At 39.2% G+C, this 72089-nt stretch overlaps 1 protein-coding gene across 1 annotated transcript; it reads right to left on the bottom strand.

Moving 5' to 3' along the window:
- Positions 1-45370: 45370 nt before the first annotated feature.
- On the bottom strand, positions 45371-66685 carry BMS1 (BMS1 ribosome biogenesis factor). The gene is made up of 22 exons (XM_054382276.1): positions 66510-66685; positions 65939-66129; positions 64473-64552; positions 62807-62995; positions 62175-62317; positions 61116-61237; positions 60234-60412; positions 59391-59536; positions 58070-58854; positions 57426-57527; positions 55841-55998; positions 55244-55325; positions 54882-54958; positions 53691-53858; positions 51886-52074; positions 51118-51298; positions 50585-50643; positions 49469-49591; positions 48183-48330; positions 47120-47295; positions 46519-46680; positions 45371-45850 (listed from the first exon to the last, which is right to left on the bottom strand). The coding sequence occupies exons 1-22, from the start codon at positions 66683-66685 to the stop codon at positions 45614-45616; spliced, it is 3873 nt and encodes a 1290-aa protein (XP_054238251.1). The 3' UTR covers positions 45371-45613.
- Positions 66686-72089: the final 5404 nt, after the last annotated feature.

Genomic DNA, 72089 nt, shown 5'->3' with positions numbered 1-72089 from the left:
TAACAGAGAAGGATCCCAGCCATAGGATTAGGTGTTAGACTGTGTTATAAGGGTAATATTATAAACAGCCTTATATAATACCCATATGTTTGTACAGAAAATACACATGGAAAGTGAACAGATATTATTCAGGCTCTAAGCATACCTATTTCTTGCATTTGTGTTTCTTTACTGTGACTTCTGTTTAAGGAAGAGACCAAGTACAGCTACATACAACTTAGCTCTTTTCTGCATTATGAAGGCATACAGCAAGTTAAACTACCAGAAAAGAAGTTTTTCTAGAAGCAAATACCTGAACAAATGAACCAATTCCTATCACTCAGGAGGAGGAAAGGCTGAGGAAGAAAGGAAAGAAGGCATCAGCACAGGGCAATGGTTTTCCAGTTTCAATATATGTAATGCCATGGGAAAAAATAAAAGTGCTCATTCTAACTGTACAATTCACATCACAGAGATCTTTTGAAATATCCAGGTCTTAACCAAGAACATTGTCCATTGCTGTGTTGTACCTGTAGTTGAGCAGGACCCTATCTAAAATATAATATCTAAAACAAAGGGCAGACTATCACCATTTAATTCCTTAAGCTTTGCAAAAGAGATGCTGAGATGTCTGAGAGGTTTCAAGGTACCACATCCCTGCAAGTGCTGCAATTGCATGTGCTCTGTATGAATAAGACATTTAACCCTAAAGTTAATTTAAGCATAGGAACCTGAAGAGTGTCTCAACTATCTACATACATGTATTACAGAATTCTATTCCCCAAATTTGAAGGGATTATAGAAATCCATTCTCCTATTGCAAAAATATTCTTTAGATTGATAATACACTGAAAATAAAGTCATGTGGCACATTTCTCTGAATGTGCTGTCATCCATCTGCCCAGTTGTCCATCAGATAACCTATCCAACAAACCAACTGCCCCAGTTTGTGGTGGATATTCTTTGGTTTATCAACTGAGCAGCCAGTCGGTCTTACCCTAAGGCAGTGTAAATGAGACCAAAGGCTGTGTTGTTAACCAGTAACATTTTATTGTAAACTTGTATTACTCCCGTCTCACCTCACTGCTTGTATCCTCCTGCCTACACAAGCTGTTGTTCAGGACAACATTGGTTGCTTCCACCTTTTCTCAATATCATCAACCTGGGCCCCAAACTAGGATTTTTTCAATGAAAAACCTCCTGTCTCAATAGCAAGAAAACATAAAATTAAAAGCATATTACAACACCTCTTCTAACTGCATTTTCCTGGTGCGTTTCTGCATCAAAATGTATTTTATTTTTCCCTTATAATAAACCTGAAAGTTGCCTCCCTGGGCACTCCTACTATGCATAAACTTCTTGGTCCTTTTATGAACTCACTAAACTCTTTTTATTGTAGTACACTGCTTTGTAGTCTAGGACTCAGAAAGAACTGTGCTGGTTTGTTTTCCTGTGTTCCTTTAAAAGTATCATGAATCTTGCCAGTTAAAGATTCTCTCTTACAAGCTCTTGGATTAAAGTGTATGTCCCATGGGTGTATAGAAATCAGAAAGTGGGATATGCTCAGTGACCATGGATGAGAATAGAGCTTAAGTGGTATGAAAAGGCTGTTATATAACCTATTAATTCAATGGCTTTACAGGATTTTCTGCTCTGCTGGGTACAAATGAAAGGAAAAATTACCTATTCCAAGCCTATAAAACTTGCAATCCCTAAAAAGGGCTGGCAGAATCTATTCTGAGAGATATTGTTCGTATAAAAAAGAGGGGCAGTTACTTTTCTGCTGAAAACTCCATCTGGAATTGAAACTGAGTAATAACTCTGCTCTTCCTGGAACCAAATTCTGCTCTACAATGACGAGTTTTCAGCCACTCTCTTTGTAAATCTGGTTCACTAATGCCATGGGTTGAGTTGAATCTGCTGATCAACAACAGCAGTTGTCCTGCTGTCCCAGGACAACTAGAAAATTAAGCTCACCAACAGAAACTCTGCTTTTGCCGCTGAGACTAATTTTAGGCTGGATTTCACTGAAGCGGAGGTGATACATTCCAAGTCTTTGGAGTTAGGGTTTGTCTTCATAGAAAATGGATGAAAAATAATGCCTGTGGCAGTTTCATTTCAAGCAAAGGGAAGGAGCCTGGCAATAACTGAATAAATACAGAAAGGAACAAAACTAAGCGTTCTGACCTCAAACATCGTACTTGATTTATCACTAAATCTTTCCATATAAGAACTACTACAATTATTATCCATCAGCCAAAAGTCTGGGCTGCAAACTCAAATAAGTAGAAAAAAAAAAAAACAACCAAATAAACATAGGCACTAGTATCAGAGACAAGTGCAAAATGGGAGAGAAGACACAAAATTAAAAGAAGGTTTATATTTCCAAGCTCATTCTCTATAGCCTTATATACATTTAAATGTATATAAAGCATTCTTTTGCAGGTATACCTATAAAGCATCTACTGATGGAAGCTGTAAAAGATAAAGTTAACAAGATGTAAACATTTCAACACTGGTTGATTAAAATCCAGACTATCCTGACAACATAACATTTAGCCAAGTATAGAGTTCACAATAGAATCATAGAATCAACCAGGTGGGAAGAGACCTCCAAGATCATCCAGTCCAACCGATCACCCAACCCTAAGCAATCAACTAGTCCATGGCACTAAGTGCCTCATCCAGTCTCCTCTTGAACGTCTCCAGCGATGGTGACTCCACCACCTCCCTGGGCAGCCCATTCCAATGGGCAATCACCCTCTCTGTGAAGAACTTCCTCCTAATATCCAGCCTATACCTGGCACAATTTGAGACTGTGTCCTCTTGTTCTGCTGCTGGTTGCCTGGGAGAAGAGACCAACCCCCACCTGCCTACAACCTACCCTCAGGTAGAATAGTTGCTTAACAAATGAATGCACCTCAGGAAAGGCCAGTGTTGAATGGCTTCATGAGAGATCATGTTTATAAGGAATGAAACATGATTTCAACTAGAGGGGTTATCATGAGGAAACCAGTTGGGGTGGAGGGTCAGGGTGAGGAAGTTTATACAATATGTAAAAATTAATCTCCCAGAGAAAACACACCTATCTTGTCAGGTGGCATATTTTGTGCTTGTTCAGAACAAAACTTTTTTCAGAATGTGCAGTCTCGTGCACTAGCATAAGCACATGAATGAAAAAATAAGCACCTAAATGAAAAAATTCTATAGATCCCCATGTGTGAGAAATAAATTTAAATCATTATTAGCACAACCCTCTTATAAAATCGTGATAAGCAAAACAACAGATAAACATTATGACTGGGTAGTTCTACTTAAAGAACAGGTATCTTTAGAAAGGCATGTTAGCAGTAGCCATTTGTTAAGATGCACAGCTTTTAAAATAATTTAAAACAGTAAAAACCTGTTACATTTCAGAATAACAAAAAAAAAAATCATGTGCTTATCTGTATTAAGAACACAACATCTAACACTAAATTTAATTAATTTTGTAATCAAAAGGAAATGATCACCCTCTTTTAGCACAGACAACAATCTCTATACCACAGCAAATGTGACATCATTGACAAAAGTTGGGGTTTGGAGTTTTATTTTTTTTTGCTTGGGGTGTTTTGTTTTTAAAAGAAAACAGACAACAGGAGAAAAAAGGTCTCATTCATTGATATGTTGATCCCTAGAGATACTGTATGTACAACTTTTTCAGGAGGGCAAGACAGAGGGATAGCTGTCACTCCAGCACTGGACAAAGGCAGGTTCACCCTGACTTCAGTGTGATTTAAATAACTCCTACAAAGTTTACAGTTGCAGAGCAGCAGTAGCCTGGCACACTTCACAGGCTTACATGTATTTGCTCCTGCTAAGCTAAGAGAACGCTGCCTACTTCCCAGAAGTCCACAGACGGCCTCCTGTAAAGAGAGAGCTCCCCTAGGTGACAAAGCATGCAGGAACCACTTCTGCAACAAGCACCACAGCAGTTCTCCAAAAATTGTCAGGGAACATTGTCCTAGGAACCATTGTCTAAAGTCACCCTGAAGCCTTCTCAACACTCAAAAAGGTTAAATACACACACACACACATATATACATTCAGATCAAATATTCTCAGCGTCAAGAAAGAAAATGTCAACCACAGGAAATAAAATCAAAACAAACCAGCAGCTCAGGTACCAAAATGCTCATGTTTTATGTGTTTATGTTATTACAAGAACAAAGCTGTCAGCAATGGAATTAGATATGAAAGACATACAGCAGTAATGGAAATTCAGATTAACGTGCCTTCCAAATGCTTTTTACATATAATCGTAGAATCACAGAATCAACAAAGTTGGAAAAGACCTCAAGGATCATCAAAGTCCAACCTATCACCCAAGACCATGATCATGACTACTAAACCATGTCACCAAGTGCCACATCCAATCCCCTCTTGAACACCTCCAGGGATGGAGACTTCACCACCTCCCTGGGCAGCACATTCCAAAGTCTAACAATATCTTAATACTTGAAGAATTTCATGTCTTAGCTGAATGACCAACAAAAGTTAATTTCAGTTGCTTTTCCTTCAACTTCCAGTTAATATGATGGGGTAGCACATGAGCATACTTGCTAAAGAAGCATACTTCTGCATTTCAAAAAGAAATTGCCAACATGTTTCCTTACTACATCAGCTAAAGTTCTTTGTTTCAGGCTCAGTCCCTGCAGTGAAATGGCACACACAGATAACAGCCTTCAATTAGGTTCAGAATTAATGGAGCATGAAAGCACAGCTTACTGAGAAGGCCATGTGAAATTGAACAAGAGGATTGCAGGTATTTTCACTGTATTTTACTGCAAATAATCACTCATTTCTCCTGCCATGGAACAGGTCAATAGGGCAATGGTCAATACAGAGCACCTGTGGAAAACAAGTCATTGCCTTAAACTCTTTGACATGTTGGTTCAGTTCTAATTCCTAATATTCAGCAATAACAGAGCTGATCTATATGCCTGTGTGATCTATATGCCTGTGATAAGCTTTTCCTGAGAAGAGCTTTCATTTGTCAACCAACTCTGTGGATTAATGAATAATGCTCAAATTTTCCATTTGTGAATAACTTCCATCAATTTAGTTATTGGATGTAATCTCTTTTATTGAATGATAGATCTACAAGCACCTTACTGCACATACATACATACTTATGAGCATATTTATGATATATATTTAGGAATCTTTTTTTGTTGACCATCTATTGAATATGGCTTCAGACACTGACCTTATCAAAGAACTAGTAATTTGAGTTGGCTAAAAAGAGCTATTCCTGTCTAATGAAAACAGAGCATGAAGGGAAGGGAAATATGCCTATGATCAAAGCAAAATAATTAAATATTGAGAAATTTCAAACAAAAATTTTTAAGCAGTCTCTAAATTATCTAGAGCACATCTAGGTACAAATTATATTTTGAAGTAACTCAAAATGAATGACTGAATATATGAGTGCATTTTGTGAATATAAAACTAGACACATGAAAAAGTAATTTAATATGGGGGAAAGATGCAGATATTGTATTTCCAAAAAAGTGAAGTTCAAATCAACCATTCTCTTGTGAGAAATTTCAGATTTAATTATTCCCTTTCCCTTGATAAAAATGTTTCATTCTTTTGTTTTCAGCCACCAAAAGAACCTCTATAACAGTCATCTGGAAAATCTGCAACCACACCAGACTTCAGAGTCATTATTCCCCTACACACAGTTAAGTAGTAAATAGAACAAAAAGAATTTCAATACAAGTTACACATAATTCTCCTTGTTTCAAATGCACATGCATTATTGACACATTATCATCCCAAAAATCCACAAAAACCTCTCTCCTGTTACCCCCGGCATGATCTTCACAGTCAGTGCACCACATGTGACTCAAAAGCACAAACCCTTTTCAGGTTTCTCAGCTTGACAAGGACAAGGTTCAGATGTTCTGAGGGCCCACTTAAATCACACTGTACCCCTTGTTTTCCTTAGCAGCTTCTTTTTTTCTTAAACCACAGGGCTTTTTGGCATCTGATATGAGCTCTGAATTGCAAGTGGGACTGGGAAACTCTCCTGTTGAAATCACTGCACCGGGGCAAAAGGAGAGTATAATGCTTAAGAACTCTGTTGAAATTTTTGAGACAGGAACTTGTTTATCTTGAGTAAAATTTCAGAGGTGCAATGTAATTTGAAGTTCAGTGTGGTGAATCAGAGACTGACAGGTTAACATAATTGAAAAAGAGTTCAAATTTTCTTGTTAATTGCATGCTGCAGGAGAAATCCTGTGCTGCATCTTTGCATCGAATGAGTGCACAGAGGCCTAATATTTACTATCAATCATCATTACAAGCATTTAATACAAAGTTTTCATAATAGAAAAGAGCCAAGATGGATCATTTCCATTAACTCACTCCTCTCCACAAACTATAGCTCCTTTACCAGAAGCAGCAGTCTTCTGTTCATTTACAACTCTGGGTTTCTCCTAGGAAAAACAAAACCAAAACAAAACAAAAAAACAAACAAAAACCCCAACAACCAAACTTCTGCAGCACATAAGATAAACACAAAAAAACCCCAACACTGTCTGGGATCTTCACTCAGGTACAAGAAGTTAATTTGGGATTAAAGGGTTTCTCTTGTTTTAACGGGAAAGCCTTAGAGAGTTAAAAGAGGTACAAGGAAAAAGATGGGATCAAACACTTGACTCTGTCAAGCCAGCTCTGATTTACTTAAATTAACCTAAAACATGTTGTCAAACTGCTGAACTCACACACACAGAGAACCTATGTTCTTGTAAAAAAAAAAAAAAAATTAAAATTGCTTGGCAGTAGAATTTAGCTTTGGATTGTGAGCCTGGCAAAAGGAGTACTAACAGAACTCCTCATGATTATATACCTGCCTGTTTTCTGTATTAGGAGTATCTAAAACTTACAACTGAACAATGGAAGTGAATCATACAATTGAATTTAGCCCTTAGTAGGAGTCCTTTAAACTTAGTTGAGGATATGTATGAAAACAAAAAACCTTCAAAGCAACCTTATGTGCAGCACATTATGGAAATATCAAGAAGCTACCAACTTCAGCATTCAGAGTAGACTTAATATCAGGTCATGAGTCTGCATTGTTCCACACTCAACTAGCTCTATCTGGAAGTTATCCATTCACAAATACAAATAATCCTTCCCCATAGTATGTATCTACACATCCACAGTACAGATCTCTTCTCGAGAAACTCACATTTTCTTACTCACATTCTCCATTTATCCACAAATACATTAAATAAAAAAGGATCAGTAAGCATAACACAAGTAAAGACTCCTAGAAGGCAAGAATGCAATCCAGAGCAGAGAAGAAGACAGAAGGGTGCAAGAACTTAATAGAAAGTCAAAACACAAGCAACAGCTCATGTTCCCAGACAAGATTAACTGTGCATTAGCTACCCTGTCTGCATTACAAATTAAGTATTTGTCTAAGCTATCAAAGCCCATAGAAGTTTTTTAATTATTGTCATCATATATTTTCCACATTTCTTTGGCAAGAGAAAAGAAATCTTTGAAGGACTCTCAGAGACATTAGTCAAAAGGCTGATACTGTCTGTTCTTGGCTAGAGTTTAAGCAATGACATTAGAAAGAATTTTTAGCAACCTGTCTGGCATTAAGATGAATAATCAAGCAGTTAAATAGACACATACTAAATGCTAGTATGTGATAGTATATGCTAGTATAATTTAATAATTATAAGGTTATTAGCATAGCTATTTGAAATAAGATTAATATAGATTTATGTATTATGTTTCAGCTAAAATTCTATAACCTAACTTGCATGTAGATTTCCAGGGTCATCATTCCTCTAAGTCAATGAATTGATTAGATTAATCTGGGTTAGTCTTCATCAGAGATTCATTTTTCTTCATTTATTACAGAAGGAAATTCAAGTGGTTCAGTCATTTTTATTGTAATTTTAGAAGATAAACAGGGAAAATGATTTTTCAAAACATGAATGCTTAAGTCATATTGTCTTTTGAAAATGGAATGAAAAGCAAGAAAAGCAAACCTTGTACTAGTCTAGGAGAATGGAAGTGAATGAAAATAATTTTAGCCACTAGTCCAGTAAGTAAAAAAGTAGAGCAAATTAGTTAATTAACATTACTTTTTAAAAAATTGTTATTAGTAACGCAGAAGGACAGGTAAAGACAATTTCATGAAGTTTACTGGTGTATTTATTTTCACCTTTTACAAATATTGGATAGTTGTATAAAATATCCCCAAACTTTTGTTGAATCATGGAAAATTACTGTTCTTGGTAGTTGCATCAAATACCTAATGAAAGTTAACATGCTGAACGAAGGAAGGAGGAGACAGGGGGAAGCAAGAAAATCATATTAAACACAAAACCCAGCAAGTGCCTGGGTACTAGACTGCAACTCTTCAGCAATCAATTTTGCTTATATCTCAGTCATTCTGTGGGAATCTTGGGCATGCTGTTAGGACATGTCAGCTGAGCCTCAGCCCTTTATTTGTCTGCAAAACTATTCCAATTAAAATACCATTGTTTCACACGACAACTATGAGTCTAACTCCAGCAGTGATCTAAACCTTGCTCTGATGCTGCATTATCTTTAGAATCAGAAAACATAGGTCTGTAACTCAAAGTTATTGACAACTAAAGAAAAAACAAACACTGGGTATTACTTGCATTTCTCTTTTCTTCCTTTGAGGTCAAGAAAACCAAGCAGAAGATCTGACAAAACCCTTCTGGGTGGAGGCTTCCCTGCCAATAGCCTCCACTTCACATTTTCTAAAACATTTTTCAAGTGCAGAAGGAAAACTCAGAAGAGTTACCCACATTTCTGTAACAAGGGTATTTTCAAAGCTAACAGCCAGCCAGCAGCTCCTGGGACAAAGTAGGTCTGTCTGAAGCTGCTGCTAGCTCTCTAGTGGCAGATGTGAAATACTGTAACTCCTGTCTCTGTAGTTCGGAGGCAAGATTATTACTTTTTTTTTTTGGCCTAGTTATAGCTGTGTCCCAAGTAAAACAGGGCTCATCCTAAACAGCTTAAAGAAATAACTATTTCTAGAATCTCTGCTCATTAATCTTGACTTTAATCAAGTTTTCATATTTTGCTTTGCTGTTCTTAAAGGAGAGATACCAATGCAGTAATGTTTGTGAACACAAACATTTGTGAAGAGAAACATTCAGCTTGGAAAAGAGCCTCAGGATCACCAAGTCCAACCGATAATCCTACGCTCCAAGGTTCACCCCTAAACCATATTCCCAAGCACCATATCCAAACGACCCTTAAACACATCCAGGGTTAGTGACTCAACCACCTCCCTGGGCAGCACATTCCAATGCCTGACCACTCTCCATGAAAAAGTTTTTCCTAATGTCCAGTGTAAACCTACCGAGTCACAGCTTGAGACCGTTCCCTCTTGTTCTATCACTAATTACCTGAGAGAAGAGACCAGCACCAACCTGTCTACAATGTGCTTTCAGGTAGTTGTAGTCAGCAATGAGATCTCCCCTCAGCCTCCTCTTTTTCAAACTGAAGAGCCTCAGTCATGTATGAGTATATTCACACTTTCTTTCCAAAGCAGACAAACCATATTGAAAGTTGAAGGGGAATGGCAGGTGCAAAACAATTGAAAGTAAGTATTAAAAACAGGTGGTCCCTTTAAAATAGTTTTGTTTTAAATCCTCATATGTGCATGGGGAGGGTGGGGTTGGCTTTATCATGATTCTCCCTGAATTGGTTCCAGGTCCTGTGTTATTAAATGCAGGCAGCTACAGCATCTCTTAGAAACAAAACAAAAACAAAGGTTTCTACAATTTCCTCAGCTTTCTTACCGAGCACATATATTCCAGGTCACACATAGGCCGCCACGTTCCCAAGCACTATGTGTCCTCAGCTTTAAAATGTGGTACTTCCTTAGGTTTCTAATCCAAAAAAGGTCTTTGGCAGCCTGGAATCCCTAAAGATTGTTTGGTTTTGGGGTTTTTTTTGGTTGTTGTTTTTTTTTTTTTTAAGTGTACTTTTCTAGCAAGAAGGCTTCACGATTTATCCATCTTTATCACCATATGGTCAACTTTTCCTATTCATTCTAATTAAGACTGTGTCTTAATTAGATCTATATCTTTAGTAGAGACTATCATACAGTGGTGCTGTTTACCATGACAGCTCACTCTAGTTTATTTCCAGAGGAAGCTCAAAGTGCTGAAAGATATGTATTCCATCATCTGAGAATTTTCTGTTCAATAGCCTAAAGAAAAACCAGAGGCAAACCAGAGTAAGATGACACTTGGCTTTCTGAGGGCTTAACACATTGCAGGGTGTGATTAGAAGTAGTGCAGTAGAATAAAAGTTGTGTCTGGAGATTTCCTTTTCTGAAAGCCCTGTCCTTCTTTCCTATCCATGTGAAGATTTGAGTTTTCACAGAAAAATCCAGACCTGCCACTAAGGAAGCACACCCTTCCTGATGGGCTCACTGCTCTGAGTTTGGAATTCATCCATTAGGCTGGTGGCTACAAAGAAATGGAAATCAGGTGCAAAGAGAAAGAGCAAGGGAAAACAGATGTACAGGAAAATCACAACACTTAAGCCTACTCCACTTCTGCCTATCTCTGTTCTGTAACACTAGTGTGCCTGGAGTTAAATCCAAGCACAAAGACTAGCTGCACACTTACTGAAGCAAGGAAATTCAGACAATAATTGCTGGAGAATGTGCTTGACTATTCATACCAGGTTTTCCAGGATGAGTACAGGGCTCCTGTAATAACCCAGCAGTTTTAGCCTAGTTCTGGAGCGTCACTGATACATGACAGAACGCTCCAGCAAAGCAGACATGCTGAGAATCCCCTCAGTTTTCCACAGGTGGCCTTCAATTCTGTAGTAAGCCCACAGTTGTGTCATCACATACTATACACTGCTTAACATCAGCACTTGGAAGTCATGGGTAAAGGAGATTAAATTATTAGGTGGGGACAGCAATAACAGAGACTGGTGCTGCTTTTACAGAGCACTGCAAACTGCAACCCATCTGATTTTGTGAGTGACAAGCAAAACACTTCCCTTGCCTATACCTGGGTTTCTTACAAGAGCTATGTGGATAATAAGTGAAAAATATGCATGTAATTTTTGGCAGAACACCGTACAGAAGTACAGTATTCGTAACTCTACTAAACTTATTAGCATTATTAATTACTAACATTATTACTGTTAGATTTTATTGGCAAACTCACTTATTAAAAGCTGTGTTATAAATGACAGAATGTAGAACAAAGTCTGATAGGACACATTGCTTGGAAGACTCGTATAAAATGAAAAGCCCCAGGCAATAAACAATCTTGAAATATTCATATTTAGAGATGTCTGGGTATTTATTGGCTTTTGAGGGGACAGTTATTTGAGGTTTTTTGGGAGGGTTGGGGTTTTTTTTGGGGGGGGACTTGGTGGAGGCTGTGAGGGTTGGGGGGTTCTATTTTTTGTTGGTTGGTTTTGGTGTTGTGTTCGTCACTTTTTTCCTAATTTATGATGTTTTCTTTGTTTCTCAGCCCCCAGCTCTTTGTGTAAAGTTCTTAAAATGCTGTAAAAAATAAAGTATTTACATGCTTTTCAATGAACTATACATTTCATAGTGCAATATTTAATATTCCATGATAATAAAAAAATGTACTCTGTTCTGTGAAGATACCAGTATTACAAGTTATTACTAGAAAAGGTCATGAAAAGAACAATATATGCTTTATTTATTTATTCCTATTCCATAGGAATATTTATCCTATACTATAGGAAATTGTCCTTTAGAAGCAATAAGAAAACCCCCTCCCTGAGAAGGAAGTAGAATCATAAGGAATAAAAGCAGTAATTAAAAGAAGCCAGATGGAATCCCTTGAACTTTCAAGGTTTGATCCTGTGCAGCCTAAGAAGATAACATCCATAACAGACTCTTAATAACACCAAGCACAGATGTAAGCAGTGCTGATTAACTAAGAAAAGTGTGTGGGTGAGATGATTAGGAAAAGTGGGGGGAGGGAGGGTGAGATGCACGTTCACTTACTGAAAGTGGATGAGAATATAATCAGCACATTAAGCAAAATAGCTTCCTCCCAGTGCCTCACCCATGCATTTTTTGTAACAATGGCCTCATTCCCTGGTCCTTTAAGATCAGAGCCTGTGAAGATTTTACACAATAACTAATTCAAAGGAACCAGATTACAGATATCATTTAAAGTCTGCTGTAAGTTACCAGTTGGCCCAATGTTTTAAAGATGTATTGTTACCACTGCTGTTCTGATTTCAATTTTGGTTTGGAGTAGATGGGCATAACGGAAAGCCAACTTTTCCTATTGTATCAAAGGCTTTGTAAAAGGAAAAAACACACACAAAAAACCCTCAAACATACTTTAAATCTGTTCCTTTTTATCACTTAAACATGAACATTTTGGCTGAAGAATTTTGTCACAGCTTTCTCCTTGCATGGCCGTGACCACCAGGAAATCATATCATTTCCATGCACAGAAAAATGAGGCACATAAACTAAGTTTGAGATCTCAAAGGGATGACTGTATTGAAAGTTGGAGTTACTGGAACGTAGGAATCTAAGCTAAAACTATAAACTTCAAAAGCTATGTTCGCTTACTGCCTAAATTCCTCTGATACGTTAGTTTTCAATATTTCAAATTCCCCATCTGCCTAGAGTTTGTCATCTGCACACCCACATCAGACAGGTGAGGAAGGCTAAGGAATTGAAAATTCTGCGTCTGTATCTTGCTAACACAGAGCAAAATACTTCCCCATATGTTAGCTGAGGAGACGGCTGGGCAGGCATTCCATAGTAAGATTTATTTATTTCAACTCAAGTGACTTACCTCATTCTTTTATAGCACATCCTAGTGATGAAAAAAAAAAAAAAAAAAAAGCAGCTCTTCAAAAAAGCAGCTCTTCTTCTGCAGAATTGGTATCCAGAAGTGGTTTTAGAAGGGTTGTCACCACATGGGCAGATTTCCTCCTAGGGCGCATGACATTCCCCTCATTCCTTTTCTATTTGAATCCTGAGAACCCCCATTTTTTTAATCCCTAGGAAACAGACCAACTTCAGCATGAGAGATGGATAATACTACTACACAAAACAGCCTCCAGTCAGACTGCCCTCATCAAACAGAGGGGAGGACAGCACTAGTAACCTCCATACTGTGGACATCTCTGCTCCTGTTTCAACAAAAGAAAACTGTTAAATAACTTAGTACTTTGTCTTCACACACACACAAAACCCCACACAAACAAAAAAACAACAACCAAACAAAACCAACCAAACAAAAAGCATCAGCACTGCAGTATTAGCAAAAAGATTTCTGGGATGGAAATGAGCCTTAGCATACACTTTTGCAGCTCCTCTGTGTTACTAATTCCCTTCACAGAGTAGCTCTCATTTGTTCTCAGTAACTTGTGCATCTAAAGGCACTAGGGCTGTGACTTTTATGCCCACACCTGTGAGAAGGACAACTTTCAAAACTGGATATTCAATCTTGTCTACTGACTTTGAGGCACATCTTCAATATACTATTGTTCCACTCCCTCTTCTTGTACATTTTATACCAGTTAAGTGTATCCAGCCGCTCTGTCCAGGCAAGAATCTCCTAGCAGTTTGGGAAACAGCTCAACATACCCAGCTGTTACAGTCCTACTTCAGCTCCTGATCCAAACATTTGTCCAGACAGTGTTAAAATAACTGACTCCACCTGGAAGTAGTTTGGTTGGTTGCAGATACGCAGTACTGCAGAAGTTAAATCCCAAAGCCAGGCTAGCAAAGGTGGCAACAGCCCCTGATGCCAGCTCTCCATCTTTCAAGAGTAAAAAGGACTTTTACCCTCTAACTATTTCCAAAGGAAGGTTACTCCCCATGCACTCTCCACAATATATTGTTCTGCCTTTTATTTTTTTATGGCTCATGACACTTAAACAACTAAATAACAGGGCATTTTTAACAAGGTGTCATTCATACACTATTACTAGCAAGTGACCAATTGTCAGCATGTGGCTGTGTTTGCTTAATCTATCACCTAGAAACTGCTGTGTTTGTCCATTTGGAGCTCAACTATATTGCAACATAGACAAACACTGAGATATAAGCATGTCACCAAATAGGCAGCAGCCTGTCTTTAATATTTTATACCTGTTTCACTCTCCATGTAACCACTGATTTTTGTTATTGAAATAATGTTGACCCACGACATCCTGTACTGTGACTAAAAAAATCTGTTTTGTTAAACACTGTCTTGGAAAACATCATGTAACTTCTTTTGTCCTTTCTCTTGGAACCCATAGTCCTGAACTGTTTTATTGTTATTGTAAGCTTGAGGTTTTGTTGCACAAGTTTAAACCTCGAGACATTTGAGCCGAGATTATTCTTAGGGTTAGGTATGCCTGTCTCTAGTGAGAATGGAATAAAGAAATTTCTCAGTTTATGGTGTTCCTTTACCCTAGAAAGAGTATAAATGCCTCAAAATACCTTTTTCTAATAATTAACTACACATCAAGTAATAAATTAATGCCCACTAAATAGCTGTATTGTAACTGCTCACTTCACCTCATGGCTATCTAAACTAAGCACCCAGCAAAGACTGATTTGGAATTCAAAGGGAGCAACCACTCCTGGTGAAGAGCACTTCAGTAACTCACTTCAGTAATTCAGAAGAGGTTGTAAAATTTAAATTACACAAAATATTTTTGACTTTCATTATTTCTTAATCTTGGTAGCAACTTGATGCACTGTAGGCCCTGAGAGGCACAAACAGTTGTCCTTTTTGTATGTTTCCTCACTGTAGCACATGAGACACTGAAAGCAAGAGAGAAATCAATAACTGCATACTCATGCCTGTGCTTGGGCTGAAGGTTTCCTTTCGATCTAATTGTCAGGCTGAGACTTTCACCTACATAGAGATAAACAACTCCCCAAAACTTTGGAAAGTAATCTTCCTACCAGAGAGTAACAATAGAGATGTCCCTATACCTACACTCAAGATTTGGTTTCTTCCTACTAGCCTAAGTAGTATCCTTTTGCTGCAAACCTGGTTAAATACATTTTATTAGGGTTCCTTCATCTTTTCTGGATTACAAGCCTCGCAGTATGCACTTCATATTCAATTTCAGGTTGCTGGGAGAGAAGATACAGTATAAGTGAGATTTCTCTGAGTCTCTATTAGACCTCCCCAGTCACTCTGCAATTTTTCCATTTGCTTGTTACATAGGTGCTCTTGAAATAAGGTATAGATTTACTACAGAAATTCAGTTGCTCACAGCAACCATGTTTGAAAGCACACACACCCACTGACCTTGATATATCTGAGCAATATCATTCTAATTCTCTAGGAGATGAAAATGAACATTCTATCAAGATGTGATCAGTAGACCAATTTAGATACCTAAGCATATGCCTTTGCTCAAAATTACATGGTATGCCAAAATTTGCTTAGTGCGTACATGGAAGAGTTGTGCCTAAAACAAGTCCATACACATTATTACACTTTATGCAGATTCCTTAATCTATGTGATACTGAGTTGCAGTGTTAAATGAGTTTCTCATGTTTCCAGAGCAAGTTGATGCTGTAAAGCCAGCACATGTGGTCAATATTTAATTTGGAGCAGACAGCAATGCAGAACAGACTGATTGTTTGCCTAGTGGTTGTAGGCAAACTACGCACAGAAGAATACAGCACGAGAACAGCAACAAACAAACAAACCTGGGGGGGGAAAAAAAAAAAAAAAAGACAGGCAAACAAACAAAACCCCCAAACAACACACAAATATCAGCTTTTTAAAAATTGGTACTTTCATTTCTTACTTGTCAGGCTGAACAACTAGCCACATTCACACCCTTAAAAAAAAAAAAAAAAAAAAAAAGAAGAAACACACACATGGGAAAAAAAACCTACCAAACTCTGACTTATCTCCATTGACTGATGAACATCTCCAGCCATGCTAAACTTACACTACATCCAATTTCAAGTGGGTGGAACTCAAAGAAAATATTTTCTCTAAAGTACTCATTCTTATCAGAATAATTTCTGTTAAGGTACACAGAAGATATAGAATAATTTAGATCTAGTCTGCTGGGATTTGGGTTTCTTTTTTTGTTTGTTTTTGCCAGAAATAAACTCCAGTTCTGTATGCACATTAAAAAAAAAAAATTGAGAAATTCACATTGAATATTTCCAGTATTCCATATGGATTAGTAAGCAAGGCTGAGAATATACCCAAGAGTAATGTGAATGAGGCACTTTGACATAAAGTGTAACAAATACATTAGCCAATATTTTCACAATAATTTCACTAATGGGCAGGAAAACAGAGTGAAATGCCTTTTGAAATACTCTGCTGATCTAAAAAAGGTGTGTCCACAAACACTTCTTTCTTCCTTCATCCTCTCTCCCTTTCATTTATTCTGCTTGTTTTCTACCCGTTCACGTTTCCCCCTGAATAGTTTCCTTAATCTCTGTTCACATACTTCCTTTCCCAAACACACACTCTCCATTTGTTCTGCGGCACAAAAAGCAGACTGTCTGTTTCCCAAAAATTATTACCTTAAGACTAATAAATTCTAGACGGTATAGAAGAGTTCAGGGGAAAAAATTCTGTACAGTGGGAAAGAGCATGCAGACTAATTCAAAGTTGAAATATTGAAGACTGGCTCACCAAAGAGATACAAAAACCAACCAAACAAAACAACAACAATAAAACTCACAGATACTCCAACTTCTAGGAAATCTTTGAGACTTCCATTGTTTTCCATCACATATTTTACAACCAAAATTTGTCAGGTTTAACATTCTCCTCCCACCCCAAGCACAAGACAACTTTACTTAAGAATCCAATTTGTCTGCCATTCATCAATGCCCTCCCTGTGAACCCCATGGTATCACAGAGCCATTTCTATCCCCTGTGTTCACAGTGCTGGAGTCTCTTGAGCCAACAAACTGTCAAATTAGTGCCAACTCATGACAGCTTTATGATATGTAATTTTGTTCACCAGCAAATGGTCTGAGACCCCCTGCTTGCTACTGCTGTCAAACGAAAAATGAGGTTTTTTGTGTCTCTCTGATAAATTTATATTTTAAAAGCGGATCCCAGCTGGGAAAGTAGTGGTTTAGCTTCACAAATATCTTGCATAAGCACACTTAACTGCTTTCTCTGTACATTACTTTAAAAGAAGCTTTTAGATTCTTGCTTGGAATTTTTAATTTAGGGAATGGCAAACTGTCTTAGATTAATTCAAAATTTACACTGTCCTGCTGATTCAAAATATTTTTTCAGCTAACCAGTAAGAAATCATTACTCCTTCAACACTCAGTCACAACTGATGTAGTGCTAAAAATATCATGCCTGATCTCTGTGGGTTATAAAGCCCATGTAACAGAAACTGAGGTGCAGATAAAACCACTTATTCAAATATAGTCAGAAAAAGTTGAATTCATTGAGGAACAGTTCTTAAGATTTCAGGATGATAAACACCAGACAACAGAACAACTTGGAGGTGTTAGGGAAGTAATACACTTAGGGGTTTCTTTGAGACAGGAAATAAGTCTTCATGTATCTTGATAACTTTGTTCTACTCGTTGTAATATAAAAGAACAAGACTATACTAGCAGGATTGTTACATGTATCCTGAAATAAGCAGCTTTTACATCCCTCTTTATATAATTGGTCTGATATTAGCTGCCTGCATTTATTTCTTTGGTGGCAGAATTAACCACAAGTAGCCACAGAAAAAAATTAGTGTGTGAGAAATGCTTAAAAGCCAGAAAGCTATTTTCAATTTGCTTTGTTTATAATTCAAAAGATACAAAAAGGGTGCAATTCTGCAAAGTTCCCATACAGAGTACCCTAGAGAAGTCCATGGAAACACAAAGATTTACAGGAGTAAGTCCTGTAAACAAGGTCCAAAAAACACAAAAAAGAGTTGGGACACAGGGATAGGAACTCAAAAATGGGACATTAGGAAAACATCAATGGTAGCTTTCATTTTAAAAGGCCCTTCAAAAGGTCTAAGTGTAATGCTGATGTGCTAGAAAACAGTTTCTAATTTTCTTGCACTGCATGTTCCTCCACAGAACACCAGAAAACATTAGTGCTTTAGCTTAAGAAAATCTGTTCATTGGTGCAATACACCTATCTAGACCTGAGCCAATGGATTTTAATTGAGCGTTCATACACACCTCCGTATGACATCTGTCAAGTAATGTCCCCACATTACTCACGCAAACAAACTGTACAATTAATAGACAAACTTTTCTCACCATCACATTAATCTAGCTGTGCCAGGATTTGAGGAGACTACAAGGTCATGCCACATCAGGTGTGCAAATACACTGGACCCCTGGCTGCATGGTCCCTTGACACCAAATTTGTGGCTGGTTAGATCAGAAACACAGGATTGTGTGGAACGATCCTTGGTAACACAGCACTGCTGGAGGGGAGAGCATCCCCAAGCAGAGTCATTAATACTGCTACAGATGAGCAAATGATGTTTCTGTGCATTAATGTCTTCATATGAAGATAAAAAATTCTTCATATGAAAGTAAAAATCTATTCAAAAAAAAAAAAAAAATCAAAATTCACCCATGATTTTGAGGAGAAGTTTATCACATATATACACCAAATGAGAACCAAAAAAAAAAAAGCTTCGTTTTCTTAGAACCAATTCTATAAAAATCAATTCTTGAACTTCTGGGCAAGGTTCATCAAAAACATAACTCAGACCCTCAAACACCAGGGTAAGCTGAATGCCACACCTCACCACAAAACAGACAGTAACTCTGAAAAACTGCAAGAAACATTTTCCTGCAGCTCAGGTTTTCACTCTCCATACTCTGGAGAGAAAAGCATAGCACCTCGAGGACCTGGGTAAATAGAGGAAGCAAGGGCATTGCCACCACTTAGGTACCCTCCCATCGATTTCTGCTTGCAGAGGAGGATGGTGGCCCCTGCTGGCACACTCCACACTAGAAAGTCCAGCAGCAGCTAGGCAGACATCATCTGAGATTACCTCAAAACTACTCCATTTTTTTTTTGTCTGAAATTGCTACAGATTGCCTCATGGATAAGAATTCTGTAGCTTTCAGGTAAAAAAAAAAATACAGATAATTCCCTCTTATTTTATAATTTAGAGGGGGAAGGGAAGGTATTCTAACATAGCTGAAATTAAAGCACAATAATTAATGGAAAAAAAGAATGTGGGGCTCTTGCCATTTCACCTTTATTTTATTCTATTGGTTTAAGCTGATTGGCCCTACTAGAAGTGATGAGGGATAGGGCTATTTCCCCCTTTCCCCCACAGTGGCACAGTGACAGCTAGACCATATATTCTATGCCATGCTGATATCATGCTCACTGCATCACAGGAAGGGGTTGGCTGGGGCTTATGGAACTTGACATATACTCCATAACTTGCAGGGTCAGTGTGGGGGGAGATGGAGAGGGGCTTGTGAGAGCAGGCTGTGTTAACCCAGAACAGCTTCTTTGGAAAGATTGCTTGTTCCTGTACTCCAGACAATTAGTGCTTTGTTACAGTCTGAAGTAGTAGTAGTAGAAGTTAGGAATCAACAGAAAATTTGACAGTACAAGTAAGCAAGCTTCCATCAACATCTAGCCATAAAAAGTTAACCATTTCAAATGTACAAAGGCCACAAGTTCTTCCATCCTTGCTCCTTCTGAAAATGAAAATATGAGTGATAGATATTTGCAAAATAATCTATCCACTGGAGTTTCAGATAGCAGAACAATTGATAGCAGTTGGAATGAAGGCCTTTAGACTAGTATTTTCTGTAACGAGATAAGAATTTTTAGATCATGAAGAAATCAATATTATATTTCCTCCAGTTATTCATTCTGATATGACTTTTAAATTATTTCAATTAATTTCCTTAATTAAAATCTCAAATTCAATTAAGTTCATGTAACCAGGGACTCTGCCATGTTGCAAGCTTCACAAGCACTGCCTAAAACCACGTAATCTAGTCAGTAGGTCTGCATATAAGCAGCCAAGATGTGCTCTGTGGCATTTCCTGTTGTACATCAACAATCCCTCTCTCCCATTTACCTGCCATCTAAGCAGAAACAGAGAAACAACCTTTCTGCTTTCAAGTTAACAAGTTGGAACTGCTGCTCACTTCACAGAAGGAGAACCAGAGACTTGAGCAAAATAGGTCATCTACAAATGCATTTCAATAACACAAGGCATAAATTCAGGCAGAAAGGTGCTTTTTTTAATCAGTCGTCTTTTTAGCACAGAAGTGTTGTATGGTAAGCCAGAAAAATCTTCATCACGCCTTCCTCTCTATTAGCACAGAGACAGGTAGCTTTCCTCCTTAGTGCCAGTTTGCAGTCTGACTAACTAGAGCTGAGGAAGAGTGTGAGGCAGGAACACGAGCTCCTTGACACAGTAAATGGAAGCCAACCACTGGAGTGCCTGCTGAGATGTATACTTCCCCCCTCACTGTGTGTCCAAAACAGATATATAGTCTAGAGGTACTGCAGTGTATTTAATACATAGTACAGTTTGTCTTTTATTTGTATTGATTATGAAATATGCTTAATCTTTGTAGTCTTTGCTTCCATGAAAACTGCTGCTATAAAGTAGCATCATCTGAGCACAGGCTGCAGTAACTAACACCTCTGAGCTGTCCAGATGAGCTTGGACCTTTCTGTCCATGACCTATATTGGTCAACCTTTGTTTGTAGTCACAGGAAAAATGCACAGACCTCACAGCATAAAATGTACTTGACATTCAATGTTTGCTACAGTTATAAACTGTAACATTCACAACTGCTGCTGTCAACTGTCAGGTAATTCCTAACAAAAAGGAGTGGAGCGTTATTGCAGATTTTGAAGAAAAGTACTCCTTAAATTCTGCTACAGAAAAGCAGTAGTAACACTTAAATAAATAAATAAAAACAGGTTTTAAAAAAATAAGATAAAAACCAGCAAGGATGAGATTATGGTGCATTTGGTCTTCGGTGCCACCTGAGACAGACTCCTGAGAACAATGTGTATTTATCACGATTGCCAGACCCAATTAAACTTCAATGTATACACCTTGGGTCCTACAAGCAGGTAGATTGCTTTCATGGAGAAATCAGTTCTGCAGGGAAATCAGATCAATGAAGCCCTCTGAACGTGCCACAGTTTCTTGCTAATTTTCCCTTGCTCGCCACTCGATAGATGAGCATTAGCCAGCCTGCCTTTCCTTTGTTCAAGCCTGTAGTTAACGCCCTCTAAAAGTAATCTGCTATGTTGCACCAGACGTGCTTTCCTCTAGGGGATCAGAAAGAGCCAGCGTTCCAGGCATCACTGCTGCACTTAGGATTGAATTTGCGTTCAGACTTCAGATAAAGCAAGAAATGAAAACATTACTTCTAAATAAAGAAAAACATGAGTCTCATTCATACTCTCTTTCATGGAAAAGCATTAACATTAATTCTCACCACTGTGATAATGCTTCACATTTGTTTTCAAAAAGCACTGTTCAGTATTAATAACAGATGCTCCATCCAACTAATCCTTCACATATCCTGTCATTTGTTTTGGCTTTCAGGCTTGTTCTTAATGGATTTTTTCCCTCCAAGTAATGCATAACATCCTAGATGCTGCACCACTACATAGATAGAAGCACCTCTCTTCTCTTCTTCCTCCCCCTTACACACATTTTCTGATGCACCTTTCCCAACCTATTACCATACAGTATTAAAAAAATACACTCACACCAAAAAAAAAAGGAAAAAAAACTACAATCTTTGTTGAACAATACATTGTGCCTATAGATGAACAGTAAGTTAAAGTAAGCATGGTTTCATAGTTAGGACATTAGACCAGAACATACAAGACCTACATTTAGTTCCAGATTCAGTCATGATTCTCTTACAACCTTAGGTAAATCGTAATCCTTCATCTAAAGCTTTCTTATCTATAAAATAATAATTATACTGGTCAGATGGTTATTTGCAATTCTGAGGTTTAGTGTTCTGTATTTTCTGATGTTCAAATATTTAACATGTCTGAACACAGATTAATAGGGCTCTCTAACCATTTCAAGGAAGAATAAGAAAAACAGAAAACAATCAGCCTGTTTTTTGCAATTCATATGTATTTTATATATATATTTATTATATATATTATTTAATATATATAATATATATATATTTCCATTCTTTATGGCTAGAAATTAAGTGGGATACAAATTCTTTGACAGGAGCAATCAAAGTCTGACTGACAATTCCCTTCACAAAAAGTTTAGAGAAATGGTTGGAGGGAGGATCATCTCATATGCCCCTTTACACTGACAAGATCTATGATAAAATTGCTGTATAAATCTCGTACTTTCTCTGCATGTAATTATATAGCTACTGCTTAATTTTATATACCTATATTTATCTAGCTACAGATCGGCACCTATATAGTTGAACAAAAATCACGCACAAGCAAAGAATGGAAGCAATATATATAAATATACATCTTGGCAGCCTACATAAAGATGACCTTTTAAAAGAATATCCTTTTGTAAAATGAAAATGTCATTCTGCTTCATAAGACAAAAATCAATGAAAAACAGTATTAACATAGAAATAAATATATATCAGAACAGTTAACACATATGTGTGTGTGTATATACATATCTGCATACTCTCACATACACAGGATATACACATTTCTCTGACTCGATTCAGTTGCTAGTGTGGCTGGAGTACCTTGGTTCTGAGGAACAACCTCAGTCTGCCACTTTCATAGGTAGATGAGACAAAGTTTAATAGAGACAACTAACGAGAGACATCTGTGATTGCCAAATTTCCTTTTCCTGTGAGCACTGGCATTGCTCCTGGAACAGACAGGAAGAACAGTCTGTTAAAGTTCTATTGTCTCCAATAGCTCAAACATCTGCAGGAATGAGTGGATTTTCTCTTTCCCCTTTTCTTTCTCCCACTTCTTGGTCACTTGCTAACAAAAGCACTTGTGATGTTTGTGTATGTGCCATATTGCAATACTGACAAATTCAACAGCAGAAAGCCCTAGTTGTTTGTTTAGTTTTAGCTCATAGCACTGTTTCTATAGCAGCTTTTGAAAGAGTTATACTGAGAACTCATAGACAACACAACATTTGAAAAACAAACCCCCCTAACTTATTTGATCCCAAGGAGTGAAAAAAAGACATCCACGTGAGGTTTAATTACCTGTAACTAGCTATATTCCACTGTTGGAAATAGAGCTTTGGAGAAGGATTAAAAAAAAAAAAAAAACGTAAAACCTAAGTCATGTTTGCAAAGTGGTTTAAAAATAATCCAGAGTAAAGCTGTACCAGGGGAAGTTTAGGCTGGATGTTAGGAAGAAATTCTTCCCAAAAAGAGTGATTGCCCATTGGAATGGGCTGCTCAGGAAGGTTCTGGAGTCACTGTCCCTGGAAGTGTTTAAAAAAAAAAAAAAAAAAGACTGGATGAGGGCACTTAGGGCCATGGTTTAGTTGATTAGATGGTGTTGAGTGGTAGGTCTTTTCCAACTTGGTTAATTCTGTGATTCTCTAACATTGTGGAACTCTAAATAGTTCTGAACTGGTACATTATCTGAAGCAAGATATAGGTATAACCCAGTTTGTTACCAAATGATCTGCTAACTCATGTTCTGAGCATCCTTGTTGCAGTGAAGCATGCTTGCACTCCTCTGAAGGTACATACATCTCTTCTTAGTCATGAGTGTTAAAACTAGTTCTTAAGAGTTTGGAACAACTTGGTATGTGAAAAGGGGAGTTAGTTCTCACATAATATTAATTCAAATAGATCAAGAATATACTCAACTACACATTATAGGCTCAATGATGAAATCACAGGATGAAGTTCTGTATCATTGACTTCTTCAGCAGATTAGGCCATAATGGTCCTGCTGTCCTCTAGACAAACAAACAAACAAAATAAAAATGCCACCCATTCTGCAGTCTTATTTCAGAGTTTAGTTGGCTTAGAAAGCTGAGTGTGCATCTTGCTTGTCGTGATAAATCCAGTTTTCATCATCATCATTTGCAGTACTTGGATGTGAAAAGTGTCTAGCACACATGCCTTGACTGTATTAGATGTGCTTTCCACATGAGTGTTCAGTTCCCCTCTCATTTCTCAGGTCAGAAAGGGCTAATGGTACTTCAAAAGGTAGTGCATACTCTCAGATGGATAAGTTCTTTCAATGTGGGGGGAATTAAGGTCCCAAAGGAAGCTCCTTTCTTCTATTAAAAAAGAAAAAAATCTGTCTGCTGAGGGATGTAGAGCTGTGGGAGAAGATTTTTAACGAACTTGAGCAGAAATTGTGTGAATTAACAGCTGTGTCACTGGAGATATGTGCTCTATTCCTGGCTTTGTGACCTCAGGCAGATCAGCTTTACTTAATAATTACTGCACTACAAGTAATTGGTAACAAAAAGATCTTGTAATGCGATACTCACATAGCACTGTTAGACCTTTTACATTGCTTTTAGTTTAGTAGCAAATGAGACAGAACCTGTCTCAGCCCCTCTGAAAAGAAAAAGTGGAAAGCAAAGACAAACCCCCCCACCTGGCTTGCTGGGTGCCACATGTGTGGTATGTAAGGAGCAAAAAGTGAACAGGCAGTCAGCAATTTGAAAGAAATCCAAGAAGCAGGATTGTTCTAACCATACTGACCAAGCAAGCAGTAGAATCCAGATCATCCTATTTCCACTCATTTCCGCTTTCACTGGGCTACAGAGCCTTCCTCACTAGGTGCTTTCATTGGCCTCATGGCCATTGCCTGATACTGTTCACTTTACAAATAATAATGACAAGCATCAACTACCATCTCCTCCTACTCAGGCCTTTCAAAAGACCTGAGGTGCTTCTTATATCCTTTTTTTAAGAACAAATCAAAGGAACAGAAATTATTCAATGGTCACTACTGCAGAGGAAAGTGGAATAGTGATATTAAAAAAACCACTAAATAAATTCAAAGAACCTAGACATAATCAAGCACTTTAAAACCACAAGTCCAATAAATAAAGTCACAGAATTGTCTAGGACTTTGCTGGTCACAATGTCAAATATTTAAGGAAGCTAGCAAAATGAAAAATTGTATGTGAAACAGGTCGTATCTTGCCTTCCAAAGGCAACAGGGATGGCTTAAAGCTTGGAAAGGGGAGAGGTTATTAAACCTCTGTAACACCATCTTATTACAAGACTATCAATCACTACGCAGTACATTATAAAATGGAGACTAGATCCTCAAAGCATAATAAAATTTAGAAGGACATTCTGCATTCTCTTTCCTCCTGGTTTTGCAGAGTCGTTGCCCTGCTGGTATTAACCCAGACAACCTGTCTCTTCACATTAGCATCAGGATGCCTCTAAGCTTTCAGTGTACCCTGGGTAAGGGATTTCTGTTTTTATCCTGCATCTTAACTGGTAAAGTTTCTAGTTCTAATGTCAATATTTTCTCTAGGTCAGGTCAATATTTGATACCTTGGCTTTCTTCATAAAGTTAATACTGCAGCAAGAAAAAAAACCTCTGAGTTTTATCAATTTTGAAATATAAACTCTAAAAGAAAATCTCAGGTGTTTTTTGAGAATGAAAGGAAAATATCCCAGCTATTAACTTTAGACGACGACTATAATTTTTAGTATCTGCCTATAATTACAGTTCAAACATTATTGTATCTATTATTTTCAGAAAGATGTTGCTGGTATTAGGATACGTTAGCATGTGCTGCATCATGAGCCCAGGCTGTACAGAGTAAGTAATGTAGGATATTTGCAACAACCCCCATCATGGGGAGTTTAACTGAACTTCCCATTTCCTATTGATCTGCAAGTTGGCGCGTTAGATATAAGACATATGATGTTTGCTCCCTCTTTCCCTCTTCTGCATATTTACAGGGCTAAAGAACTCAGTAATCAAAGACTTGTTACAGAATAAATTCTTCAACAGAAGAATTACCTGATGCCAGGATCTCTTTCCGTACCTGACATTAGCTGAATTAGGTATTTACCACAATTTTCATGCATAGTATCCAGTACGTCAAGGTGAAAATGAAAAGGCAAAATAAAACCAAATCCCACACAGCATTTTTCAGCTATAACAGAGCTATGCAGATAAAGGTGAATTGTTCTGTTGTGGGTTAACAGTCATATAGCTTGTCCTCACTGAAGAGAAAAGGTTTCAGGCAGTGATGAGCTATGACTCAGCAAGAACACCACAAAGCTGAGTATCCCAGCACTGTGACAGCACACACAGGTTAGCTCTGCGCACCCTAAGATGAAAGGCAAAAACCTCATTGTCTGAAGCCCTCTTCTCTACTACAAAGCATTCATCTAAATCCAGCATCATGAGGAGAATACCTGTGTAAAAGTCTTTTCAATTCCAACCCAGTAAAACAGATTGCTCAGCTACATAAAAAAATTGTTGTCTGGTTGGGGTTTTTTTAGCATCATTCAGGCACAATTACATCCATAATTTACTATGAATTTGTAGAAATCTCTTCTACAGTTACCAGCATAAAGCACTTCCCTCCCCCATTGATTTATGGTATTCATCAACATGCAGGGTGAGGGACTTTTTAGGGTGTCAGGGAGTGACAGGACTAGGGGGAATAGAGCAAAAATAGAAATGGATAAGTTCAGATTCGATGTTAGGAAGAAATTCTTCACCATGAGGATGGTGAGACACTGGAACAGGTTGCCCAGGGAGGTGGTAGAAGCCCTGTCTCTGGAGGTTTTTAAGGCCAGGCTGGATGTGGCTCTGAGCAACCTGATCCAGTGTAAGGTGTTCCTGCCCATGGCAGGGGGGGTTGGAACTAGATGATCCTTGAGGTCCTTTCCAACCCTAACAATTCTGTGATTCTGCACAACAATAGTCCATACAAAACAATTGAAAAAAAACAGTGAAAATAATATGTTTAGAAGATATACTTGCTATTTGACTGTGGAAATAAAATTATAATGAAGTTTCTAGAAAATATAATATTGAAGTAATTTTTTGTGGGAATGAATGGAACATGTTTTATACTTTTCCTACTCTTCCTGCCTATATTTGCATGAACTTTGTTGAATGAAATCAGTCTTTTTTTTTTTTTTTCTAACAAGCCAGAAAGATTAAACCTCCTATCACAATAAGAAAAGAAAGAAGAAACTGATGGATCATGCATAACAAGATACGTATTTATCACGCCCCATAATCAGTACGACATATAGCATCCTGGTATAGTGGCAGAAACCAGCAAGAATAAAAGTCATGAGGTGGAAGCCAGGAACATCTGGGAGAGCTCTGTGCCAAAGGATTTGCCTGTGGCATAAGCCAGGTTCAGCTGTCATCCTGTCTTTGGTCATTCTTCTTGCCTACCACATGTTCTTTCACACAGTGAGTTGCCTTCCCAGAGCACAGAATAAAAAGATTACTTAGTCAGCCCCTTTTGCTGACCAGGGACATGCTTCAGCAGTTAGATGCTCTGGTTTCACACTTCACAAGTAATCAAAACAAAACGCAGCAACAAGCTCAACATACAAAGTTACATGTCACAGAAAAAAAAAAAAAAAACAAACCATCTGGCTCATTCTCAGTCAGGAAAACCAAGTATTAGTCAAACATTACCCAAAATATAAATTACACCCTCTGCAAAGAGCATTTCTAGGTCTACTTCTAAGTGCTTAGCAGGTCACAAGATACTTCTACCTCAGCTAATCTGCCAAAGAATCCCATTTGTGGGAAACCACAGATCACAGAACCTTTATTTCAAATTTGAATTGCTGTATTAGAAATTCTTAGATCTGTGCTTAAATCGTTTGACCGTCTTTATATGTGGAATGTAATACCCACAACCAAATAATTTAACCTGTAAATATACTCTGTAAATAAGTTACAGCAGTGTTTGAAGATACTGCCACCAGGAAATATTAATTATAAAATATATAAAAATATACATTTTATTACAGCTGATTGCCTCTCTTAGCACTGCCTCACATGCAGCAATGGGCAAGGAGCCTCTGGGCATCCTGGGCTGTCAATATTCCCTGCTGCAGGATGGGCAGCAAATGCCTGATGCCTCCCCATCAGAGAGGCATGTCACATCATCTGGGTAAAGTAACAATCTGTCTAAGCACGTATAAACATGATTTCCTCCCTCCAAAAAGCACCACTTTATTACATTACTTAGCAAAGAGCAGCTTGTTCCACACAAGGGCAATTAGCTTAAAGGTTTCTGGGTGGGAGCTTAAACCAGTGTTTGTTGGTGACCTCTAAAACTCAAGCTGGGTCCTTGTTGCTGTCAGTGACATCCTGACAGGAGGTTAGAGGTTCGGTGCAGTAAGAAGCAAACAGTGCGGTTTACATACTGTGTGTGCATCCAGGGATCAGCTAGCCTACCACTCCTACTTGCAGAGTAGCAGAGGAACAGGCATGTGGGACTTCAGCTAGCAATTCAAGACAAAGTGAGAGAAAAAAAATAGAAATAGATCAACGAGACTTTCCCCTTTCTTAACACAGAAGGGAAAAAAGCAGTTCCACAGAAGCAGCACGCTTGCCTTACCATAGCCCTTTTCTGCAGGTTAGAGTTTAAGAAAGCAGCCTGGGATTACAGTAGGACTGTAGCAATTTCTCACTTGCTGCTATGAAAAAGATAGACCCTTTACTTTGTGACCCTTTCCTGTACTTCCAACATAAGATTTCCTAACAGGAGAGAAGGCCTATCACCTTAATTGCTTTTCATTGATGAAATACTGCTAAGGCTAAACATCTTCAGCACAAATTACATTTTACCACCAGTGTGACTTGAATCTCATAGAAAATGTCTAATACTGTGTCATATAACAAGCCATAGACTTTAGCTGCATCTCAATCCATTTTTGTTAACATTTGTAATAGATAATATAGGAAAATGGAGAGGACTTAAAATAGCCCTTACAAAAATAACAATTGGTAATAAAAAGCTGCAGTCCATCTCTCAAGTCCTTTTTAGGAAATATGTAACACTGGTCAAAGCTCTCAGCCCATTAAGCAGAGGCAAGCCCAGGCAAGTCCAGCAGGTAGGTGCTTACCCAGTGCATTGCTAAAATGCCAGAGAGCAGAATGGGAGCTTGATGAAGCCTGGGACATAGGAAAGCAAACTGCTTCAATGTCCAAATTAAAAAAGCTGCCACAGAGTCAATGAGGAGTGTTGAGGTTAAAAGAATACTTTAAAACAAAGATGAGTTAAAAGAAAATCTCTATCAAATTTATAATCACCCAGATGAATACAAAGAGACACTCCTTCAAACAATAACATATAGTGTGACTGGGCCTAGCAATGTCAAACTGCTCAGCCAAAACCCATCACTGAAGTCAAAGCCATTTTTCAAACTCTTTGACAAAAACACCTCTCTTCCACTCTCCTGAGCACGCAGCTCACCCTGGAGTCCTTGACCTGATTTCATCCATACCTCTGCTCTCATGCTTCTTAACCTGGAGCTGTTTGGCTGCACACCCTGGTCACGACAAGACACAGGTATACAAGACACACCTGCACGTGCTTCGTGCCTCTCAGGATGCACAGCTTTGTAAGCACCACTCCTTCTCTCGCCAAAGAGAGCCAAACCTCCACAACATGTCAGATGGGTTTACTAGCCTAGAGACTGAAAAATGTAGCCATTACAATTAAACCCTAACCTTTTTTTTTTTTTTTTCTGAAAGACAGGCTAATGGTGTGATTCTCCAGGCCAGCCATCACTCTGCAAATACCATTTCCCAAGATGCAACAGATGAGCATACACTGGACTCTTTCCACCTCAGATTTAATACACTCCAGGGAGAACAAATCTTAATATCCAAGTTTAAAAAAAAAAAGAAAAAAAAATCTATGTAAACTTATTATAAATGCATTGTTTATACACTTATTTTTAGAAGCTAGTCAAAGTATCAGGTTTGTATCAGGTTCTTTTTTTTTTCTTGGTTTTGTTTTCTCTTTTTCTTCCCAAATATGCCAGTGATCAGAGAAGACAGTAAAAGTTAGTTGAAAAAATACCTCTTTCTTCCCAGCATAAAAGCTTTAGTAAGGCAAAGTATCTCCTGAATAATGAAAACAAAAAACAACAATAAAAGCCCAGTATTATTATATCAAGACAAAAGAGTTATAATTGCCTGATATTTACAATATTTATTCCAGATTTTTATGGACTTGGACACACAGCTACACAGTGTGAAACACAGGTCTTGATGGAGGAATAAACATAAGTCACAGCTGCTCTCTATCACATTATACCCCACATCAGGCATCGTTTCTGCCCCAGCATTCAAGCTGGAGGCTTCAGGCACCCTGTGCTGTTGGTTACCGATCACCAAAGGTTTGCTGCGGCAAAGGACACTTTAACCAGAAAGAGGACAAGGACTTGGAGATCTGAGGTCTCTCTAGCTCCATATCTGCCAAGACACTTCCTCATATTTCCTGTCTCTGAGTACAGCTGCTGCTTCTGCAGTCATATTTCTAGATTAGCCTCCTAACAAGTGTCCCTTTGCCATCCTCTCACTAAGGCAAATGCACAGACTTCAGCACCTGAAATTGCTTCAGAGCTGCATCATATTTGTAAAACAAACCTTCGGAAGGGGAAAATAAAATAAACTACTATTCATCCTTGACTCTTACAGTATACTTTTCACATTGTATTGTACAGAACAAACAGGCTTAGAAAGAAAAGGGGGAGAGGGGTTGCCATTCTGCTGTACAATGTATTTTATTTATTACATAGCCTTTTCTCCAGTTGCAGCACCGTATTCTGAAGGAATAAATACAGAAGGATTATTCTTAACCTCTAAGGATGATTAGGTTAAAAAGCCCTCTGCTGAAATCTGTTTTCTCACAAGTTTTCTGCATTTCATAAGTTTCCTTTGTCTTCCATATATCTCAGAACAGTAACACTGATTCCATAGTTCCCTCCAACAGTCAAATCCTTAAGTCATTCACTGATTTGATTTAAAATGCTTCCTCCTGGTGCAAACAGCAGCAGTGTTCACTATGCCTGAACTTTTGACCACCCGTTGTAATTAGAGAATGGTTTTCAAGGCCTATACCTGAGCTTACAAATGTGCATTATACCTAGAAGTTCTCCAGGCAAAAAAAATTTGCAGTTCTTCCTCTAATAATTTCACTTGGGGGGTGAGGGGTGGGAATCACTTACGGTATGTAGAAGAATGGGGATGGTTCCAAATTTTACAGAATATCAATTAAAATCCTTTCCAGTACAAAATTCTATGTAAAAAGGGAAAACACGAGAAATTGAAAAGTAAATGGCATGCAAGCTTCCTAGTGATGGTAAATCAAGAATAAAACAGTTATCTGACACAGAGACGGTTAAGAGGACAGAAGACTGAATTGGGTGGACATGAAAAATTAAAGGAAAGACAAATTTGGAACTGATGTCAGGCCATACAATTTAATTGCGGAACTGCATGCCAGACATTAACACAGAGCTGGGGTCATTCAGAGAACGATCAAAGGGCATTGGGGGGACATTGGGCACTGGGGCACACCAAATTTCAACAGAAAACCTTACTAGTCTTTACTTGCTTTTATTACTGCTATGTTACTTGAAATAGCTGGCATGAACCATGGTGCTTCTTCAACTAAAAGCAAAACACAAAACAAAACCAACCAACCAAACAAAACAAACCCGAAAACAACCACACAGAAAGGAAGAAAATAGTCACACTTTTGAGGATGTCAATCATAAGCAAGAAAAACTACAGACATTCAAAATTGCCCCTTTAGAGCGGAGGTCACCTTGTCAATATCAATCTTCTCATTTTGATGCATATTAAGAGCTATTGGAGTGTCCTCTTTTATCCTGTGGCTGTGAATTGACCTTACTGACACTACTGAATACAATATGGTCATTTAAGTATGTGGTAATTATCGGTAACTGCACTAAGTAGCACACAGAGCATCATTGCTCTGGCTTGCATTGCCACCTGGCCTTTATTTTAAGAAGTTTATTCTAATTTCCTTGCCTTGGCTCAAACTACATTCACATTAATCCTTTATACAGAGTTACCTTCCACGGGACTCCTGCAACAACTTACATTAAAAAGGAGTAATCTTTACCTGTAAAAAAATCTGTTGATTTACAAATTTGAATTAAGCCTACAAAAACACATGCTACATGAACATCTTCCTTCTTCCCTATCATATTGTCATTCTACATCTCTAAACATTCTATCAAGACACTGACAGAAAAAAAATATGCACTATTTTTATCTTGCCACTTGTAAAAAAGAAAAGTTTATTAGAGAGAAAGGCACATCTGTGTGAGTATAATATATACACCATTATGCCATGACACAGTGTGCTTGCTGAATTTCAGCCCTTTAACAGAAGCACAGAGATGACCCACAGGTAGGGTAGCACAAGTTTAATGACCTTAATTTAGTCAAAACAACGCGTGTAGGACCCATTTATCAGTTTAAAGTACAGAAAGAAATTAAATCTGTTCAATAACAATAAAAGATATGACCCATGCATAAAACCATGACTTCAGTAAGACAAAAATTCCCAACAACACATCTGTGACTGTGTTGTTTTGTATGAACTTTTGCTTACAAATGGCAGTTCTCAAAAGGGAATGTTCTGTGTGCTCTTCAGCCTGTTATTAAAATGCTCTTTGTCATATCCCATGTAGTCTCTCTGACAAAAACACTTGCAAATTAATCAAACAAGGCTTCCGTCAAGATACAACAGAGCCACAACCACAGCTGGGTCAAGAATGAGACGTCCTGCATCACACCCCGTCACTAGAGAGGTGACACAATACACACCCAGCACTTCTGATATGCTGCAGCTCATCAGAAGCAAAACTCCACCAAACTGCAGCACCTTTTCTGATGGATCATACTCCAGTTCCAAAGTGCATCACAATGTATGACAGCCTGCCTCCAAGGCTCAAGACTGAAAGGGCAGGTACCTCTATCTGTACCTGCTCCTTCTTGCAGGACTTCAGGGTACCTACAGCTTTGTGAGCCCTAGATGTGGACTTGCCTGGGGAACAATGGTCAGCCTGAGCACACATGCCAGCTGCTGCACCGCTGCAGAACACAAGTCACAGTGCATCTTCATGCAGCAGCTTATTTCAGTCTGGAACCAGCTTTACTGATGAAGATATATAATGTGATCACCACTGAGATGACTTTTGTTAAAAGGAAAAAGAAATAATCAATAGCAGCCTGGGCCGGAAAGAGACCTGCGAAGTGATTTGGAGATGACTTGCTGGGCTTAGGCCCAAAGCAAATACCCTGGCCAAACAGTCTAATGCTTTTAGAGTTCATTTAAAGATAACCTCAAATTAAATTTCCAATTGTAGGGGCCTAATTCACTCCAGATTATTTAGAAACACTGCTAAGAAAAAAAAAAAATCCCAACACAAATATTCTTCTGAGGTTTTGGAGTTCAACTTAATAAATTTTTAATCAGACCTTGTACATTCCTCCACATTTGTTCACTTCTGTTGCTATAGATTGTCACATTATGCTAACCCAGAGGATCAATACAGAGGCAAGCTTCTCTGACAGCTTGCAAACACTACTGTTTTCTTCACACTGTTTCTATTCAGTGCTACTGCTGTCATAGATACATCCACATTGTTAATTCTATTTATTTTCCTCCTGAAATAGACACAAAATGCTGTAGCAAGAAGAAGGAAAAACACTCCACCTATTTAAACTAAGCACCAAAAAGTATCTCACCTTGTTTTCCCATATCACAATCAAGACTTAAGTTACCTTACATACATTCATCCCTCCAGACTGCAGCAGTCCTGTCACATCAGGCTCATTTGCAGTGCAGTCTTAGTTGCAAACTGTGCCAGCAGTGTTGGCTTTGCAAATGCATGAAAAGTAAGAACAGGCCACAGGCTGATGCCCCATCAAAAGGTCACTGAACCTGGCCTCACTGTGAAATGCCACTATCTACATCCAGAAAAATATCCAGAGTACCAAAAATGCAGCAGTGATGGAAAACCTGTCATCTGCTACTCGGTATTTCAGTAGCTCAAACAGCCTGAACAGTACCTTTGCACAATTTACACTGCCAAAGTTGTAGTGCTTACCTAAAGTGTCACTCTACAAAGGTAAGAGTAACAAGGTGAGCAGGAAGGGAGAAGGAGAAACAAATGTGAAAAATGCTTCTTCAAAATGAGTCATCCTCACTTTGACAGTGGCTTTGACTGTGTCTTGACAAACAATTAATGTGAGATTTTCACACTACCACTCATTTGGCAGAACACATTTAAGCCAATACAAAACACAGATAGGATTTCAAATTAGCAAGATCACCAATGAATTATGTGAGGAGAATGATAGCAAGTCTGTGCTGGCATCAGGCTTGAGCCTGCCACCTGGTATTCCAGATTGCCTTGATCCCAGCCTGTGCTGATCCCCACCACCTGGTGCATTGCAAAATGCCTTTTCTGCAATACTGCAAGGCTTTCTGAGCAGCTCCCTTGGAAGGAGAGCCTTTCTGTTTCCAAGGTCACCCACATTTCAAGAAAAAGCCTCGCAAGAAGGCTGCTTGGAAGGATCAGACCTTTATTTGCATGTCAGCACTGTAAGAACTGTACACCATTTTAGTCTGCCGACTGACCAATGCTTCCGACACTGCATACGTTCTCACTCCCAGGACTACTTTCTCATACCCATTCTGCTGATGGAGATCAACCATGCTCCTTCAGGACACCATCCACAGCAAGAACCCTCACTCCAAACCATCATGCATACTTTTGTCCAAATCAGGTTCTCCTTGCTGCTTCAGTGCCACCATAACTTCATTGTTACGTATCTGCTATGCCAGAAACTACCCACGGGAGGTCTTGCTATATTTAGGTACAGATAATTTTGTTAAGTCCAAACAATAATGAAATGATCAGCCATACAGCAGAAGAGGTCAGATGCCTGATGTTGATGAGCAGAGGGGAATCATGCAAGGGTCCAGCTCAGCTTCCCCACAGAAACCTCACTTTTAGCAGGAACAGGTCACCACTGTTGCTGCTCACATGCAGCCCTGCATTGCTATTTGTCTTCTTAAAAGCTGACAGCAAAAAGCCTCAAGGGTAACAACTGAAGAAAAACGGTCAGAGGCTGCAAGCCTTGGCCGGGGCCCCTCCAGGAACACCGACGAGGGACTCAGCATGCAGTACCTGGTCCTGTAGCCCTTGCCACTGCCTAGGGACATGCACCCAAGGGGGCTCCCACATCAGAACACGAGACTCAGCAAGCAGCACCACCTACAGCTTTGATGCTGAAAGGGCTGCAAAACACGGTGTAGCAATCAGTTATCACTCGCGTTAATCAGCAAAGCCTGCATCTCGCCTCTTAGACCGCTGAGCCCTAGCAAATTTTCTAGGTTCTCTCTGGCATAATAGTGGGTAGGGGAGCTAAGAGACTGACAGGGACACACGTGGCCTGTGTGAGGTGTGGAGCTTCTCAGGGAAAACAAGCACAAGAGAGCTACAAGTAACTTGCAAAAAGATCGGTGCAAGGTCTGGTTTTATACCAGAAAACAACAAAAGATACATGAACTAGAATAAAACCTGCCAAAATTAAGTGAAATCATTAGGAGGTTGGGGAGAAGGGAGGGACAGGTGGTATTTAGGGTATTTTTGTGGTGGTGGGTTTTGTTTTAATTTAGTTGCTGTTTGGGTTTTTGTGTGGTTGGTTGTTTTGGGTTTTTGTTTTGGGGTGTTTTTTTTTTTTGGTTGGTTGGTTTTGTTGGGTTTTTTATGTTTGGAGTTTTTTTGTTTTGTTTTTTTTTTTTTTAGAAAATGCATACATTTTAACTGATAGGGTAAAATGGAATTACTGTTGTGTCTCTCACAGCCACAATCTTCTAAATCCGGTATTAGGAACACTGAAGCACACTCTCATGACATTACTCTGTTTCCCACCTTGGCAAAGGGAGATAATTTATGATCTCTCTGCTTTCAGAACAGCTTAGAGGCTTCTTACACTAACATGAGTAAAAACTGTAAAGGCTCTTAGAGGGGAGGTAGAATAAAAATGCAAAACATTTTAACCCTCCACATTAGCTATAGCTGGGAAGAAAATAGGAGGGTCAGCAGACTAATTGCTTTACTCAATATGGCAAATTGTCCATTCCAAAAAACAACTAGTGACATGAAAATAATAAGTGAATGTTAGAGGGGAATTAGCAGAGGTGCAAGGATTCCCTACCATTAAGAGTGCTTGTTTATGCTTATATTTTTACAGCAAATTAGACATACCTTTCTGAAGCTTATCAACAATTCTCTCATGACAAATTAAACCTTGAACTCTAAAATATTGGCATCTTTGCCTTTTCGTAATAACAAACATCAAATGAGATAAACTAATATTTTACTGTAGTGGCTAGGAAAAGTCACTGATTCAAATCATGCAACAAAGGCAAAAGTCCACTTATCCTTGCCTCTCCTAATATATAGTCATTTGCTTCAACAAGACCATTAACAATTAAGAACAGCTAGATCCGCTTTACCTGCTTCAGTTTATCAGAGGCTGATTTGGAGCCCCAACTGAAAGCCCCATTGCAATGAGTGCCCTCAGCAGGACAGGCTGTGCACACAGGGACACCACATGCTCCAGTCCAAGGCACAATTATGTGTTCAGGGGGCCTCTTCATATCAGCGAGGTGCAGGAGCAAAGAAGCCTCTCAGAGAATGTGTTACTGGGTTGAATGGAATAAGTTACTTGAGACTATGAAAGCTGAAGAGAAATCATTCCTCAGCTCAGGGAGCAAGAGGTTGGACCAGGTTCTGCTTTAGGCAATTAGGCATAGCTAAGTGAAGGGCACAATTTCCTAATGAGTCCTTTTACCCCCATACCAACAGGATGAATTATGTACAATATATATTCCAGTTCACTACTTGAGAAGATTAAAATGGCATCTTTCAGATTTCCAGACGTGAAAGGTTGGATTGCTATCTTTCCCACTTGCAAAACCTCTGGGACTAACAGACATCACTCCATCTGGGAGACAAAATCTGCCCTTCCAGATGAGAGTATAACCCACAAGTATTGATCAAGCATCCGCCTCCCTTCCACATAATAGAATTTCCCAGTGAGCTAATTGTTTTTACTTCTTTCATCTCTGTAAATGAGGTCAATGGCAAGGACGGAAAAAAAAAAAAAAAAAAAGAAAAAAAGAATTAGCTCAAAGTTCTTGGCTTCAAAGCAAGAACAAACAGAGCTTCCAGATTTTGTAGAGTGCTATACAGGATTTATGAAGTGTCATAGGACCTTCCAAATATCTGAACTTCAAATTGATTCACCTTAGGACAAGGCCTGTCTGCACTGCTCAATGATTTATACTTTCTACATATGTCATTACATTTTATCAATGACACTTGGAGGTCAACAATGCTCTTAATTCATGCTGTCCCTCCAACAGTGACCAGTTCTCATCCACAGTTTCTAAAGCACTTCACAAAAATACACGAAGCTTCACAACAGATGTGAAAGCAGGCACTGGTACCGCAGTGTATGTCAGTGCCTCATCCTCAGTACCATCTGCCTGCAGTGACAGAGCTGAAGAGAACCTCCTGCCCTGCAGCCCTGCGTTGTGAGAGTGAAAGCAAGGCAAAGTGGAATCGTAGCAATAAGATTTGTACATGTGGATATATGCCAACATCCTTTACAGAAAGGGAAAACTAAGCCTCCAGCAAAGATGCAAATGCCAGAATTAAAACATGATGCTCAGAGAGAAAGTGGGTCCTTTGGCTTTTTCTCCCAAACAGCAACAACTCTCTGAATGTGGCCTTTACCCCTCGTTGCTTTTTTCCTCCATACATGGGCACATGTTCTAAATCAAGACTTTCCCTTGTGCAATACTGCAGTTTCCTGCCATATAAAAGCCTTAGAGGACCCATTGCTCTCTCAGCAAAATAATATTTTATAGCATAGCTAGTACAGGTGAAAACGTTAACAAAGATCAGGAATGATGGCCTGAGACAGGCACCTGCAGCTTTCTGCTAGTACGGGTGGGGAAGCAATGAATTTGCTGCTAAACTCTTCACAGAGCTAATCCCCATATTTTGAGAACAGCTAGAACTGGAAAGAAATCATCTTGGTAGTATAACTAGCAAGAACAAAACTTCACACCTCCTAGAGAAAGATTTAAAAAAAAAAAATCCAAAACTCACCTCAACTTTGTACACAGCACAGTGAGCACCTCCCATATTTTTTTCATCCGTCTCAGCCCCATGAGACTAGCAGCCCCAATGCTGGTTGCATGTGGTGAAGCCTCTGACACGCTCAACACCTCTTTACAACCCTTAGGTTATCCATGGTTCATAACTACCAAGTATAAGACAAGGTGGAGGAGTCAAAGCAGAGCTGAGGCTTCGGGAGGTATCAAGACAGTTATGACCTCACCAGACCTTTCTCCTGCCACTCTCGAAGAAAAACACAAATGCAAGCCACTACCTCTACAGGAAGGGTGGAAGGAGGGCTCTTATCTGTGTGGGTAGTTAAATAACCAACAGGTGGAAACACTTTTACTCTCTCCCAGCTGGTGCAATACAAAACTCATACTGGAAGTCTCACTGGTTTGCTGTTCTTCCCTAAACACTAACAATAAATCCATACAAATCAGTTTTGCATTTTGGAAAGGTGGTTTTTAAACCAAACTGAATTTTGTGAAGTTTGCAGAGACCAACTCTCAAGAGACACAAGAGACCTAGCAGACATTACTGCTCTGAAAGCACATGTGGTACACTGTCCGCAGGGACCAGCCCCCATTAAGCAAAAGCTATGATACAAGTAAGGTCAATAGCAGCACTAAGTCCAACATTTGTAAACGTATTCTGCAAAGCAAAATCATTATAGGAAACATCCCGACACATCTACATATGTTTTCACCTCACTGTTGCCAGAAAGGACACTTTATAGAACATAAAATTACCCCAAAACATATGCAGCTCAACTCTGGGAGTAATTTTGGAAAGTCTGTTCCTTCCTGGATGCAAGCAAAGGTTGTTATGTGTCTAGAATAGATTAGTCTAGACAGATGGACCATCATGGGGGGAGCAGGACTGAACTCAGGATCTGCTTGTTTCCTGAAGAGCTTTTTGTAATGAACTTCGTAAATCCAAGTGAAATAAATTGTTTTATATAGGACTGGGATAAACAACTTGTTGACAATTAGATTTTTTTTTAATTACTTAAATGATGAATGTTGGAAACAGCTGAACAAGCAGGAAAATTTGGCTAAAATAATTTTTAAATGTGCACATTTGAGTAGGGTAGAAATTAATTATCTTCCCCCCCCCCCCAAAAAAAAAAAGAACAGAACTAATTTTATTTTAAATAACACAAGCTATCCCATCAAAGTCAGGGGTTTAATATTTTCAGAATAAATTCCTCAATCTTTTTTTTTTTCCTCCAAGTTATGTCTACTGTTAGTTCATAGAATCATCTATCAAGATTCTCAGTAATTCATCCCTTTCCCTGTGTTGATTACTGTCTGATGTGCCCATGAAAACATTGCAAGATCTGAAGACATCTGCATATTCCATCATCGGTCTACAGCCTTGTAATATTTGCAGTCTCTCTTGACATTTTTTGAAAGAGCATAAATACTATGAATACATCCTGAAAACTCCAGCATAAAGGAGAATGCCTATAGCATAGCTGTGTTTTTAGTCTGGCATCAGATATATATTATTTTTTAAAGGAAACAAATGAAAGAAAGCAAACAAACAACAAACCAAGCAACCAAAAACAAAGCAAAGAATTTATGATGAGCCAAACCAGAGAAAGAGAAGACCTATGACAATCTTAGCTGGCCTGATGAGACTAAAGTGTTTCTCAGCTACAGATGTTACTTTAACCTATATGGTTTTTGTTTTACTTAACTCTGTTGCAAGTCATGCTCGTCCTCAGTCACTGAAAGGCAAGGTTTAGTGCAAACCTCAGAGGAGAAAGATGAGCACATATCGGTTCTGCCCCAATTACAGGCCACTTTGTCTCTGGCACAATGGTTTTACCCCTTCCCCCCTTCATATGAAAGAAGCTCCAGAAGGACAGTAACAGGCTCACGATCACTCTTTTAGCTCTTTCCTCTGACGTGGTGGTGGGACTTGTCTCAAGGTTGTGCTGATGGCTCTTCTCCTCAGGAAACAACACAATTCAAAGTAAAAACTTACTGCAAATATACAATTTATGTTTGAGTTAACTAGCTAACTCAGTTAGCTAGTCTTCAGCTTGTTTTTCTTATATTCAGGCTATAACCTTCTCCTACATGAAAAAATCTTGGGAATTCCTTCACAGATATTATCCACAGATAACTTAAAATGAGGCTTAAATGGCAACCTGTTATATCAAAGAAGATCAAACTAGTAAATGGATGACACTGTAAATAATTCAAGTAGCTTTTAATACTTAATTTCTATGGATGATAAGTTTGTTTCATAGTTCTATCAAACTTGCCCTTAATAGTAAGTAAAAAATAACTATGGCAGCATTCTTCAAACATCTGTGTTTGAATAGTGACTGCACTGAGCATGAGGGGCTGCAGATATAGTTCAATGAGGTAGTAAAAGCAGAAAATGGCTCAGCCAATTTCCTCCATCCTCTGCCTCCCCGTGAGTTTTTGCCAAAGCAGATGACAGCCTGAGTTGTGCCACTTGGCAAACTGGAGCAGAAAATTGATCCAAAGCAAAAGTACCTCCTCTGTTTTTTCCTTTAGAAAAGGAAACTGGCAGCATTCATTTGGGATTACTATCCAAATGCCCATGTCATTTGGCCGCAGACCCTGATTTTGCACCCGGGAAACCTGGCATTTAGCAACAGAAATAAAAAGCTCAAAGAGCCAGCTGCTCCAGACCACATCTTCACAGGTGACCTGTCTCAGGTTCGCTGCTATAAGTTATCTTGCTGCCAACTAAGTTTTCAGTACAACAGACTTTTGGTGTAGGAATTTAAGAACCCTCAGAGTAGTAAAACATGACCCAGAGGGGGAAAAAATAAAGATAAAATATTGCAACTATCCTGAGTTTCTCAATATTCCCCCAAAAGAAACAGATTTAGGAAAAAGTTGTGGGTAGCTTTTTGTCTGATTTTATACAATCAGCATAGAAATGCTTTTTCATCCCCTAAAATATAAGCACCTGTAGTACTATACAAAAGCAAATATCTTTGTACTATAGAGAATTCATTTTAATTTATTTCTCTGTTCCCTCCATTCAGGCAACTGCTTGATACATTGATCTTCCATGCATTCCCATTTTCTCCACCAATACCTTTCTTATAATTGGAATGAGCTGCTCTATTAAGCTTCTTAATAGATTCTAAGTTCTCAAAACCTAATAACTTCAGGACAATACATTAAAACAGACAACAAATTAAGCTTGGTATTTGCGAATGCTAGGCTTCATCAACAGTGACCTTTAAAGCTACAGCAAGGATGCTGTTTAAAAGTAGTTGCAGAGAAAACATTGTCTACTTTGTCTAATTGTATTCGTGTCAAGGCTACAACAGTCTTAGTCTGTTTGCAAACAGTTTGTTAGTGGCCAGGAACGAATTACAGTCCTGATGTGAAACAGCAACAGATATTTGCAGATGTCAATGAATTCACTTAAAGCTGTTGGTCCATAGCAGTTGTTAAAAAAACAAAAGAGCTCTGTATTTAGCTGCATTACCTCTCACAGACAAAACCTAGCTTGAGCAATGAAGTCAAGACTGGCCTTAGCTTTGTGTATGCAAGCATCATTGAGCATTACACACAGCATAAAAGTATTCCGACAGCCTAACATGGTTATTTTAATCGTATCAATTGAATCCAATAACTGTGCTGCAATATCACATTAACTTAGTTTGAAATACAATGTGAAGAGAGGTCTTATTTGCAAACAATTACAAAGATGTAATTCCGTTTTAAAACAGCAAACCGTATAAAATCATTCTTTCAGCACTGTTTAGCCCTAGTATGATTTCTAGATCCACCCACAGTTATACAGCCAGCTACCTTTGCAGGTATTTTTTAATTCTCTTGAGTCAGAGAAGAATTTTCCACCACAAGTAAAGAACATAGTGGCTTGAAAATGCGTGGGGTGAAGTCTTGAACACACGTTGAGCAACTGGAGCCAGGGCATGGGGATACCCTAACAGACACTTTGCAAACTGCTGTAGCAGGCATTTGCCTGTTATCTGCCCCATAACCCAGCCTGTGGGACAGGGCATGAGACCTTGTCTACTCCAGTATATATATCACCAATTCCAGCTTGAAATCACACTGAAGGGACACTAAAAGTTAGGGCAAATGAGACTTACTGGTTTTTAAATTAATCTGGTAGTCATCTAGCTTTATACTTCCTAGGAAAGGTTTTATTTAAAAAGCCATCTCTTAGGTGCTCCCCACCTAGTACTAGCCTTCTCTAAAGCATTTGCACAGATGGAACTGTACATAAAAGACGTTCAAGAACAATACAACTGCCCTCTTGATTGTATGCCATCACCCCTTCACATCCCATTTATTTTTAATTCTAATTCAAAACTGCTTATATCATGTTTCTCTGCAATTTCAGTTTCTCTCATGTTACACATTTCTGCAGCCTCATATCACCTAGGGCAAGCCATGCAGGGACGCATCCACACAGGTTTTGAATGTCTCCAGAGAGGGACTCCACAGCTTCTCGGGGGAGCCTGTTCCAGTGCTCCATCACTCTCACCATAAGTAAGTGTCCTCTTATGTTGAGGCAGCACCTCCTGTGTTCAAGATTGTACCTGTTGTTCCTTGTCCTAACACTGGACACCATGAAGAAGAGCCTGGCACCTTCATCTTGACACCCACCCCTCAGACATTTTTAAATGTTGAGAAGATGCCCTCTCAGCTTTCTCAAGATGCAGTTATCTCAGTCTTTCTTCATAGGAGATATGTTCAAGTCCCACAATCATCCTTTTGTAGGCTGAATTGTTGCTGTTTAAATCCCCTTGCTCACAGGCATTTAGTATCCTCTCCAAGATAATGTATTTTGGGACACAGTTCATTTTACATTACTCTCTCAGGAGGCCCATATGGTAACTTCTACCAGAAGATTACTTTTTTTTTTCTTTCCCTTAAACATGGAAATCATTAAACAAACTACTTTGCTTTTCATGTTTGCCTCGGGCTTAATCACAAACAAGGCTGGTAATTGTTCATACCTCCTGCAGCCCTGACTAGGTTTATCCAAGATAAGAACAGTTCAGCCCCTTGTTCTACCACCTGCCGACATAGACTGTTGCCAGTGCTTCCCTCTGATAACTCAGGCTTCCACCCCGCCACCCCCCCCAGCTATGAGGAAGAGTAAATATTTTTATTTTCCTAGCAAGCAGTTTACTTGGTGGCTGCAGTAAGAGAGAGAGCCTGTGGCTTCAGCCTCCTCCCTACCCAAAGCCCCAGCAAGAGGGAAATGGAGACTACAGGCCCAGACAAGTGGCTGGAAGAGGGGTTCTGAGGACAGTGGGAAGCATTTAACTTTTGAGGCCCTAGGTTCTTCTCCAAGCCCAGCTGCTTTCTGCACCACCAGGCCAGCATGCAGTGGCTCTCCAGAACAAGCCTCCCTCAGCTTTGGTGCACAGCTGCTGGTGCAGCACATGGGAGGTGTGAAGCACTCAACACAGTGCAACCTCCTCAGCCCTAACCACTGCTCTTTTTTTTTGCCTAGAGGATAAAACTAAAATATTCAATGTTAAAAACTATTAAGAGGACATTGTTTAGCCTTGATAGCTAAAAGCCAAGTATTTGTTACTAAGACTCTGGTAGCTCTCCTCATATCCAGTATCAAAATCTCTCCCAGCTGTAGCTGAGAGTGGAGCACAGATGTCATATACAGTAATGATTTCAACCTGTGTATTCTGCTCCCCACACTCTGGAACAGAGGATTTCCAGCAGCTTTCCCTGCACCACTGTAAATCACAGCCCATGAACAATGAGCAAGTGAAGTGGCCCTGGCCAGGCTCACCTTGTGACTAGCGTAGTGCAAAGGTTCACTGGGTTCAAAGCAGTGTAACCCCTTAGGCATTCCAAAAGACAACTACCTGTCACACATGAATGTGTAAGATGGAAGTTTTCTTACAAGAGCATAATAGGAAACATGTCCTTGATGGTTTAGATTAGCAAAATATGACAGAACAGGAAACAGCCCTGCATGGTGGGCTACCCTGTGCCAACCTGTGGGGCAAAGAATGCCAACAGCTTTCTTGTAAATCTCTCTAGGGAGCAGTTGTCTATTCAGCAGAGAATCTTCAATTATTTAAGCATAAATCATGTTTTCACGTGACCTCAGCTGAATCTCACGGGCAAAACCCAATTACTGACAAATTAATTTGAGTTGGGCTTCAGCCTAATATCACACAGCCAAAGTTGGATGCATTAGAATTTGAATATCTGTACACAGAACATTATGAGATTAATTGAGAAAATCCTTAAATGCTGAGCATTCACAAAGTCTACAAACCCATTCAGCAGAAAGCTTTTGTGTGAGACAGCCTGATCCATGCAGGATCTCCCATCTGAGATAGCAAATATTACCACAGTGTAAAAATAATTACGAATTTTGGCTTGATAAAGAATGAACTTGTTCATGAGGGAGACTGAAAAATTACTGATTTTATCTGTCCTACTGCCTGTTTGAGGATGAAGTATTAAAAATATGTATATCACAGTAACTATTTGATGCCATATAAGGCAGAAAAAATATTAATTCCTCTGCTCTTTCAAGAGAATATTTAAAGCTTCTTGTCATGCAGGAAAATACTTAAATTATTTAATTTAACAGCACTGAAACCATCTTCTACCTCTCCTCTCCATTCATCTTGAGAAAATGTAACACCACATCATTAAACTAAGCTGTTTGGAAGATACCCAGAAAGAAAGAAAGTTACCCCATTTGTGCTTGCCTCACAGAAAAATAACCAAGTAGTCAGATACATTTGGGAAGAGTCCAATACTACTTGTCCAGAGAGATGCTTCTTGCCTAGTCTTAGGATGCCAGACTGGTCATGTAATGGAAGATGTAAATGGAACACTGAAGTTCTACCTAGTATCTAGTGAGAAATAGGAATAATGAGGAGAAGTTTTCATGCAGGACCAGATAATCCAAGCACAGGACCAAGCTACTCTGGTGGCATCTGCTAGCACATTGAAGCTAGAGAATCCAAAACTCTGTCCAGCAAGAGGTGATTTTCACACCTTTCAAAGGAAGATTTGCCAAGGGCAAAATTTAAGCAATGCCTTAAAGCACTGCCAACATAGGAACACATCTGGAGGAGTTTTTTCCTGCAGAAGTCTACTACTACTAAGATAAAACACTTATAAACAAACGATATTCTGTAATTGGCATTAAAATACTTTATTTGCTATATAGAATGTGCAGTATGGCTAGAAATATTCTGAAACACAAAGTCCTCTAGAATATCATGTAGAAACCCCACAATCCATACTTCTACAACTGATTTATATACATTGCCAAACGTATTCAAGAGCGTGAATGCTGTGGCATTTTGTTCTTCTCTTAAAAGGACATCCAATGTATGCCAAGGCCTTTTTGTTTCTTCATCAGAAAACTGCACAGCCACCATATTTCCTCTTTTGGCCTGAAATACAATGAATTTTTAGATATTCTTCTCTCCTTTGCTAGATCCTTTCAAGCTTGACTTCTGCCTCTTTTTCTCCCTTTGTCCCAGTATACGATAGACTTTTTTCATAGCCTCTTTCTGCCTCTTGAATTTCTGTTCATCCTCCTTCTGCTTAACTTTTAGATATTCTTTTAGTTGTTCCCGATGTTTTACTTTGGCTTTCTTTATCTTGTAACTATTCACTGTACTCAAAGCATTGAGTAGGGCTGATATCTGAAACAGAAAACAAGAGAATCAATATACAAACAGTTTATTTTGGTAAGCAAGAACCAGTTCAACCTTAGCAGAGAGCCATATAATGAATCAGACTTAAGGCAAATTCCTAGTTATTTTGCACCTGTTACTCAACTTCTAAAATGGATTACTTACGTACCTTAGTAGGAAGTTAATCAAAGGTTTAATTCTTATGAACTCTGATTTTTGCTTTTTCTGATTTAAAAGGCTATGCCTAATTAATACTATAGAACACGAAGTGCAGTTTGGACGTTTTTACCTCTGCAAGCACCCTTTCATTTTCCATTTTTGAAGTAGAGTGTTTGCTTCAAGTCCTGTCTGTGTTAATAATGCATAGCAATGACAAGTAACATGCCAATTCAAGTCACCCATAATGTGAGAGCACTACATCCAACTGAAATAGCTTGCAAGTGCTGTGACAAGGACAAAAGCCGTATTTAGGCTTCAGGTGACCTACTACAAAAACAGACACCATCCACTCAGTTCCATACACACACTTCGTGCCAAACAGGAACAAAACTAATTGCAGGCTATCATTTTTCACTAGGAGCACACGTCTTTAGCGCTAGCAGTAGACTCAAGTGCTAAAACAATAACCAACACATTCACCCTTCCAGAGTCCTTGTTTCATAGTAAGTGATAATTACCTTCTTTTCATGAGGCTCCCTGATAACAGCTGGTCTCCACTGGTCTTTTGGAGTCTTGCCTTTCTTCTCAAGATTTTTAGGCTTGTTCTTAAAAGGCAGTGCCTTTTGCAGTGCTTTAGGGATGTGGAGCTTATTGAAATGCCTCTTCTCCCTCACAATAGGCTAAAAGAATTGATACAGAATAGAGTGTCATGATCTTCAAAAGCTTTTATTTTCCATCTTTCAAGGAAAAAAAACAAACCAACACAAAAAAAACCCACCAAACCCTAAAAAACATACTCTGACAAACTCGTACTGAACTCTGAATCTTCACCCCAATTTCACTATGACAAAAGTCTCAGTAAGCTTTTGGAGAAGACTTTTATCCTGCAGACTAACTGATAAACTTTGACCCACAACAATCTACTTTCTACTGCTTTATTACTATCTCATGCCAGGAAAGGCCGTGAATTGTGGATAAAAATATGAAATCACACATGACACTGCTCTCATCTTGCACAGATACGAGATAGAGTACAAATTTGCTGTGATGACTGACTTAAGTTTAAAAAAAAAAAAAAAAAAAAAAGTAGGGACAAAATTGACCACATAACAAATATACCTTATAAAGAGAATCTTTGTTTTGTTTCAGTTTGATGCCTTGCTCATGCCTCAGCTGGCCAGTTGTCTTCATTCCACTCCAACTATCTTTCTCACCTGCTGGCTTCAGCAAGGATGTTACGGGGTTATAAAATGTTGGGATAGAAACAGGATACCAAGTCCTCACAAAAACAATATCTGAAAGGAAAGGAAATGTTACTTGGCTCTGTAACAACACAGTTCATCACATCCACATTCTACGCAAAACTTAGCTTAGTAGAATAAGTAAAAAAACATCTAGACTACATGCCAGCGCTGTGGTTGCTATATGTATGCCAGATTTCTTCAACATTAGGCAAAAGCAATGTCAACTATTTGTACACTTGGATTCAGCAAAACATCCATGAAGCCATAAACAGTACATACTCCTGAAGGGCACCCTATTCATATTCAGTTAAAAGTGATTAGCAACAGAATTCACAAATGTATCCATGCCTCTCCTGTTAATGACAAAAACAATTTGTTTTTACTCTGCCTACTTTTATAAAAGAACTTGTCTTTATTTTCCACTATCCATAATTTCAATTGTTTTAGGGAAACAGGTGTCATATAAACCCAAATGTTCTCAACACCACAGTGACACTCAAAATAGGACATCACTTACCTCCATCCCATGCACAATTTCCTCAAAAGGTTAGGGAAAAAAAAAAAAGTTAACTGGAGTTACAATGCCACTCTTCAGCTTTCTCAGAAAAACGCCCTTCTAATACTTGTACCACTAAATAAAATTAATTTCCACATTCAAGGAGAAAAGCAAATCATGCTAAGCAAAACTCTTCTAAAACACTTGGAAAAATAGGTCTCCAAGACAAATCTTTTCATCTGCATACTATATGAGTTCTAACTGAAAGAAATCCAACACAGAATGTACTTGGTTTTTTATTTCATTCTGCATCTCACCAGGTACTTCATGCGCTTTGAATTCACATCTCAATTATCAGATTCCAGAGATTCTGAGACACGGCTTTTCCATCTGTGAAGCTGGATGAAAGTGCGTGATAACTTCCATGGAAAGTGCAACTTACCACTCATCAGCAACTTGTCTTCAAATGTCGCTCTGAAAGCGCCTGCTGGAGTTCGGAGGGCCTTTTTGATCTGTCCTCGGATACCACTCACAGTACGAATTGCTGCACCTTCAAATTTAGCCACTTCCAACTGAGAGTTAAACATTCCCTGAAAGTGTAAATTACCCACCATCATTCAAGATGCTAAGTCTCTCTCTGTGACTATGTAGGCCACAAAAACCATAACTAATTCCCACAAGCATCTTATAAAGAAATAGGAAGAACGTAACATGGTCATTATACAAAGAGTGCTGATCATACCAAAAACCTACTGAGCTGACATCAAAGCAAGCTACTAAAAGTAATGTACCACAGGCAAGGCTTCTCAGCATTAAATATGTACATCTAAAATTCCAGCATAGAGCATATTTAGGAGAATCTGTCCAGCTGTCTTTTATTATTTGCTGGAACACAGCATACCTTAAAAGCAAGTAAGCTGCCTTAAGTTGCTAGCCGTGAGTCTCTAACACAATACAGCTCTCCAAGGTTTGTGCTCCTTTCACGAATCACAAGGAAGTCAGGAAAAATTCTGTGCATGCCTGGTGTGAATACTTAAGTGCTTCACTCTGAGAATCAGTGCCTAGTTGCTTACTGCTCCAAATGCAGAATCGTCTCACCTCTTCCTGACCCTGAAAGCCCAACTAAGGACAGCTGGAAGGTCAAAGAAAATTCATTTCTGCAACACTTCCTGCCACAACCACTTTTGTAACTCTAACTGTGAAGTGCTAAACACTGCTAGCATTTTTAATCCCAGAGCTCAAAGTGGGATAAAACTCCAGAATGACACCAGGGACAGGTTCACATTCTTCAGAGGTGTCTGCCACTGTGGGAAGCTAATCAGTGGGTTTAGTGGGTTTGAGGTAAGAATGAGAAAGGTACTGTGTGTTAAGAAGTTAAACAAAATGGGGGGGAGAAGAGAATCACACTGACTGTGAGCCAGGAAACTATTACAGACTTTTTATCTGGTTAACAACAATTTATATTCATTAGTTAATGATTAAGTACCTCTAGACATTGCACCAAAGAGAGCTCAAAAAACCCCCATAAAAACAAAACCGAACAAATAAAAAACCACAACAGCAACAACAAAAACCCCAACACCCAAAGAAACCTCCACACAGCTACCAAAATCCAGAACATTATGCAACAACTATGGGGAACTCCTGCCTTGGGAATGACAGATGCAGTTCCAGGTTGCAATCCTTCCTAACACCAGTGTATGTGCTTTTACAGTTATACATACCTACCTTAATAAAAGAAGTGTTCTTAAAAATTTTGAATGGAAAACCAGTTAGCTTTAATTTCTTTACAATAGTTATGGATTTATCTAAATCGAGCACAACTCCTGTTGCAGCAATGCGGAAATCAGGCTGAAAGAGAGAGATGAAATACTGTATTTATACTTATGTATATATGTGTATTTACCAAAGAATGAAGAAACCACTTCACTGATGTCATGTCACTGCTTTTAGAGTTTGTGTTCAGAATTTATAATCTTTACAGGAGTACAGCAGCATGACAAACGTAAATTGACTTCCTACAGCCTAGTTGAGGTGCTGCTGACATAACATTCCTACCTTTCACTAATAAGATTTTCAGAACTGCCATTCTAATTATCCTGGTACCAATCTAAGAGTCCTTGTTATCTACCTCACTGTATTCACTTTATGAAACAGAAGCATACTCAGGCAAAGTCTCAAAGCAGAAGAACTTTGTGCACTGCTGTCACTCCTATGCTAGGGAGATGACAAAAATAGCCTTCTAATACAAGATGACTCCACAGTAGGACTTAAACAAGGCTTATTTCAGGAAGGAGATAATAATCACCACACTGATTACTGTGATGCTCATTACAATGCCATGTAAAGCTTTCATTATATGTTGTATGTTAACATAAATCTACCTCTGGGTAATATATATCCAACAATAATCATATTCGATAAATACTGGTTTAACACTACTTTAATTCAAATACTTATAAACATTCTCACAAGATGCAGAGAAATCCCACTGAGGGCAAACTTATTCAACAAGAACGTGAGCATCTCATCCTCCAAAAAGGTTTTAAAAGTTATTTAAATACTTAGTTCCTGAAAATCAAGTAAGCATAAATCCTTTCACAGAAAATAATAAAGCAGTATTTGTTATTTTCAGTGTAGAAGATGAAAATGTTTTAAAAAAAAGAGCCTTCATCCAATTTCCTATTTCATCACAAAGATAAAAAATTGCTTTAAAAGACCGAGTCCAGCTACTTCCTCAGTTCCTACATCACTGCCTCACCATATGTAAATCTTCCCCACATCTATGTATTTTATCCAAAGACCCAGAGAAAACAGTAATCAACATTGTGATAACAAACCTACCGTTGTGCCACTGACAGACTGAACTGCCAAAAATCCTGTACCCTGAGGAGTGATGGGCCCTACAAGAAAATTAAATTTTAAAAAAAATATGAAAAGCTGTACTACACAACATCTGGCCTTTATTTGAAGCCCAAAGGCTGAGAAGTAAGTGCCAAATATTCTTAATGAATGATATCAAAGAAAAGTTTAAAACATTCAACCAATTACTCACATATACAGACCCAAGAAAGTTAAAGCAATGGTTAACAAGACATTACTATGTATGGAAGCATCTGCAGGGCTGGGCCTATAACGTGTACAAGTGTCTCTCTGCACACAGCCAACCAATGAGGTTGGTCTTGGATACTACATAACCTAGCAGAACACTCACAATTTGAATAAAAATCAAGTAATTCACAAATCGTTCAAGTAACTCCAAAATAACTGGCAATTTCCCCCACATGCCCTATCTGGCATTGTATTTTTGTATTTCCTGATATATGCTGTGAAGCTTGAGGCTTTTATAATGATTGAGTGATACAGATTGCCCTCACCCCAAAAAGCTGCTCCACAATGCATATGTTGTGGCGTGTACTTCAGAAGTCTGTGACGCCCATTGTGATCTTCAATGTAGAACATGGGGATGGTCTGAAATCGCCTCCACCCTAACGACAGGATCAAAGGATCGCGTGTCTTAAGTATCTTCTTATACCATCGGTGCTTTTTCAGGCGCAGCTAACCGGGAGAAAACATGAACAATGCTGTCGCAGGATAATAACTTTTATTCTGAAATTCAAGCCTTAGTTTCCACATATGACTGAAACCATCTACACTAGAATTTTTCTTCAGTAAGCTTTGTGCCTTTGAACATTCTCTTTAATAGTAGGTTGACTGGAAAAACAAAGCTAATTAGCATTTTACTTACTTGGAAATCATGTTTGCATGCGTACAAGTATTATATTAATACACATGTATAGATACGCTACTAACTTTTCTATAGCCACTTGTCCATAGACTATCAGCCTCAAAGTACAATATATGTTTGCAATTCATCAATCACGATAGCAAACCTCAGTCTGGAGACATCTCTGCAGATGAACATTAAACAACATTAATTTCTTCCAGTTATCCATATAATCCTGTAAAAAGTAGTGTCAGCTACTGCAGAGTTAATTGCAAAAGCAAATCCCCTACTCAAGAAACAAAGATGAAGGTTTCTCTCTGTGTTTATCTTCAACAAATAGAAAAATAAACGTTAACTCCAGATACCATGAAGCCCACCTGTACCAATATGAACTGCGCTTACAGCTCTACCTACGTACCTGTACATATCCAACATTTCCTTCGCTGTTGCCTAAACCACCCAAGATGATAGGATAATGAGGGTCAAAATTCAAGACAAATTCACATGGGACATTCTCAATCTCTATTCGAACATACATCCCAGGCCGGAAGCCCTCATACTGCACTCTCGTCTCATCGTCTTGATCTTCAAATTCTGCTCGATTAAGCTATGCAACAAAGAGAAGGTCACCACGTGTCTTACAAAATTCAAGAATTAACAACTTGTTCGTGAGATGCCAGTTCTATTTAAAACATGCTAACCGTTATAGAATCTTTTGTGAAAGATCTGATAGGCTTTGTGACTTTTTATTCAGACCAAGATCTCTGCCACCATGAATTCCTTCCAATTTGAAATCCCAGATGGGCCTGTTAGTCTACTTGAAAGACAGTATCCAAGAGAAACAAACGACTGAGTCACTTCTGATACACCTTTCATAATGGTGACTTTGGATTTTAAAGATACAACTGTCAAAAGTGCACTTTTGATTTAGAAGCCAAAAAACCTTTTAGAAGTTAATGTGCTGATCTTTAAGGTGCTACCTTGTGAGGAAGCTGGGCTCCTATCTTACTCAGATTAAAAATATTTCTATGCAACCTGACACTGTGTATAGTCACAAGGGGCTTTTAAAAACTCTTCTACATCATATGAATATAAATATTGAACAAGATATCCTCACGAATAACAGAATCCTTACCCTCCTGTTCTAGCTCCTGATGTTCAGCTATCTATAACATGCCCTGTTTAAACAAAGTAATTGCTAATTTCATTTCTCAGGGTCTTGAGATATGGCACAAATCTTCTGGTTCAACTTTATTTTTCTAAAAGCCTTTATACATGTCAAGTTTGAGATCCCTGCCCTTCCATTCTGCAGTAGGAATATTGCTGATACATATTTCTGTAACAGACCTCAAGTGAAAGTTGTAAATTGTCCTGTGTTCTTTTACTGGAATATCCTGCTTTATGCTTTGAGTGTTCTTAGTAAGCACATCAGCATTCCAGAGCTCATACAATCACTTATGACAAAGGATAATGCAAGGAGGTAATGATTAATTTAATGACTTTTTAGGGCAACATTTTCTCAGAAGTGAAGACAGTGAAGTTATTAGCAATGTAACGGAATGATCTCCCAAGTCAGCCAAAGAAGCAAGCTGCTTTTAAACGTATAATATGATTTTATCTAAAAAACCAAGGCCTGAGACAAATCAACACCTCCAATTCTGGATATAGTTGCACTGTGGACTCCTGCCACAGAGAAATAGTCATCAATTCTTTTTTTCTCAAAACAACGTGACAGTTTGATGAAAAAGACTGCCACACAAAACTTACTTACTAGTTATTAATATTGCAAAAATCATACTAAAAACAATACCTGGAAAATATTTAACACATTAGTATGAGGAATATTTTCATCTTCACACACATAGAAGGATGCCTTTCCTGGAGGAAATCTTCTCTCTCATATTTCAGGTACTTTGAGATCTATCATCCTAGTTCCACTAATAAAAGTTCTTAACAGTTACACATTTGTCCCTTAAGTAGATGAAGTTTTGATGACACATGATGACTTATTCAGTGATTTAGAATATGGTTAACTACTTAAGTCAATTGAAATTATGCTTTCAGTTGTTTGGGTTGTTTGTTTTTCTTTGTATTTCTTTAGGTGCACTTTCTGAAGTAGCTCCTGAATGTCATGTGTGTTTCCAGCAAAAACCTCTGGGCAAATTCTGTGGGATATTTTGCAGGATGTATAGCCAAATAAACTGCCAAGTCAAGAGCTTGTACCTGTGCTTGTTTATGCATTTCTTCTTTAAGATCATCAAAGTACGTGGTATCGCCTTCATCATACTCTGTATCAAACATTTCTTTCAGTTTCCGTTTCTTGTCCATCCGCTCCTTTTTCTTTTCCTCCTCCTCAGGTTCTTCTGGTTTGGATATTTCTCCGTCTTCTTCCTCTTCACTTCCAGACTAATAAACATTAAGTTATCAAACATGTAAAACAGTTCATCGAAAGCAACCCATTCTGTTTAACAGTTTAGTATACATTAATATTTTGTCATAATGCAAATCATATACACTTAAATTCTGCAATTTTAGATAGAAATTAGTAAATTGCTTCAGCAATGACCAAAACATTATCTAACCATATACCTTTTCAATGGAAAAGCTTCTTAACCTGCCATTTATTACAATGCCACGGAAGAGACCCTTGAACTGACCTATCTCTGATTCTAAAGCTAAAATAAGTTCACATAATAAGGGGAAAATAAAACAGCAATTCCTGATAGCACTGAGTAAACCTGTGCTGGAAGGCGGCACTGTAGAGGCCAAAGAGAAGTAAGTTTGTTCACAGACCATTTGAAAACTGCCAAAATGATGCCATTACCCTCAATTTTATAATGAAATGCAAAGACATCAAGTTTCTCAGTATGAAAAACAATTTTGTTTTTTACTATCTGTATCGTCAAAGACAACTACAGCTTTGTTCTTGGAAGACAGCCAAGCCACAGCATAAAATTGCTTCCACCAGCCTCTTTTATGCTGATATGAGGAATGACTACACCAAATACTAGAAATACTGTCAGTTTCCAGTATTTGCTGTGTTTAAACAGAACTCCTATCTTCCACATCAGATGAAATGACCTAGTACAAACAGTTATGATCACATCTGGCTTTGAAATACTACTCTCTCACCTCCAGATCCTCCAGCTTTTGAATAAGCCTGACACCTACTGTTAAGTAAGTGAGGTGACTTTTCCTAATTAACTTCAAACAGCGATTTGGTCTGAGACTGAAAGCATGCCATTCTAGATATTTGTAGGTTCCAAAGTTCATAACACATATACCTTTTCTTCCTTGTTCCCACTGATTTCTACTGATAAATGAAAACTGAATTTATTACATAGGCCACCTATCGCTTGATCAGAAACTCTTATACATGCAGGTTGGTAAAGAACATAAAAATAGAGCTCAGACCTCATCTCCGTCAGCAGCACGCTTTCCTTTGTGCACAACACCAGTTTCAAGATCTTCAAAATCTCCATACAGTTCTTCTGAAACAACAAGCACCCAAGACACGAGTTAACCACTCTGTTGTATTGTTTCCATACACAACACTGAAAATATGAGAAACTATATTTCTCAGTAGTGCTTGGTATGTTAGTTTTAGCCCAAATGTTTGTTCTTCCCATCAGTGTTACAAGTCTGTTCTGCCCTTTCTATAGTTGCCATTGAAAAACTCTGCAAGTACAGCACTAAGGCAAAACATTCTACATACAAAACTACAGCTGTAATTTTCTTCAAAACCCTGTATATGTTAACCATTTCTAGACACATACCATCTTCCTCCAACAGCTTTGCTGCATCTTTATCATCTTCCCACTTTCCAGTAACAAAGCAGTCTTGAATACTGCTCATAACCTACAAAATAATAGTGTCATTGCTCAGTTACAGCTTGCCTTCAATAGAAACATTCTCCAATATGGTCCCCACTCCTCCATCAGATACCACCCTCAGACATAATCTGATATTCTCACACACAGGACCACATTAAGAGATCATTACCACAACTAAATAATGCCTTTTGCCCAAAGGTCTTTACACTAACAAGGTCTCTACCCTACATCATATTTTCACTCACAATTCACTTGCTTTTTACTTTTTGATAAATAAATAGCAAACTATGATCCACCAAACAGTCAAGAAAGCCAAGCATTGAACTGACTTATTCTAAGCTGCCTTTCTCCTAAGAATAGACCTTGCAATCTGTTAGCTAGTAAATACTTCTACCAACAGCAAGCCGCAGAAGATATGATACTCTGGCCATAACTCCTCTAAATAGTTTCAATGACAGCTCTGAAGTGGTTTACGAGACATAGCCAGGACATAACCATCATAGGATACGATATACCAAAGCAATGACCCAATGGTTTTACCTCTTCTAAATCCCAGTCTTGAGGCTTTTCTATCAGAAATTTGGAGCAGTCAAGACCATTAGCCTTCTGTTTGGATTCTTTGTCTGGACGACTGACACGAAACAAACCTCCAAGTTCACCTCCTGCATCCTCACCCTCATGGTCTTCATCCTCCATAGCTAAATGGAATGTTACAAAATGAGATTATTTTCCCTACAGTACATGGATTACATTAATAACCACTCTTCTGCCTTGTATTTCATAACACCTACAATAATTTAAGGAAAAAAAGATGCAAACTAAAAATAGTTTTAAATATTAAAAAAATGAAGAAAACCGTACACTGATGCAGTCTGCGAGTTAAATTAATACCCTCATAATGAAAAAGGTGACCAGGAACCAGGGAGATACAATCATAGTGAACTTCAGTTGTACAGCTGTTTTGCCTGGAAACGTAATTCATTTCACGAGTTCCAAATAGCTCAAATTTCTGTGAGCCACTTACAATCTGCTTATACTTGCATAATCGAAGTCAAATTAAAAAAATACTGCATAGTAAGTAAACACAGGATGCACATTCAACATCATAAGCAGAAAAAAATACCAAAATTATCTGTGAACAGAAACAACATTAAGCTGGTCTGTAAATCAAGAATACTGGACGTGAGAATCTGTCAGAACATATTCCCATTCCTGCACTGTGGAGTGTTTACAAAAGCCACATCCTCATTGTGTTCTGCAGTACTGCATAATGAGGGTCATACACTCAGACTACTGAGAAAGCTGCAAATTAAACAGGACAAATGATAGACTCACAGAATAGAATCATAGAACAGTTTAGGTTGGAAGGGACCTTAGAGATCATCTATTCCAACCTCCTTGCCATGGGCAGGGATGCTTCTCAACTAGACTCATCTGCTCAAGGCCTCATCCAAGCCAGCCATTTTCCTTTTAAGCCAGATAAGCTTTTTCCTTTTTTTTTTTTCCCCCTCTTGACAAACACAGTGGCCACTAAGTCACATCAAAGAGAATCATAGAACGGCTTGGGTTCACAGGGACCTCCAAAGGTCATCTAGTCCAACCCCCCTGCAGTAAGCACAGACATCCTCCACTGTATGAGGTTGCTCAGAGCCTTGTCGAACCTGACCTCAAAAATCTCCACAGATGGGGCCTCAACTGCCTCCCTGGGCAACCTGTTCCAGTATTCCACTGGAATATTCCACTGTCAAGTCAGAAATTCCTGACAACAGATGTGTTTATGAAACACATCGATTGATGTGAAAACCACAATGGATTTGCATAATATGTACCAGATAATTGTATAAATGACTGCACTTTAAATGCCTTGGGGGAAATAGCTGTAACAGAAAACCTGAACAATTAAATAGCCTGGAAAGTAAGCACTGAATGCTTTTTATTGTAAAAGCAAAACCTGGTATTATTACAATTATTAGTGAAAATCAGTATCAGCAATCAAAAATGTCAATTGACTCTCCACAAGCCTCTCTCCAAAAGACAGTGCACAAAGATTCAGACCTGCAAGCTTTGTAACAGCTACAAAGTTGCCAGATATTAAGACAGTACAAATTTCCAAACAGACTTGTACCTGTTCCATAGACAAGTTTACGAAGATTAGGGGTTGAACGCTGCTGTCTTAGAAAGGCCTGAGCTGCCTTCTCTGCAAGGTCCTCCTTCCACTTAAGTGCACCTGAAAAAGGAAAAAATTGCATTCTATCTCCAAAAAAGAACAAGAATTAGGAGCTACACAAACAAATCTAGGAACAACAGACTTGAGAAGTGTAGACACAATCCAGTGTTTCTTTTTTTCCTATTCCATATATATATAAACCTAAGTTATGGCTAACAAATTATATCTTTTTTTTTTTCTAACAAGTCCTAACTTGAGTGCAAAATGTTGGCAATAACAACAGATTTGATTATTCTCATGATAATGCACATTTTCTTCACAGAATCACAGAATGGTTGAGGTTAAAAAGGACCTCTAGAGGTCCAGCAGATCAAATAAAGCAAATCACCTCCACAATAGAGGAAGGAAATCCAAGACCTGCATACTACACATTGCAAATCAACAGCTTAATAATAGCAGCAGATAATCACAGCTTTCCTAACCTGGAAGTTTGCCACTTAACAATTTCCATATATAGGATGGGAAACTTCATATATTATTTAGTAAATAAAATATCATGTAACAAGAAGCCAAATTAAAAAGTGGGCAGTAAAAATTTTTACCTGTCGTGTCAGCAGAAAAATCTATTTTTTCTTCATACTTCTCTTCCTCTCTCAGTAGATTCTCCACATCATCATCCTCAGCTTCAACAGCTTTAAGTTTAGTCTGTCTAATCCTATCACCTTGCTTTGCTTGAGTGTGACCAAGTCCCTTCTTGTTTGACACTTCAATTTCTAGTTCATCTTGCGATGCCTCTTCGTCATCACCCTGAAGGGAAGAGTTTTCAGCCTCAGATTCTGATGCCTCTTCTGCTGTGCAGTTTCCCGAATCTGTAGTGAGCACTCCTTTTCTTTTCAGACTGTGAACTGATATTTGTGATCTCATTTTTGTATCTTTACGATTTATTTCATACTGCTTAGTCTCAAACTCCCTATCCAAGCTCTCATTTTCAGAAGTCCTTTGCCCCTCATCATCATCATCATCATCTTCCTCCATTTCACTGTCTTCAGGACCAGATTCTCCTTCTTCTGAACTCCTCTCAAGATCGTCATCACTGTCTGCAAATGCTGGCAGTTCATTCACTGTTTCCTCTTTAGCCACCTCTGTTTTCGGACATTTGAGCCTCCCTATAGCCATCTCTAATAGCTCTCTGTCACTTTCTTCCTCAGCATCATCTTTTTCATTGCCATCACTTCCATCCTCAGACATTACTTCTTCTTGGTCATCTTCCTCATCGCTTACTGCATCATCATTTTCTTTCTCCTCTTCTTCTTCTTCAAATAATGCCTTCCGACGTACTCTTCCAGTCTTCAAATCAAGCTGTCTCTCTTCTTCAGGCATCACAAACCTGTAACATTTAAAGTAAGATGGTGAAAGTACAAGAAAATTTTAATGAAACAAAGAAGCTTCATGTTAATATTTATTTTTTTTAAACAGAACAAGGTTATGGAGAATATTAAGAAGGCAATGCAGGTCTCTAAGTATGGAAAGGCCTCTTAATTCAGGAATACACCCCATGTTACAGCTGTAAGGAGTTTCAAGAAATTTCTTCATTTTCCGTGAAATTAAAAATAGATTATACAATTAATTTTACTGAAAACTAAGCCTGCCATTCTCCAAAACCCTGAAGAAAAGCAGAAATATGTTATGTACAGCTATATCAGTAAGGAATTCTTGGAAAGCTGGACTATACTGCTTGCAAAACTTTTCTCATGTCAGTTACTCCCATCTCAAAATGCACAGGTGGCATTCTGAGTAGTCTCAGAAGAGGAAGAAGTAGTCAGTAAACCATTCTACTAACTATCCTCTATTGAGAATTTTTTCTTAAATTAGAGCCTGAAATTAGTGATGCATACGCAAGCACCGCTAGCATTCAAAACTTACTCTTGGTCTACATCTTCTGAACCTAAGGGTTTAGAGTCCATGAAGAGAGAGACCTTGCTTGACGCCATCTTAACATCAATGGCTGAATGTGTGGAGATGAGGCTCTGCACTAGTTCATGGTTTGGTCTCACTTCCTCCTGGAAAGCCAAGATTTTTTTACTTCTCAGTTAAAATGAATAAACAAGTATCTAATGAACACTGTCACTAATCTGCTAAAACAGAACAAATAGGCATATGCTAGGAAAAATTCCCAAGCGTTTTAAATAAACATTTTTCCGGAATAGCAAAGTCTCTCCCCCCCTCTTCACATTTCAAGAACACATACAGTACTAACCCAAGAGAACAATAAGAGGGCCTTCTTCACAGTATGCATCCTCTACAGTAAGTAGTGGCAAACACATTGTCATAGACTCAAACATACTTAAAACAGTAAAGGGCAAACCAGCTGAATTCAATCTGTTCATATACAAAAGTTTATATGGATTCTGACCAGTCAAACCCTCTAAATCTTGTCCCACAGTCACTCTGCCCTGCAAAAACAAAAGCAAGTACCAGTACCAGGAGCTTTTATAAATCTTTAGTCAAGGTTTAGAAAGTTGATGAAACTAATTATAGGTACTTATTAACGGATCCTTCAAATGTTTTATACAGAGATAACACAATCATCCCTCCTTTGAAATCACTATAGGAGAAGAAGAAATTTCCACTACAAATATGTAAGGATTATTGTTTTGAAGTAGCTTATTTTCAAACACCTATTTTGAACTCTAAGGATAAAAACTACAGTTTGCAACAAAATTCAAACCACTAACAGCATTCCTTTACCTCTTCTTTTTTGTGAGCATGGCTTCCACCAAGGTCAATATAAACAGCATCTTTATCATATACAATGCCCCCAACTCCTGAAAGAGGGGCATAGACTAGTTTCTCTTTTTCATTTAAAGAACGCTTCTTCTGCTGTTCAGGTAGAGCACACGGATCTGGTAGGAAACTCACATCACTCACAGTAAAATCTCCTACACCTGGGGTAACACACAAGGGAAGCAATAAGCTTTTCACAAAGTGTTGATCTGAAGTTTGTACGAATCACCAGGAAGAGATTAAAAACAACAACAAAAAAACAGAAACAGGAAACACTGTAGCATCCAGTGATTCATCAGAGAGTTCTGTATTAAATATCCAATTCTTCTGCCTTACCTCTGAACGTCGAAAAGCATACCCTAAGTTCACCGGACAACTGCAAAGCTTTGGGGTTTCATTGCTTATTTTTAAGTTAAAAAGCCTTTTGGAATAGGTCTGTAAATTTACTAAAGTACTTCTGAATTTAAGCTTTAAATCATCTATTTAAAGTATTGAATTTATTCAAGTAACGTGAGAAATTTCACATAAACCAAATTTACTTTTCACTATTAGGGCTGGTACGTTTTGCACTTCAAGCACCTTTTATGTACAACAGTTTTGAAAAACTTCAGGCTGCCAATATTGTGTTTCATACTGCAAAAACAACCCACTTCACAATTAACAGCAAAATTATTTTCAAGTATTTATTATTTCACAAAAATATGTATTATGAAAAATAATTCCCAAAAGCATAACATGTATTTAGAAAGGTGAAAAACCTATTATATAATGTACAGTTTAGAGGTACAAATCACTCCACATTAAAAATAGCAACAGCTATACTGTTATTCACAGATAAGTAGGCTTAAGAACCTGATAAAATACCTGGCATATGTATTTGACTTTTGTTTTTCAGGTGTGCTCCTCTCAAGTACCCATAAAGTGATATCTTCCTGTCACATTTGGGATTGATGCGAACGTCATCTGGGTTTGTCAGCTCTTCCATTCTACACGACATCCAGACACACCAAAAAAAAAAAAGGTCAGAATATTCAGCCGTCCTAATGATAATTTTTGAAAAAAAAGCCAATTTAATGAGAATAGTAGCATCACTGCTGCCACTGTGTGCTCTGCGGACTCTAAAAATCAACAGAAAACGTTCGTAAGAGAAGCAACAGAAACGCACAGCCCAAGAAGAGGATGTGACATTCTGGCTGAAGGTCAGCTTAAAACTGACCCAACAATCAAAATAATTTTAACAGCTATAGAAATCTAAAATAATGCTACTGAAAGACTACAGAATTCTTTTCTTCCTCATTTTCCTGCTACTTGCTATGTGTATTTTGCAAAACTTCAGATAATGTTTATCTACTTCTCTTACATTTTTTTTCCTGAAGAATTAGAGCTTTGAAAAAAAACTTGCTCTAGACACCCTGGATTCTTGTGGTAGTTTAGTCATAACTGTTCCATATTTTACTGCAGCAGTAAAACATGGACGCTGAAGTAATTTCTCAGGTAGGCACAGCCAGCATCAAGATTACTTCCACGTTGGAAAGAGACTGTGAATCAAATGCTATACATGGAGATGGAGAAGGGGTACTCCAGGGAACTCAGAAGACTAATTCACCAGCTGTTGTCAAATTGCTCAAATGCTGTTTCGTTTCCACAGAAAGTCAATATAATCTTCAACAAACAGAATTATTTTACTTATTTCTGTGTTTCAAAACTATTTGTAACAAACCAAAGGCCTACCTACATGATTCAATGCAAACAACTGAATGACTTACTGGTACAAACCTGACGAGTATGCTTTCATTTCCCCAAAGCCATCTAGACAACACTGAATACCCATTCACACCTAGAGCTGCCTGGCTTTAACACTGCAGGTTTTTTTAAACAAGAAAGTGCTATCGAAGGTTGAAGAACAGACAGAAAAGCACATACCTGTCTGCAAGAACATATGGGTGAGATGTTTGCCAAGTAAGAGGTCGAAATTTCATCACTGAGATAAAACGCCCCAAATTGTGAATCTCCTGCTTTTGATATTCTCCATGAACCATTCCAGACAGATAGAACAGCTTGGCACCCTAAATACGTTAAAAAGACATTAAAATGCTAAACGTCAGTTTAATACCTACAGACCTTTATGCAGTTCTAATTGGCAAATCACAACCAGCAACTGCAAATTATAATTGGTTCCAAAAGATCAGACTAAGGAGTTTTCCCTCAAGATGTAAATTGCTCTCTAAACTTATAGGGAAAAAAATTTACATGCAGAAAACCTCATACTAAAGTTAGTATCTCACAGACCTACAGCTGGATCCTCCTTGCACAGCATCTGCTTAGCAGACCTTTTTGCTATTATCGTGTTTAACGCCTTGTCACACTGGGATAGAAAATAATTACACAAGTATTTTAGCAATTACAGATTACTTAATCTGATACACCACCAACATTGCCCATTTACAGTATTAGTTAAAAAGATGTAAGAACAGAAGCATTTAAGTATTGCCCCAGTTTTAATTTAGTTTCCACAATGCAAAAATATATGGGGAAATGGATGTTGAATGTCATACCGGATACACTTCAGTCCAGAATCTGTGTTTTAACTTCTTTTTAGTCTTCTTTAATTGTTTGTTGTTCTTGAATGTATCCAGGTGAGTAAGAACTCCCATGATTTTGGGAAAGCCATGTACCTGACATATATTCAGGAACTCAAATGTTTCCATCTCAAATCCAAAGCTGGCATCAATAAGCATTAGAACCTGAAAACAAAACATCAACATTTCACTATAATATCATCATAGTGCCCACATGAGTTAATTTCAAAGATCACACCTTTAAAGTCACAAGCTTCTTGGGAGGCAAGATCTTGCAAAAAGTTTTGTTCTTTATCTCCATATAACCTGAAAATCAATTTTGTTTTTTTAATCAAAGTGTAGATTTTAGTTGTTTTAGAAGTTAGTGTGGTTTAGGAAACCAAACTTCTTCCTCCAATCAAATCTCCTTTATATAATTTGATTTGCTTGTTGTCTCCAAACAGGCTATAGAAGAATAAGGCTGCCCAATGAAAGTAGTAACATTCCGTATCAATAATAAGGTCTGGACAAATGTTTACTTGTGTGAATTTAAAACACGCAAACTGAGTATCTTGCAGTATTTGCAGTGAAGTCTGAGAATATGATTACTCTTTTCTCTCTTTGTCTTGGGTGCACTAAGGCCAAGTCATTCAGTAAAATGAGACAAAGTTAATTCACACACTGCAATTACAGTTATGCATCACTAAAACACCTTGACACAGAAAAACAGGAGCCAACGGTCACATGAAAATGAAAGCAAAGTCATACTAGGGCCTCAGCAATTAAGAACTTAAAAACACCTGGGAACTGATGACAGATCTGCAAGTGATTGTATAATCTCAACCTAACAATAAAACCAGATTCTCACCATAATCATCTGTGTGAAGAACCTCAAACATCTGTTTTTTAATGTTTCCCTGTCTAAAGTAGAAAACATGCAAGTAGAACAATATCTGGATTATTGCCTGCCTTTAAATATTTAGATAGTCAATTCTTAAACATCCCAAAATCTAATCACCTACAACTGGTACACTCCAAATCCACACAAAGCAAAATTCTAAATAGCCAAATGGATTGTGCATCAGGCCTCCCAAATCTGCTGGCATAATCCACTGAACCAGCAGCTAAAAGTAGATTGGAATGGTGACCATACTGCACTGAAATCAATCGTGTTCACTACACAACGATCTTCAAAGATGGAGACAACACAGTGCAACAGATAAAACCAACCAGCAAACTTACACATATTTCTACTTTATGTATTAGTACACAGTTTCTTAACTAAAAACCATTATCAGACTTTACATGGTTTGACCAAGTCCCTTAATGAAGTTACTATACAACCTTGGCTTGTTACAAGATCTTCCATTCAAATTTTGCCAGTTGCAGTAGCAATAAATTTCAGTTACATTGATTTTCTTCCATGTTCTCCTCATCACCACACATACAGACTCTACTTCCCCCCACCTCCAAGATAAGGGAAGTCCTAGGGGTTGTTGCAGAGCACCAGGTTTACGGTTGAGCTTGGACCTCTTCTGTATGGAACCAGACAGTTTTGCCTGTGATGGTAATGGGTAGGGAAAGCAGACATTGGTGCAGTCCATCTGAAAGTAGTACGTTCAACATAAATTACAGCAGAAATCACATGCTGTTCTTAACTTACCAAATCAGCAACTTTAGCCAGGTCAATCATTGTGTTAATGTCACAGCCACATTCAATAATAGTTAGCCTGCGTTTTTTACCTGAAAATTAAATTAATAATCAAAAACTGAAACAGGGCAAAAAACTGATGAGGCTGCTGTTTGCTTTTCAGGTCACATTTCTGAATTTCCTAAATAGTGTATCTGGGACTCAAATTCTTGTCTAGCATACAGGTACCAATATAGAAGTGTCTGTTTTCGAAAGTTTCTAATTCTCCAAAACTTTAACTTTTTGGTTTGAAGTTAGCAGATTGAGCATATATTTTCAAAAGAGTTGTCGTGTCTTTTCCAAAAAGAATGCTAATAGTGAAAAAAAAGGTTTGTTTGGGTTTTGGGTTTTTTTGCATGTGTGTGTTTTGGTTTTGTTTGTTAATGTATAAAACATATAGATAAATTTCTGCCCTTTTTTTTATCTTCAGTGCTCCAAAATTAATAGCAGAGATTTTATTTTACCAATATTTTTGGGGTTTTGATATTATTAGGAATCTACACTCTGTTCTAGCCTTCAAAAATTAGATTTGCATATAAATAAAAAATTCTTAACACGCATCCAAATGAAGATAAAGTACCCACTGTTAATTTGGCTTGACAACAGGAGTAACAACTTTAAACAACTGTGACAAGCATCACAGGCTTTTTTATTGAGGTCATTGATTATAAAATTCAATCCTTGCATCTCAGTAGCCCAATTAGGAAATTCAATTTAACATATTAATTTTCCTTTCCATTTTTTCCCCCTTATCTGTCAACTATTCCTTGTAAAAAGAAGATCTGTTAAAAGTCTCTGAAGAGTCTGCATGCACCAAAGAAACAACTGTCTGCACCTAAGCAAGATCTCCCTTACAAATTGTTTCCTTGAGCTGCCTTGGCCTGTACTTCCCCTAGAACCTCAGTGATCCCCACCCTAGTAACATTCAGGAAAAAGTATGTCAGGAACATGTGGAAACTTTGACTGAAAACTTGAAAGGAAAAGGAACTGACCAGGGGGCAAGACAGAGAAATGTAACTGGAATCGGCTAGGCAAATTACGTTTTGGCTTAGGAAAGGGACACAAAGATGGTATTACAGGACGGGAAACCTGAAAAAAAAATGCGTGTAGAGATTAGGATGAAGCTAGAGAAAAAAAACAGGAGTTCAAAAGGGAAAACAGAACCCAGCGGAAAATTCGGGGGTAGAAGAAACTGTGGAAAAAAGACCAAAAGAGAAAAAAACAACAAAAAGACACCACCAGGTACAGGATCCCAGTAGGATGGAAAACAGAGGGAAAAGTCCCCCAGAAGCCCAAAGTTAATGAGTATGCCTGATGATCCAAATGATTTCTTCAAAACAACTAAAAATTATCAGAACATTAACATGTCCTAGCTTTAAAAGCATGACAAACATGGAGTGCAAAAGAAGTATTTCCATTTCTCGTATCTCCAGTCTCACCTGAAACAATCGTAACAGGACCCCGGATCTCAACCAGTTTTTGCCTTGTGAAGTTCTTAATGAGACATTTTATTAAGGTGCTCTTCCCAACCTTGGGCGGGCCAACTACAACCACCACCACAGGAGGTGGCTCCAAAGGAGTACGGTCAACCACTGGAATGTGATGCTTTTTAGTCTTCAAATCCTGAGTTCTGAGAAGAAACATGTAATGAATAAACACAAGAACTTTTTTTCATAATTACACTCATTCTGTGAAAATCTTTAGTACTTGCAAAAGCTTGAACACAAAGCTTCACCAAGCACTCACATACTAACATGTATGTGTAACTCTCACCAAGTCTAACAGTCCATACACAGTTTATTTTTATTAACGTAGCCTACCATGTAACACAGATGCCAAAAACATCACACCACAGACACATGCATAAACTACACCACCACCTGGGAAATGATGAACGTTGTGTCAGCACAGGGAAAATAACACGATGTATATTTCTACACAAAGTAACACTGAAGCCCCAACCAACACCTATCCACCCAGCCAACTCTATAACCAATTCCCATTTCTTACCTATGGAAAGTTCTGGCCATCCGCACAGCGGACTGGACTGTAAAGGCTTTGGGGTTTCTCTTCCGTGCATTCTCTTCATCTCCTATTCCTAGGTCATTGAGATAACGTTTCCTTTTCTTCTCTGCCTTTGGCCCACTATGCTTTGCACGGTGCTTCTTCTTCTCTTTTTCCTCCATCGTACTCTTTCAACAATTGTTTACAATCAATAGATTGCCTCTGTGCGCTTCTGTGCACAGCTGACCTAGGAAGAAAACACAGCAGATACAGCAGCACTATGAAACTCGACTTAACCCTCTCGGAGAAAAAAGAGCTAATTTATGTCCCCGCTGGCCACACACAAAAAGACCCGAAACCCGACCAGGATAAAGCAGCACTCCTGGAAGCCCGCCGGGTACTACGCCACCACGTCCGCAGGACTCAGCCCAGACGGGGCTCCGAGCCCGGCAGGACGCGGGTACCCGGGCAGGCCAGCAGCCCGCTCCCGGTGGTGCGGGCCCTTCGCACGGGCCGCCACTTCGAGCAAAGCCGACTTCCAGAGTCACCGCGGCAGGGAGTTGCTCGGCACGAAGTAATGCAGCCCAACGCGCCCTAAGAAGACCAGAGGACCCCCCCCGTGGGGCTGGGACACATGTGCTGCTGCCGCCGCCACCACCCACCTGTCCAACCGCGCTACACAACACGCGTGGGCCCGCACAGACCGGCTTGTCGGTACGACCCCTCGGAAACAGCAGCTGCGCCCAAAGTTCCAGGAGAAACGGCTGCAGCGGAACTCTATTGCTGGCGCACACGGCGGCGGCCGCCCGACGGCGGGCGGAGCTATCTGCCTCCGCAGCGGTAACACAGGCGGACTCGGAGCCTGGCCGCGTATGGTTTGTGACTAAGACCTTTCCCGAAAGTGCTGTGAAGATCTGCGGTAGCTGTCCGGCGATGCCTGCCCCACAGCATCGGGGACTGAGGAGGTGTGCGGGCTCCGCCAGCGGCTGACCGGCTCAGACAGCTACCTGGGGGTTCCCACGCAGCAGCTTTCGAGGGTGTGCCTACTCAGACTGGCTGTCATGGTCCCAGAAATCAATGTGAAAAAGATTTTTCTTGAAAGAATAAATCCTTACCAAGGACTAAGGGAGGGCAAGTCAGAAGGTTAAAAATACCGAAGAGCTTTCAGTGCTACGAATACAGATGAAAAACACTTGAGGTTTTATTTTTCAGGGATCATGTCCACTACCTCTTACGGACATGACTAGGCATGCAGCATTCAAGGAACTGTAGGTGAGAAGTGAGTCGCTGTTTATCTCCGACCTGTGCCTACGCCTTAAGGCTAGTCCTCCTGAAGCTATTTAGAAGTATTGGCCCTGCTTAATTAAGTGAAGAGCCCTCTTCTCCAGGGTAATTGGCGTTTTGCCCAGAAACAGGAAGGAGCAGGGCTGCTAAAGAGGTGTCCAGGTCATGAACTGCTTGCCTCTGTTATGCTAGCCAGATCCTAACTCCCCGGTAGGCAGGTTCCAGCCACGGCTCTCACTGTGGTCCTGCTACTGGTGGAGGTGTCTGAGAATAAAAGAATGCACTTTGCAGGTTCCCACAAAACGAGGAATTCAAGACTCCCATCAGTGGAATAGACCCAGGTTGACTAAAACCCACATTTGGTAAACCTGAGTCCTCACTATCTAACAAGTTACAAGGAAAAAAATACAGCTTTCAATATTTGCAAAATTCTCATTTCTTCAATAAACAGGAGCATTTTACAGGCAGTAGAAGAGTACTCCGATACTGAACACACTTGGTTCCTGCCCCACCTCTTCCTCAGTGACACCTACTTGTATGACAGCAGAGATGCCTTTGGCATGCACGTCTGTGGGAAGCTACTAATACTATAACTGTGAAAATCCTATCTACACCTTGAATAAGCCTGTCATTTGTGTCCTGGCTTTCTCCATTTTATAACAGTTTACAGAAATGTCACCAAAAATGTTGCATCCAACTGCTCTGCATAAATACTTGTGAAACATGCTAGGTAGGCTTGTTAAAAACCAGTAACTTACAGAAAAAATCTCTACCCTGAGGAGTAGTAGCTCTGTGATGGGAGATGTTTTTACTCTTGGACTTGCTCACAAGAAATAATCAGGTTGCATTCCACTTCTGTGTTGGAAAGCCCATTCCCTAGACCACATGAAGGAGTTGTAATGCCCAATATTACTAGGGCAATCAGGCATGACAGCTTAGTGCCAGACACCGAACAGGTGGCCACTGACTCCAGGGCTCAAACCAAAAGCCCACATCCTGGTTGGTTTATTGAGGTATGTGTTTAAGTTTTATTTTTATTACATTTATTTCACTTTATAAAAAATTAAATTAATAACATACATACATAACATACACATTAAAAACTAGACATACTTAAAAATAGCGCAGAGCTGCATTTTAAATACAAAATAGGATTTTCACATAGTTTTCAACATCCAAGGTCAAATATTGCTTTAATACACAACCACAGCATGTGTATCTCTCCAGAGATACACATCAGGAACACTTTCATGATTAGTGGTCTTCCAGAGGGCCATGGATCTCAAGATTTTTTTTTTTTATGCGAGAGCATTTATACAAGTTCGTTATCATCCACATAGAAAACCTTTATTTGGCAAATGGAAAATTACCCAACAACTAAAAGTACAAAAGGAAATCACAAAAATACTGCATTTCATAAGGTTACAAATGAAGTAATTTTTAAATTAAAACACTATACATTAAGTATTTAGGAAAAGGCCAGCTGTATTCTTTATCAGAAACAGAACTATAACACAAACACACCCAATAAGCAATCCCCTGACACCCCCAAGGCTGCTTTTCCCATGCTTGTACCCCACCTTTGGTATTAACGCTTTCTCCACCAAAAGCTATAAATTAGTCTGTTTTCTACAGATTTCTTAAAGTAAGTGAATTCTGACCAGAACAGAAACAACTTGTGCAATCAGGCCACAAACGCAGTGCTGGCAGAATTAAATCTAGCAGAGTCTGGACACAGAGTGAACTTTCAGTACTGACAGATTTGTGAGTATCTACATGTACATGTAAGTTAATGTGATGCTGCCAATAACCAAATGCATGCACACAGCTTGGTTTCCCATAGGGCAGGAAGGCAGTACACATTCAGCAGGTTATGCTCCTCTAGCCCTTGCCGACTTTGCTTATCTTCCTTCCTCTTCCACGTAACACATAAGACTCTGAGCAAGCACTCCACACTTAGACCTGCAAAACCTCTAGCCACTTTGAACACTGCCAATACAAAAAAACCACATCAACTTTTTCATCAACCAAGCATATCCACTATCAGTTTCATGTGTGACCCAAACGACAGGTTGAACTCTGGCCACTAAAACCAAACAGGTAACTTTTTGGCCCCCTTTGCTCCCCATTTTCCTCACTCTCAAACAGCAAATCTAATCCAGTTCCCAAAATTTCATTTCTCACACCTAGCCAATGAGGGTCGTAGTCATTTACTGTGTCCAGCAGCTGCTGGCCATACAATGGAGCTGGAGCAGTAAATGTCCCTTGGTACCCCATTTCATGTTTTGGAAGCACCGAAGGAGAACTACCATGACTACCCATGACCAGTGGTGGACTGTGCCTCATCTGCTCAAGCTCAAGCTGAGATTCCACTTCACCATAATTGAAAGTGTCAAAAGAAGAAGTGTTTGATTTGATATAGAAACGGTTCTCAACACTAAGGCCCTCAGTAGTATTCAAATAGTTTAACACAGGCCTTGTATACATGATCTCTTTAGCTGCCAGATACTGGTGATCTTCTATACAAGACTGAAAAACATCTGCATCTGAGGAGTAGCTTTCAGTGCAAGATTTCTTCAGGTATGGATATTCCTGTGCCTCCTGCACAGGGAGTGAGACTTGGGAGGGATTCCCCATGCCACCTGTACCGAGCGAGACCCCTTTTCCCACACAGTCCAAACCAAAGTGAGCTGGGGTCTGACCTGAGGCTCCAAACGTGTTATCCAAGCTCCTGAAATGAGTATCGAGCCTAGAGTACGGCTGCCCCGGGTAAGGCGACGTATGGCATGCAAAACTTTGGTTTCCTCCTGGTAGGCCGGGCTGCAGGTGGAGAAAGTTCCGATCTGTCCCAAGCATCTGTGTCGTCCGGGATCTCTCCTGGCAACCACCGCTGCAGCGGGTCGCCTTTTGCTTGCCACAGGCCGTGGCTTCGTTCTTCTTGTGGTTCAGCTGCCGGGCTCTCCTGTTCTGAAACCACACCTGCGAAGCCAACAGATACTGAGCGCCTGCCCCCGCCTCGGCCAGGCCAGGGGAGGCCGCCCCACCGCGTCTCCCGTCCCTCTTACCTGGATCCTGGACTCGGGGATGTCGGTGAGCGTAGAGAGCTGCTCCCGCACGGTGATGCCGGGGTAGGGCTCTTTCTCGAAGGCGCGGACCAGCAGCTCCAGCTGCGCCTTGCTGAAGGTGGTCCGCTTCCGCCGGCCGCCCTCCCGCCCCGCGCCAGGGACGGTAGGACGCGGCCGGGCCTCGTCTGCGGGCAGCGAGAAGAGAGCGGCGGTCAGCGGGGACCGCGGCGAGCAGCGCTCCTCCACTCCTGCCCCGCCGCTGTCACCATCACCAACCCACCCGGCTGAGCCCCGGGGAACCTTACTGGTAGGGCTGGTACCGGAGGGAAGGGTGGCGAGCTCCATGCGGGCCGAGGTCTGCGGGCGGTAGGGCGGCACAGGCCGCTCCGCACCTTATGAGCCCTCCGCCCCTGCCGTTAGCGACCCCCCACCCTCCTGGCCCAGCCCCGCCAATGGAGCCGGGGCCGCCAGGCCTCTGAGGGTGACTCAGAGCCGTCTCCCACACCTCCATTGTCATCCCATCACCAAAATACACATAATGACGTCTCGCCCCATCGAAGGAGCCAGAACGTCTCCCAGAGAAGACCCCACTGCCGCCACAAAACCATCTACCTTTCTTTAATTCAAATGGAGAGTGAATAATTTAATGAAGTTATCTTACACCTTTAGTTTGGCCTTCTGAGTAGGCACCCCTTCTCTCTGAACTGCAGGCCTGGGGCTCTACTGGAAACCCAATGGCTCCCCTGGATGCCGGGAGGCACTCAGAACTCCTTTCTCCCGAAGAAAACCATCCCAGCTCTTACAGCACCCGGGTGACAATTCTGTATCCTCCCCATTCAGTTAACCCCACTCCTATTCCCATCCATGGGATCTTACCAACTCAACTGCAGTACATCAAATGCTGGCACCTTTACAAGATGTTGAATCCAAACTCACCAAGGCCTCCCCACACACACTCTGAGGTGACTTGGGGGAGAAGAAGCCCTCTCCCTCCTGAGTGTGTGCTGAAGAGCTCAGCACAAGATTTTCCTTTCCTTGGGCAGCTTTTTTTTTTTTTTTTCCCCTCTCCTTTCTGGGTGAGTAGAGACGGCTGTACACATGCAAGTCATGCACAGAACAAGCAAGGTCTGTGTTTTCAGCACAAGGCGCAATCGTGACCACTGTATTAATCCAAAAGAAGGGCCAGTAATACTATTTAAGAGAGCCAAGAGCGACATAAGGGCTTACAGGGAGCAAC

The sequence above is a fragment of the Indicator indicator genome, chromosome 7 (genome assembly GCF_027791375.1).
Source record: "Indicator indicator isolate 239-I01 chromosome 7, UM_Iind_1.1, whole genome shotgun sequence".
NCBI lineage: Eukaryota > Metazoa > Chordata > Aves > Piciformes > Indicatoridae > Indicator > Indicator indicator.
Note: the sequence above shows the minus strand (reverse complement) of the source record. Positions and strands in the feature narration are given on the sequence as shown.

Bases quoted from the DNA above. Each gene is read 5' to 3' on its own strand.
- BMS1 (XM_054382276.1), bottom strand. From the start codon at position 66,685: ATGGAGGAAAAAGAGAAGAAGAAGCACCGTGCAAAGCATAGTGGGCCA. The intron at 64,553-65,938 runs GTGAGACTGGAG...TTTAATTTTCAG, and splicing joins TCCTGTTACGATTGTTTCAG to GTAAAAAACGCAGGCTAACT. The intron at 60,413-61,115 runs GTATTTTATCAG...GTGTTACCCCAG, and splicing joins AAGTCAAATACATATGCCAG to GTGTAGGAGATTTTACTGTG.